This window comes from Pipistrellus hanaki, assembly GCF_964339955.1.
Source record: "Pipistrellus hanaki genome assembly, chromosome: 13".
NCBI lineage: Eukaryota > Metazoa > Chordata > Mammalia > Chiroptera > Vespertilionidae > Pipistrellus > Pipistrellus hanaki.
Window position 1 is genome coordinate 7,391,078 of NC_140515.1, and position 71,586 is coordinate 7,462,663.

General features: G+C 47.9%; 1 protein-coding gene across 3 annotated transcripts; it reads left to right on the plus strand.

The window, feature by feature from the left end:
• Positions 1-31,978: 31,978 nt before the first annotated feature.
• Positions 31,979-54,317, plus strand: PROK2 (prokineticin 2). Of its 3 annotated transcripts, XM_084901737.1 has the most exons (5): positions 31,979-32,148; positions 35,527-35,652; positions 51,163-51,225; positions 52,371-52,497; positions 53,870-54,317. In XM_084901737.1, exons 1-4 carry the CDS (start codon positions 32,059-32,061, stop codon positions 52,470-52,472), a joined length of 381 nt encoding a protein of 126 aa, XP_084757863.1. In that variant the 5' UTR covers positions 31,979-32,058; the 3' UTR covers positions 52,473-52,497; positions 53,870-54,317. The 3 variants fall into 3 exon arrangements, with proteins under 3 accessions (XP_084757863.1, XP_084757862.1, XP_084757864.1); XM_084901736.1 differs by having other exon boundaries at positions 52,371-54,317; XM_084901738.1 differs by lacking the exon at positions 51,163-51,225 and having other exon boundaries at positions 52,371-54,317.
• Positions 54,318-71,586: the final 17,269 nt, after the last annotated feature.

Genomic DNA, 71,586 nt, shown 5'->3' on the forward strand with positions numbered 1-71,586 from the left:
CTGTCCACGTTACAGTATCGTTAACCTTCGCAGTTAAAACTGAGGAGCAGCAAGTGGTCAAACAGCCTCCTCGCACTGGGCCACCATGTGGCCGTCCGAAAAGGACGTTTCCCTTTAGGGATGCAACTCGAGGCTACTTCCATCCACCTCTAAGCTCTTTGCAATAAATAAAGCTGCTGCTTGAATTAGATAAGTGTGTTTATGTTTCTTTTATATTTTTCTTGCCTTTTCTGTCTGTTCTAGTTCCTGATATTAATTCTGCATTATCTCTATAATAAAGAGCCAGGGTGTAACGACCCATCACAACCAAGGCTGACCAGCCGGAAGTCAGTGCTGGGTCACCATGACTACTGGGTGCAGGCCCACTACTCAGCAGTGACTGCTGAGGGGGCTGTGAATCAGGCCGGGAAAGAGGCCTGAAGAGAGAAGCAGGGGCTGATCTGTAGCGTCTGTGGCAGCTTTACCAGCACTTGCCTCTCTCTTTCCCTCTGAGCCTGGTCAGCAGCCCGGGTCCATTTTTTTCCAGGCCTCCACTGGGGCTGCTGATCAGCCCTGCCTTTCTGGTCAGGCCCTGTTGATAGGCACAGAGACTCCAACTGACCTAGAAACTGGCCAATCAGAACCAAATCTGGGTCAACTGTGGGGAAGCAGTGGCTGCCTAGAAGACAGAGCTTTTGACAAGGACTAGCATAGACATTGACCAGTCAGAACCAAATCTGGGTCAACTCTGAGGAGCCAATGGCTGCCTAGGAGGCGGAGCTTTTGACACTGGCTGGCATAGAAACTGAACAATTAGAACCAAATCTGAGTCAACTGTGAGGAGCCAATAGCTGCCTAGGAGGAAGAGCTTTTGACAATGACTGGCATAGAAACTGACCAATTAGAACCAAATTGGCCAGCAGAGGAGGGAAGTTGGGGGCAACCAGGCTGGCAGGATAGGGCAGTCGGGAGTGAAATCAGTCCAGCAGGAAAGGGCAATTTACAACTGACTGTTCAAATTATATGGACACCAAATTTACAACTGACTGTTCAAATTATATGGACACCAAATTAAAATGTATCAGATACAGATATGTAGCTCAGGTAGCCCTATCTAAATTCTTGTCAAAATACTAGTTGAAAGGGTGAGATCAGGCTAGCAAGGGAGGGCAGTTAGGGGTTACCAGTCAGGCAGAGGCAGTTAGGGGTGATCAGCAGGCAGGTGAGCTGTTAGGAGACAGCGGTCCCAGATTGCAAAAGGGATGTCCCTAATTGGAGAGGGTGCAGGCTGGGCTGAGGGAATCACGTTCTCAGAGCACAAATTTCGTGCACAGGGCCACTAGTCTTTAGGATAAGAAGTGATAAGCACTATGTAGCTCAGGTAGCCCTATCTAAATTCTTGTCAAAATACTAGTTGTCATTTGTCACAATCTGTATCTGATACATTTTAATTTGGTGTCCATATAATTTGAACAGTCAGCTGTAAATTGAGGTTCTAATGTTATAAACAGTGTTATTTCAAAGGTTAATTATTGAAAGTTATGTGGGAAAATGTTTTGAATAATTTACGAGTTTATTCTATTTTCCAAACATCAATTTAGGATCATAAACAAGATTATGCAGGGAAAGCTCTCTTAGTAGTTCTGATTATCTGATAGATAGTAAAGCCACCACTAGAGCACATTTGTAAATAACATTACTAATGTTATTATTTATTAAATAGAAATCATTTTACTTTTTATAGAACTTGAGTGTAACAAAATGATGTCATTTTTTTAATCAAAGAAAAGTTCCCATTTGACATTATGCTAAAGTAATGATAAGTATATTTCTTAACTTTGACCATTTCAAAGCTGTCTCAAATTCTATTTAAATGTTAAAATAAAAAAATTAATAAGTATTTAATATTATAACCATATTATGGAGGAGCATATGATACAGTCAAATCTCAAAGGTACTTTAGAATATATGAATTCTAAGTCTCCTGGCAACCTTGCAAGCTCGGTGCTATAGTGCCATCGTTCACAAGAAGGAATTGAGGCTCAGAGGTGCAGGGTGAGTTGACCGAGAGCCTGGCACTAGTGAGGGCAGAGCTGAGGGTTGAGCCTCGCTGGCTGCGCTAACCCGTGCCCTTTCCCTGCACCGTTGCTGTAGTGGGAGGCCCACTGAGCCAAGGTAGTGTGACAATATCAGACTCACCAGCTTCCCCTTTCAAAAAGGAACAGAGGCAATCAGACACATAAGAACAAGACATTTTAAAATAAGAATAAGACAAAGGATGGTTTAGGAGAGTCGATGTTAAAATGGAACAAATTACCCTGTTTCCCCAAAAATAAGACTGTCTTATATTAGTTTTTTCTCCCAAAGTTGCGCTAGGTCTTATTTTCAGGGGATGTCTTATCTTTCCATGCGCTAGGTCTTATTTTCGGAGGATGTCTTATTTTCGGGGAAACATGGTATTTCAGGTGAGTCTGAATTTAGCTGAGTGTCCTCATAGGCAAGTAACAGAGGGAGTTGAATTACAAAGTTCTGTTTGTCCTGACAAGCCAATGAATGAGCTCATTTGCAAGACAATCTTTTTATTTGATGACCTGAATTCTTTATTAAGGGATGCTCAGTAATGGAATGGATATTGCCTTATTGAATCTTTGCATTTGTAGAAATCTAAGTAGTTTCACAGAAACCTCGAGTCTGAACTGCATTTGAGGTTGTAAATTATCATTTTAAAAAGCATTGATATGGGTGTTTATTACATAACTCATGCTAAGGGGTTAACAATTGCAATTCGTTAAGGACATTTAGGCAGAAGGTGGACACAGACGATGGTGACAGTGCTGTTTGAGGGTCTGCTCCGGGGTCAGTGGCTTGCTCCACAGGGCCTGACACTAAGCGTCTTAAGCTTTGTGAGCTATGTGGTCTCTGCTGCAACTGCGCAACTCAGCGGTCAGAGGGTGAAGCATGTAAACGGGTGGGGGTGCGTTGCATTAAACTTTATTTACAAAAACAGGCAGTGAGCCAGATTGGCTGATGGACCCTTGTTTGTGCCCCCTCCCACCCCCCCCTCTCCCCCGCCCACAATGTAGTAAAGACTAGAGACTGACGCTAGACCCCTCAGCATCTGTCTCAGGTGCCAGATGCCCACGTGAACCTGCATTCCCAGCAGTAACTCTGCAGCGTGTGTGCTCATTGTTGTTGCTTCATCAGAGGCTCATTCTGTCACTGGACAGCAAGAAGCAGAGCTCATGTTGTGAAGACGGAATCACAGCCGCAGCTGTGCCCCTAAAGGCCGCGGCTGGGGCTCAGGGGGTGCAGCTGGGGATCAGGAGGTGCAGCTGGGGCTCAGGGGGTGCAGCTGGCTACCCCCTGCTGCTGCTGCTGGAGGCGGCGCTTCTGATGGGTCTATTGGGAGGGCTGTCTTGTCCTAGTTCCACAGGCTGGTGTGTGCCCACAGAGGCCTGGCAAGCCCAAGGGCTGACTTACCACCACAACCACCACCACCACCACCATCACCCCTCCCCCCCACTTTCGTGGGCAGCCGCTCAGAAGCAAGCTGCACAGGTTCTTGAAGAGGAAGTAGGTGGGAGCGTAGGGTTTGGTGCCATTTTCAGGAAGGACACAAGGGTCTGAGAAATATTAAGGGCAGCTGTGAACAATTGCCTTCTGCAACCAGAACACCTGAGGAAGTTGCATCACTGGGAGAATGGGCGTGACCCTCGCGGGCCCAGTGCGGACTCTGCTGACAGACGCGGGAAAGGCCCAGAGTCTGTGCTGGTTTTCTGAGCAGATTCACTGCTAACCTGAGCTCACCTGTGTGATGCGGATGTGCAAACGTGCTTGCTCTTCATGGCATCGATGAAACCTGGGCTGCGGTTTGTTAAGAAGGATGCTCACATAGGCTTCTTCTGTGTACCTAACTGAGTTGGTTTTATTATTTTTATTATCACAATTCTCATAGAAATTAAAATGATACTAAGATATAGAAAAGAAAAGCGGGCGCCTGCTTCCTGGCCTCTGGGCAATGCTGAGGGCGAGAGTCCCAAGGCGGCTAAAATGTATCCTCCGGGTCTCCTCCGAGTAGGTTTGCTTTTGTTAACTTTAATTTTAATTCTTGTTAACCGTCACCTGAGGGTAGAGAGTTGGAGGGAGATGGAGAGACAGAGAGAAACATCCTCCCACCAGGCCCAGGGCTGAGCCTGCACCTGAGGTATGTGCCCTTGACCAGAATCGAACCCAGAACCCTTCAGTCCACGCATGGGCTGACGCTCTATCCACTCAGCCGAACAGGCCCAGGCTTGTTTGATTTTTGTATTTAAACCTTTAGTCTGACCTGAGCATGCTTTGAGTGTGTTGTGAGGTGTGCATTTGACTTTCATCTGTTGAGGGCCAGTGTTTGCCCTGATGAACGACTCCATCAGATGTTAATATGTTAGCATGCAGCCCCGGTGCCTCATGGGAACATCTGCGGTGTCATACAGCCCGCAACAGGGTGGAGCTTTAATCAAATGACTGTTTCCTGCTTCATCAGGCGTTCACAATGAAACTGGCATTTTGTGTTTTGTTTAAGTTACTGCTTTTTTAACTGAAGTGCGTGATGGGGTGAGAAGGTCGTGCCCACAGCGTGGTGCCCGCCTTGGTTTGTGCCAGGGTCCCAGCCATGATGCCCACCGTGCAGCTGGCTTTTATCGTCCGGGCAAATGGGCACCAGGGGAGGGCAACTTGTTTGGGTATGTTATGCAAATACCCCTGACCTTGGCGACCTTCCCAAATGGGTCTCAGAGGTCCCAACAATAGGCTGTGACTTCCGAGAGAGAGGAATGTGGCCATCTGGCTTGTTCACCGCCTGCAGTTCAGCACAGAGCAGCACGTCGATAGGTATCTCCCGAACCAGTGCTTGTCACCGCCCGGGCGGCAGCTTTCACGGCAATGACACCGGCGGATAAACAGCGCCGTCTCAGCGCATCATCACAGCATCTTCTACTCACACCCCTGCCGCTGCCTGGGCCCAGAGCATTTCCATGGAAGAGACAGAAGAGAGAGACCAGAAACACACAAGACCTATCAAACTTAGAAGAGGTGTTCTGCTTCGACCACATATTTTTTCCCAAACAAGTCACATGGCCAACCCAAAGTCAAGGAACAGAGACATGCTTTGCCATGGTGAGGTCACGCGGAAACGTGGTGGCAGAGCGGGAGGAGAGGATTTGAGGCCAGACCGATCAAAGAGGTACCAGCTCATCCCAGCTTGCCTCACATTCTCCTGGTTTCAGCACTGGAACTCCCAGATCCCGGGACCCCTCAGTCCCTGGCAAACTGGGACCGGCGTCCATCCAGTGCACACTGAGCCAAATGGAGGGTAAGAGTGTGTGGTATGGGAGTTGGTCACATTTTACATTTGTTTTCCTTTCTCAAGCATTATAACTTTAGATACAAATAGTCAACAAAAACTTCTGCTTATAATTGGGTGGGGCGTGGCAAAATAAATCTTTCATAAATATTTTCACCCTTCATAAAAAAGACATACTCTGTGAATATAGAATCATTGGGTCTCACATTAAAATAATGTTTTTACTCAAACACAGTTTGAACCATCTACCAAGAAAATTCTATTATATATATATATATATATATATATATATATATATATATATATATATATACACACACACTATATCATTTATATGTGATAAATTATGGTAGAAATCTTTTATATTTTGCAAATATATTTTAACATTTTCTTCAATTTAGTTCATTTTTATATTCTTAATCATAAAACTATAAAAACAAGAGGATAATCTTACTGACATGTAACATCTCATTGGGAAAAAAAGGAACACTTAAAGGAGTGATGTAAGCAAAGAATATTTTGGAGGTATTAATGACCATGGGTATCGAAGTTAAGAGACTGAAGCAAATTTATAGGGTTGCATTGCATCTTTAGCAGTTAAAATGCAAGAGGGAAATAATAAATCAGCTGAATCATTGTAAGAAAATTGAAAAGTGAAATTAACAGAACTACACAAGAATTGACAGACATATATGCCTGTTGCTAGGAATGAAATGAGAATGTCGGAAATGAATAATTTCCTATTATCCTTGAAATATCATTAATGTTGTTCAAAAAGGTCTCTTCTCATTTGTAGTTTTCCTTAATGCAATACATTTGTTGGTATCTTGCTCGAGCAAATTGTCTGAAATACATCAGAAATGTTCTCTAATTCCATTTGAAAATAACAATGTTCCAAGAGCTCAAAAGAGACGTTTAGGAAATCACTGGTGCTAAAAAGAGGCCCTTTTAGAGTGCAGTATTGAACACCAATGACTCCACTGTTGCTCTCAAATGAAAATGAGCATTTATTTAAAAGATTGACTTCCGTTATGAAAGTCATTGACCGAAATGTATCAAAAATAAATTGAGTGTACATTATATTTTGAAAATATTTCATTCACTATCATTCTTAGCACAAGCAAGTAAACATTTACTGCAGAAGAATAGAGCCTTACACCTCCAGCCAACACAGTTCTGTGTACAATGAAGAAAGTCAGCTGCCAATGTCCTGTTTATTTGGAGCAGCTTGAATACAACAAAAACTGAGGCCAGCAAAATACGTGGATGGCTATAGCATTTATCATCCCCACGGCCCCACGTCGCTGATAGAACCGCCTCGTTCTGGATGCAGAAAGGAGCTCCGCTGGTTGGTGATCAGTAAGCACACGCTTGTAAGTGTCAGCGTTGTGTTGGCACCAAGAACATGGCCCAGTGCTCTTGCTTAGATCTCAGCAGGTTCAGATGTAGCCAAAGCATTCCGGTGGCGGCTTCTGCCCTGTCCCTCCAGCCTGCACATCTGGTTTTGTCTGTTCAGTCTTCTGAGGGGGAACCCCTCTCCATGCCACCACCGCACCCCCGCCCACAAGCACACCTCCCGCTCTCCCTCAAGCAGGCTGTGCTAGCACCAGGCTGAGCCACTCTTAGCACCTTTTATTGTTCAGTCGGTCTCCTTCCCATGAGTTTTCTAAACTGGGATAAAACAGCTAAATTTCTCTCTCTCTCTCAGTACTTAATCTTTGGAATATCAACTTTCATCTCCCCATCATCCCCAACCCAACCTCTCAACACTGCCACTCATTTAGAGGACACCTATTTGCACAGAAACCATCAGGCCAACACAAAGAGAAGCAAAGGAGAGAGATGAATGGAGAGAGACGCCAAGGGCTTCTGAGGAGCCCAGGTCGTCATGGGGTACATCCCGCTGACGGGAGCCAACAAATCTTCTCTTTGATGGAGGTAGTTTGCACTGGGTTTCTGTCGTTTTCAACTGAAAGACTCTTGAATATGGCCCGTCTCCCTTCAGTGCGCCCTGGCCCTCGGAGCATGGTTTCGTCTCTGTCTGTGTGCGCTGTCTGTCACCCACACCGAGGAGCCTGGCTGAGGCTGTGCCCGCCGCTCTGCAGGCCGGCGCTAAGCTGGTGTGACCCAGTGCCCACTTAGGACTGGGTCTGGGCAGACAGATGGACACCACGCAGGTGGACACCATGGAAACGCAGTCATAGGCATGTTCTTGGAGGTCACAGAGTCTTGGAATACGTCCAGTTCTCAAGGAATGCACCTGGAACCACAGAAATGTCCTCAGGCCTCATTGTACAGGGTGGGGCAAAGTAGGTTTACAGTTGTTTGCTTGGAAAATAATACAATAATTAATGAATAATACAAGAATATACTGTTTTGCATACTCACAACTATAAACCTACTTTGCCCCACCCTGTATAATTTCATTTCTTTCAAAAAACAAGATGTCTCTCATTAAAAATCTAACAAAGCATATTTACAGTAATAAGAGAGCATTAAATTTTCAGCTCTCTTTTAAGTAAAGTGACCTTCCCAAGCCCCCCGGGGCCGAAGGGGCTGGGGAACAGACGCGGGTTTCCACCCCGCGCTGCCCTCTCTTCCGCGCCGCAGCTGCCTCTCCTGCATCAATGTGTGCGAAACATTATGCCCTTAAAATAGTGCTGGGAGAACACAACAGTAAAGAACAGAATAACGCACGTGTGCAAAGCCAGCCTAAATTGTTGTTTCCAACAGTTTTTAATGCAAAAGTAAGCCTGCAAGTCAGGTGTCACCAGAGAAGCTGGAGAAACGTGATGCTGGCAGTGTTTGGCAATAAAACAATCATCACCGGTGTGTCTCTGATGAAATGAGATTTAATCCATTTGAGCTCCTAATTGTCTGCCGCACTGTGTTAAAGATGGGTACTATTGTCTCCATGCTCAGGAATATGAAATTCAAAGCAACATGCATAAATTCTTGAAATAAGCCAGCTTAATGAACCAGCAAATTAGACTTCTCTACCTCTTTATTTAACATCAGTTCCATGAATTTATCAGATGTAGTTCACTACAAAGATGAAAATTTAAAGAAATATTCCTAAATTCATTTATAATTAGAACTAATGACTTTGGAAAAGACTTCCCATATTTTTAGAGACAGCCATTATTTATTATTGAATTTATATGATTTTGGGTAATAAATGTCCAGTCTTTTCTCACTGACTTCTGTTATTTATAGTTTAGATTTTGCAATAGGACCACAAAGAAAATCTCATGTAAAGAAATCAATTTTCTTCCCCAAACTCTGCAATGACATTCAGAAAAGCAATGGCAAGCCATCTGTCAGCGAGGGAGTGGCGTTGAAGGCTACATTAGCGATATCTGGAGACACGCTGGGTCGTCACACTGAGGGAGGCGTCCTGCTATCTGGTAGATAGAGACCATGAATGCTGCTCACCCTCCCACAAAGCCCAGGACAGCCCCGTGACAAAGGGTTACCCAGCCCCAAATGCCAATGACCAGCACTGAGGCCCCTAGCCGGTGTGAATGTGTCTCATCTAAAGAATGCTCTATTGGTCCAAACCAGTTTGGCTCAATGGATAGAGCGTCGGCTTGGGGACTGAGGGGACCCGGGTTCGATTCCAGTCAAGGGCATGTACCTTGGTTGCGGGCATAATCCCAGTAGGGGGTGTGCAAGAGGCAGCAGATTGATGAGTCTCTCTCATCGATGACTCTCTCTCATCGATGTTTCTAGCTCTCTATCTCTCTCCCTTCCTCTCTGTACAAAATCAATAAAATATATATATATATATATTTTAAAAAGAATGCTCTATTGGATGCAAGGGTTTTAAAAACATGACATCACTTTTTATCCAGTCATATAAATTTAGGACAAAACCAACTATAAGCATGTATCTGGTCCAAATGATTTTTCCCCCTGAATAGTTAAAGTGATAATTACTTTGGCATCTGTAATAAAGATGATAGAGTGCTAAAATGGAACGCTTAAATATGAATTAGACAAAGAACTTTAATTTGTCCAAGTATTAATATTATTTTAAAGGAGATATCTTGCCCATTTTAAACCAAAAACATGTAATTACCTAATAGAATTCAAGATGTTTGCATTTTTGTTCAAAGTGTTTAGAAGAAATCTGCTTTGGATTCTGATTTAGATAAGAAGAGTCTACTTCGGGAAATCGGGAGATGGGCTTCCCTGTGACCTTATTTGCCTAAAATGTTATGTATGGTCAGCTTCGAGATAGAATGAACGTATTGGGCCCTTATAATGATGCTCCATAACCCATTCAAGGTAGAGGCCCCACTCTGATAGAGATGGTTAGATGTCGTGCTGTGAGCTTCTCGTTGGGGGTCTAGACAAGGCTCGTTTCGTCTGTCTCTCCTGTGCGGGTGTGGGGACTCTGGGTATTTGATTTAATTAGCTGGTACTCTTATAGGCCTTATTTGTTCAAAGGAAAATCTAATCATTATTAAAATGGCCCAATGAAGGAAAATGAAAGAAACTGAAATTTTTCTCAACCAAAAGAAAATAACCAAGTGTCACTATGCATAAAAGTATCCCAATTTGTTCAACTTCTTGAGAACAAGGGTGCTCTGAAGGAAAGTTGGTAAATTTCTATGATATGTTAATATCCTCTTCGATCTCATTTATCGGGGTGAGTATAACTGAAGTTTTCATAATTTAAGAATTGGGGAACAGTATTTCTTATAGTGAGGAAAATGGCTTAATGGTTAAATGCTTATTATCATGTATTTTTTGGAAAATATATATTACTAGCACATCAAATGTTACTAATATTTCTCAAAAATAGTGAAGTTAACCCAATTCAATTTAAGACAAACATTAAGTGAATAACAGTCTCGGTGACACTGGATGTGCAAACATTGTGCTGGTACCTAATGAATGAAATGCCAGCAGTGCTGCACAGCCATCACCCTAGCATTTCACCGTGCAGTACTTTAAGTGAACCAAGTATAGGGAGAGAGGTATAATGCCTTCAGCATACGTCATTCCATTGGTTTTTATAATTACTGATAATAGTAATCAACACTTACTGGGCCCTTATAATGATGCTCAATAACATTTAAATAGTGCTTATTTCATGCCAGAATGTTGGAAGGATGTTTCTTGTTTGTTATTTTTTTAAATCTAACAACCCCATCCAGTCAGTCCCAGCTAGTACATGGTGAAGCTGGGACCCATCCCACGTCCGCCTCTGCAGTCTGTCCTCTTAGCAGCTACGCCACACTGTGTCGCTTGTGATAAAATTTCACATGTCTCCTTACATCCCCCAGGGACCCTCCACTGACCCTCCTGCCACATCGAACACCTGAGGCTCATTTCTCACTAAGCTGTGGAGAAGGGAAATGCACTCTGAGACGCTGAGAGCCCTGAGTCCGCTCACTGAGTGGAGCAGACACAGCAAGAGCCACTGGGGAGGAGGAGGAAAAGAAAAGGGAGAATTTCAGCTAACATTTACTTTTCGTCTCATCCTTTTTAAAGTTCATTTTTTGTGTGCTTATAATGTACTTATACATCAACACAGTAGTGTGTCGTGTAATGTATAATTAAATACACACATATTGAGAGTGTTGGAGCAAAAATTTTATACTGATACATATTTTACAGTAACCCATATTCTTTTCTGCCCTAGGCCATTCCCTCGGCATCCACAGGTTTGCTCAGAAGTATAAATTGCTCCCTTAAAGCTTGTGTGTATATGTGACTTTATTTACTATGCACATTTCAACTCATCCACTCAGTACATTGTCACTGATTGCTGGGGAGTATCTCAGATCTGAAAAGAGTATGTTATTTTGCGGTTTCATCCATGACAACAAGACAAAACAGCTAATCACTTCAGAGGAAATATCCCATTGCCTAGAACACAAGAGGTCAGATGCCTGGGGACCCACTGAGCCAGTCTTCACACAGCCTGTGCGGACACACAGGCACCACTCCCCCGCGACTCTAGCCTCATGGTGCTGGCAGTCTAGCCCAGTGGTTAGAGCACAAGTCCTTGACACATGACCTTGGGCAGGTGACTTATCCTGTGCTGAAGTTTTCTCATTTGTGTGGACAAATAACAGTACCTACCTCAATGGGTGGTGGAGGAGGAGCAGATAAACTAATATACGTGGAGTGCTTAACACAGGCTTTAAGGGAGCAATTTATATAACTCACAAAGCACTACCTTCTCCTTACTGTGCGTGCAGATTAAATCTGTCTGCTTGGTTCAAACATTATTCTAGGTGTCTTGGTGAAGGTGCCATAGGGGAAGTTAGCGTTTGAACCAGGAGAGCTGGGTGAAGCCCAGTATCTGTCTGTGATGGTCTCATCCAGGAAGAGGCCGAGCAGAGAGAGGCTGAGCTCCCACCTGGAGGAGGGAGTCTGCAGCAGCTGCCTTAGGACTTATCTCTCCCGGACCTCCGCCTGCTGGCCGCTCAGCAGATTTTGGATTTGCCACCATCAACAATCATAAGCAATTCCTTAAAGTAACTCTATCACCTACCCATCTTCTACCTATCACCCATCTATCTGTCTCTGCCTTTACCTGCCTATGTCACACACATGTTCCATTGGCTGTTTCTCTGGAAATCCTGGCTAGCACGCTGTGGGGAATGGTAGGTAGCATTTATGAAGCCCTTCCCACATACCATTCAGCACTTCAGATCTGACCTCCCTTGTTCTCCATGAGAGCCCTGCTTTTTACAGACCCACCTACGAGAGCCAGTGCCTTGCCGAGGTCATCGCTGGTGTGGACCGGGGCAGGAGCCAGTGCCCGCCCACGTCAATGTGCCGGCGTTCATTGTGGGTCCGAGGCTGGGCCTGTCTGTGCTGGGCAGAGCGCTGTCTCCCTCTCATCCTCGCAGCGGGGACGTGGGAACATTTGTGTGGCTATTTGGGCAGCTCTGATTGGGAGGCAGAGGCAAGAGGTGTCTCTGACTGGAAGGGGACAATCACATCCGCAGAAGGGCAGCACTGCTATTGGTGAGGAAACGTAAGACAGTGACCCCGGTTTTAAACCTCCTTGTCCTGATTCTTAATGATTAAGCTCGGGACAGGGAGGTAGTGAGTCAGCGTCCCGGGTGAGGCCAGTTTGAGTCTAAGGGAGGGAAAATCAAAATGAAAGGCTAGGTTAAAGGAAATAACGTTCTCCATGATTATCTGTTCTGCTGGCTGGGCCCACGTTGAGGTGTTGGGCCTGCATGTCCCTCAGGCCTCACCTCTCTCCTCTGTTGTGAGCTGTCCTCAACCCTCAGAATTGCACAGAGGCCATGAGTCTGGCTTCCTGGATGCAACCGAAGCGTGGAGAAACTCCCACTGGATGGGGCGTGGATAATGGGAAACGGGAGGTGAAGGGAGCTGGACAGATCTGTTTCTCCTCTTTCTGTCTTCGTGGACTACAGGAATGTCTTCTTACATCCTGTGGAGAAGTGCCTTGTCCCAGGCAGTTCTGCCGGCTGCGTTACCTGCCCTGCCTCTTTCTAGCTCATGCTGACATGGCCACCAAGGCCATGGTTTCCTCACACCACTTTGTTTCTTCATTCGCCTCACTTCCCTTTGAACTTACCCTCACTGCCCTGGGATTGCACCTCCCAAACTAAGTGTCAGCCCTTCAGTGCTTGCCTCCGGCAGCGCCCACACTTCCCCACCCCGCCTGGCTCGGGAACTCACTTGCTTCATCTGTCTGGTCAGGTTCTGGCCCCACACTTCACAGTTCCAGGAACACAGCTCTCTCTCCTGCACCGTGTCGGTCCTCTCGTCGCCCCTGAGGTTCGGTCCCTCTGGGAAGCATTTCTCTTTTTAATTGAATTTATTGGGGTGACATTGGTTCACAAAGCCACTGGTTCTTGGCACGAATTTTGCACCAAACTGCTTACGTCTCACATTGGCAGGCTTCACTGTGCTGCCCCGTGTGGCTTCTCACTCGGCTTGGGCTTGCCATTTGCTGGCCTGGCTTCCCCGCCGGTCGGGAAGTTACTCACTATTTTACGTTAGCACCTGGCACAATGGCTGACAAAGGGACCAACAAGAACTTGATGAGTGATTGAATGCATGAACACAAGTTTTCAAAGGGAGACCAGGTCCATGGAGAAGAGTACACAGCAGAGAATCCTGCTAGTGCTGGTGAAAGAGTAGAGAGAATAGTACTTCACGCCCAGCTTTAACAGTGATCAATCAGGGCTGATTCTGTTTCACCTATACCCTTATTTACTTCTTTTATATATAGTTTGAAGCAAATTCCATTTACCATATCACTCCACCTGTGACTCTCAGTGCCCATTATTTCCTAAGGAAGATTTGGTATGATTAATTTTTTTTCTTGTTATTGTTCTTTCCTCATTGTGAACCTTCATAGTGAAAGGAATTTCACAGATAAGTCTATTATTTCCTCAAATAGGTTTTCAATATCTTGCTCTCTTTCTTCTTCTGGCACCCCCATAATTCGGATATTGATATGCTAATTTCTGATTAATCCTTTTTCATATCCTTGAGTGTCTCACTAAATTTCTCAAAGGTTTCTAGAAGATTCTCGAGTAATCTTATAACCGTGGTTTTGAACTCTATATCCAGTATTTTTCTTTCATTTGTGATTTGTTTCTTTGTCTCTGCATTTTGGCTGCTTCCCTGTGTTGATAGAGTGGCCTTGTGTGGTAGGTCCCACAGGACCCAGTGGTTCAGCCTCCCCAGTTACCTGAGGTGGACACCCTTGGTGCACCCTTTTGTGGGCTGTGTGCACAGTGTTATTGTAGTTAACCCTTGATTGCTGTTGGTTTCACTGGGAGGAATTGATCTCCAGGCTATTGTCTGGGATGACCAGCTGTGTCTACACTGGAAGATCTGTTGTGCAGGAGACATCCTTATAGGGCAGGACTTGCTTCAGTGGGGCTTTGGTGCTTACTGAGTCTGCCCTTTGAGTGTGTCGCTTATGGATATGAAGAGTTGTAATTTGGTATGGTCTCACTCTGACCACTGGGTACACTGGCTCTTGTATCCCCAGGGAGGTGCAAGGTCAGCCACTGTCTGGGGCTGCCCAGCAGGAGCTACAGAGAGATCTTCAGATTCCTCCTCTTTGTATGGGGTTTGGAAGTGCCCAGACAAGGTCCAGCTGTGAAGCTGGAAAACTCTGGGGCTCTCTGACCCAGCTGCAGTTTGACAGGTTTTAGGCAAGAAAGGACAGGCCATTCATATGCAAAAGCCGATGCACACAGCTTGGATGGATTGTAAATTGGGTGGAGTGGGGCCTCTGGGAATCACCAGGGCGAAGCAAACAGTAATGACTGCCTTCAGCCCTGCACTGGAGAGGTCCCCAGGTCTCCTTGTCCTGTGCCCACTGCAGGAACAATGATTGCTGCGAGCACCTCTGAGAGAAAGCCGCCCTCGTGTTCCTGTCCCAATGCCAGAGAGTCCAGTGTCTCCCCGTATGTGTCTGGGTTCCCCAGAGTCTCGCATGGAACTGAGTTCACAGAAGTCAGGAGCTTGTGTAATGAGCTGTGGGGTCTTCCTCGGGAAAATTTCTCTCCATCTTGGAGTGACCTGGTTTTGCCCTTCCTGTTGACCTCTGGACACCGCTGGCTTCCTGCCGCACCTGTTCCCTGTAATGCGGAGGGGGTAGGGGAGGGCTTTGGGAGAGGACTGGGGCCTGTGACCCAGATGCCCGCTGCCACGTCCTCACTGCACTGGCTGGAGTCTTCCCTGATGGTCCCATGCTGCCCAGGGCCAGGGGCGAGAACATGTTATAAACTATGAACAGAGCGTGGCTTCAGAGACTGACAGCAAATATCCCATTGGGATGGTCACCAGAGGAGGCATTGTTTGCTGGGCCTGTGGGATGTTTACCCCATTAGGGTCCCCTGCCCCTAACAGTGATCAACAAAAGCTCTTCAGACTTTGCCACATGTCCCCTGGGGGCAGAAGCTCTCCCAGTAGCAAACCACTGGCTTAACATGTGAACTTTCTATTTCAAAATGCCATTTAAAACTTATAAGTTATAGTAATTATCTACAAACTTTACAATTAAAGATAAATTACATCCAAACTACAAGACAGCTCTTTTGGTCCTTTTTTGATGTAATCATAAAAAACAAAATCTGCAATTAAAAAATATTAATACAAATCATAAAAGAAACCCAGTGTCAGTGTGCCTAGAGTGAGTAATTTCTCACTGTATATCTCAGTTCTCACATCTGTAAATGGAGAAACTTATATAAGAGAGTTCCAACATATTTTTCTCCCTCAGAATTAAAATTATGTCATGATTCACTGAAAGTGTGTTCAGTTACCTTGGACTTTAAATGGTGATTCAGTTACAACAATGCAATTCACATGTAAATTTAGGGAAAATAGGTCAATAGAGCGAGGCTTACTGTTTTTCCTTTCAAAAGTCTTTTTGAGAAATATAATTATTTTAAGGTAGTAAAATTGCCATATGTATGTATGTGTATACACACACACACACACACTACAGAGTAATGGCATCACTGGTTAGAGGCCGGGTTTTGCGCTGCTGTCTTCTGGAAGCATCATTACCAGGTTCTTCGCATTCTTTTACAGTGGACATGGCCACAGGCACAGAGAAGATTCCGGGAAAGGTCAGTCAGTGCTGAGGCGAATCCATTTGCATGGGGGGGGGGGGGGGGGGGGGAGGGCGCCGTTTCCATGGCTTCTGAGAGAAGCAAAGGGAGAAATGGGAAGAACGGAACTAGTGTTCAGTGATGAACAAAACCAACGGGTCTATAAATACTTCATCATTTCAGCCATCAGGCCCATTGTTGGGTTATCTTATTATGAGTAATCATGGGTTGCTTTTTCTGTTTCTTTTTCTGCAGATCTCTGTGCTACCCGTCTCTGAAACTGCACCCACTAATTTCTTTTCTTTACCTCATTCTGGTATAAAGAAAATATATGTAGTCATCACGTAGGAGGTTAGAGCCATCACCCCCGATTTGCACATGTAAAGTACATTTTTGGAGTCAGAGTCTGGTGTACACGGTAACCCACAGTGCGGCCCTCCCAGTCTCCGGGGAAGCGCACGGGGCGGGAAGGTTTTCCACGGGACTGGGAAGCTGCTCCAGCAGCAGGTCCTCTCCCTGGGAGTGCTGCGCGGACCGCCTTTGTTCACACGGAAAGCGCATGTCAGTCACGGGTGACTGACACCATGCTCTCCATCCGGAAGACAAGCCAGGCTGGCACTTAACGTGGGGTCTCCCCCACTTAGGAGAACACCCCTCTGGGGCTCAGCACCAGGGGCCTGAGTAGGATGGCCTCATGCCCATCTCAGTGCCCTACCAGGCCCCAGGCCTGTCCAACCACACGCCCCAGCCCAGGCCCCAGGCCTGTCCAGCCACACGCCCCAGCCCAGGCCCCAGGCCTGTCCAACCACACGCCCCAGCCCAGGCCACAGCAATTGGTTCAGAGGTGAGCACATACCCCACCATGGTGGGGATTCCTGCTGGAATTGTTGGGGGGCCTGGAGTGCTCCCCCTTCAGTAGATGAGAAACAGGACGTCAGTGTAGAGTCTGGGACCACCTGGCTCAGGAGGCCTGACAGGAGGCCGGCCAGCCAGGACACGGTGGCAGGAGCCTGGCTCACCACAGGCCCCTGGGTGGCCCAGGACAGAAACTCTCTCTGCCTCAACCAGTTTGAATGGGGCTTCAGCACTTGGCAGGTGAAGGGTCCTGAGCACGGGCCTCGGCCCCAATGAGGAATAGAGAGAAGAATCCCTGATCGCCGGGACTCTGCCCCGAGGCAGAGCTCCAGAACACGCAGGAAGCGCCACCCAAACCCGAGGGCGCGTGTTTCCGCGTTTTAACTCACACAGGTATGTTCCACGTCAGCTATCGCTTACATGTATACTTCAGCCTTTTAGAGGTCAGGAGACGCCCCCAAATCGCAGGCTTACCGTTCGGAACATCAGTGCTCCTCCCGCAGGGCGTGCGGGTTAAACAGGTGACCATGCCAGGCTCACCGTCACGTCGGACGCTTGGCGAGTGAGCAGCAGGTGTTAGATGCTGTTCTAACTGTGCCGGCATCTTGGGGTGTGGGGAACATTATAGCAAAGAATGCATATTCAATGTTCAGCATAACACCTGGCATCTAGGAAGCGCTTATTTTCACGTTTGCTGCCGTTATTTTTATCAGAACCAGTGACGGGGTTTTCCTGGCTAGCACTGTCTCCGCAGCCAGACCATCTCTCCTTCGTTCAGGCGCTCAGAGCGAGAGACGCGCTATTGAAAAGGGGGTGGGTAGATATAGAGACACATTTTTATGCCTTTCCAGCCTTCTGTTTCAAGAATTCACATGGTGCAGATACTCTCACTTGCACCTATGCCATAAGGCACAGCAGCGAGCAGCCCTGCGTGACTGTGTGCATTTAAATGTGATTGCAGACCTTGTTCCTCTGCGGCACCTGCCACGGTACGGTGCCTGGGCGTGTGGGCTGGGCTGCCCGCCGGCTGTGGGAAGTCCTGCTAAAGGCACTGGGGTGCGCTGGGAGCCCTCACACAGAACTGGGAACACGAGGAACCTTCCACGGTGCCACTGGGAGGGGCGTGCTGTCTGGGAGGGCTTCCTGCTGTGTCCCTAAGGGTTACAAGGGGGCCTTACCTCGATGCAGTGATGACCGGCGGCTTCCCCTAAGCTTTGCAAACCCCAGCCTTACCTGCCTTCCCCTCCGGAAGCGGAGCAGGCATTTGTGGTACCAGGCTCGGGCTGTGGAATCAGGATGCCAACTGCTGGTTTACGATGAAAACCTTCATGTCCAGGGCCCTCGGGCGCCCAGGCCTCCCTGCAGGCCAGCCCCTGGGAGCCTGTGCCACGGCGGCTGCAGGGCTGGTCTGAGCAAGGCGAGGGCGTGGGGTCCGAATGTGCCTTCCTCACGTCCAAGGGCTGTCTGTGCAGACAGGCACCTCCGGGCGGACCCTCGGGCATTGCTGATTTGTACGTCAGGACTCCCCTTTCCTTTCTTTCTTTTTTGTTCCTCTTAAATGTTCAAAAATAAAAGAGTTTCCAAGTTCCCTTCACTGACTGGCTCCAAAGACAGCACCTTACGCACCAGGGCCTTCCCTTTGACAACCGCAGTGCTCCCCTGGGCCCGCACGCTGCATCCCGCATGTGGCCTCAGAGTGCTGCCCACAGCCTGTGCTTGGCAGGAGCGCCAGCTCCGTCCTCCGGGCTGAGCCTGAAGCTCTGAGGCCGAATCCCTCCCAGGGCGGCAGAGCGGCCCAGAGCAGCCCGTCTGTGTGAGTCCATGTCTGCTGGTCCTCCCTGCCCACAGGGAGCAGGGCAGCGGGGAGGACGGCCCCCCACAATGCTGACAACACATGGGAAACCCAAAATGTGCCCCAGCTTTTAGTAAATGTATTATAACGTGTGAGAAACTCAAGTAACAGTGCTAATAGCGTGTGCATGTGGTGAGCTCTTCTACAGGCACAGCTCAGGGATTGCGCTTGTGCGTCGTTTCACTTTGTTTTCACACCTCGGACTTCACTTCGCCCTCACACAGCCCTGTGAGCTCGGAACCACAGATCTCCACTCTGCAGAGGACCAGCCTCCAGGACGCACAGCACAGAAGGAGCCTGGTGCCAACCAGGGTGCCTTCCGGAACGCCCCCAGAAGGCACTGGGACCTGAGGAAAGACAGTGAAGTGGCTCATTCTCTGCTTCCTCGTCTCCCACCGGAGACACAGCTTCTGGGATGTGTGTGTGTGTGTGTGTGTGTGTGTGTCCCCACACACGGGAGCCATGGCTGCTCCTCACGCTCACTTTCCTCATGTGTGCATATGCAGTCTGCCTGTAAAGGCACACAATGTTTTCGCTATACTTACCTTCTCATAAAGTGTTATTATCAGAGAGTTCAGAAAGCAATTATTTTTAAAAATTATCTCTCAGTATTTCTATCTAAAAATACATCTGAACAGTACACATTATCATAAAAAGTTTTACAAATGCCTATTTTAATCAATTTGGAGCAATACATCATAAACACTCAGTGTTATCTTTAAGGATGGAAAATTGGGAGATAATTTTAATGTCCAACCAATAGGGCTTGATTTTCTTACATCCTAATAGTGCACAGATGGCTGCAAATGGTGCAGATCTGAATTTGTTGGCATAGAGATAAATTGCATGATAGTCTTAAGGGGAAAAAAGCATATGTATAGTATATGTACTATACAGTATAACTCAAACTTTATGTAAACAAAGCCAAATACATTATGTAGACATGTACATAGATTTGTATGAAAAAATAAAATTCAGTGGTGTATTAGACATATGTAGAGTATTCCTGGATAATGGAATGACAGTAGTTTTTATTCTTACTTCTTTTCTGTCTTTTCCAAACTATCACAGAGAACATGTGTAATTTTATAAGCTGCATAAGATTATAAGCATCATATGAAGAATGATAAATGTTTTTAGGAAGCTGCTGAAGTCACCGAAGAGAAAACACTAAGAAAGGCCTGGCAGGTGTGGCTCGGCCCAAGGACCAAGGCCTCAGGTTTGATTCCCAGTCAAGGGCATGTCCCTTGCAATTTCAACCCACCAGCCAGGTCAGGGCTCATGTGTGTGGTAGACAACCAATCCATGTGTCTCTCAGACATTAATGTTTCTCTCGCTTTCTGTCCCCACTTCTCTCCCCTTTACCCTCTCTAAAAATCAATGGAAAAAATATCCTTGGATGAGGATGAAAGAAAGAAAGAAAGAAAGAAAGAAAGAAAGAAAGAAAGAAAGAAAGAAAGAAAGAAAGAGAAAGGAAGGAAGGAAGGAAGGAAGGAAGGAAGGAAGGAAGGAAGGAAGGAAGGAAGGAAGGAAGGAAGGAAAAAGAAAAGAAAGAAAGAAAGAAAGAAAGAAAGAAAGAAAGAAAGGAAGGAAGGAAGGAAGGAAGGAAGGAAGGAAGGAAGGAAGGAAGGAAGGAAGGAAGGAAGGAAGGAAGGAAGGAAAAAGAAAGAAAGAAAGAAAGAAAGAAAGAAAGAAAGAAAGAAAGAAAGAAAGAAAGAAAGAAAGAAAGAAGGGCCAGTGCTGTATTGTTCTCGTTGGTGTTAATAGTTTTTGGGAGCCGGGAAAAGGAAAGAGGGGAACTGTTGCTCTGGAAAGAAGCATCTGGCAGCCTGCGGTGTGGAGCGCAGCCAGCCGGAGCCGGGAACGGACGCCGGCTCTGCACGCCCTCCGTCCTGCCTGGGCTTTAAAGAACCAGAAAAAGCCAGGAAGAACTTTATCCGATGGGATTATCAAAACTCAGGTGTTCCACTAGGAAAAAGCTGCCTGAAAACTACTGGTTTACACAAACAGTATACTTATAAATTAGATGGGCAATTTTTTTTCTTTTTTTAGAGCCAAAAATACGGGTTTTATTAAATACTAGAGACCTGATGGATGCATGAAATTCATGCAAGAGTAGGCCTTCCTTCCCCCGGCTGTCAGGACTGGCTTCTCGCTGCCACCCGGGACATGGCTTTCCTCACAGCCCCGGCTTCATCTGGAAGGGTGTCTGGAAGGACGCCTGGTCTAATTAGCATATGATGCTTTTATTGTTATAGATATGTAGAGGGGACAGAATAAGAGTGATTGAAACTCTTTTTTGAGACAAGACAATTTGGGAAAGATTTAGGGGAAGAACAGTGATTGAAGTGTTGCACAGGTTGATCATGAGGCAGAGCAGGGCAGTACCTGTAATAACTCCACATTGAGCATTTGCCACACAAATTTGGCTGGAACAAACTGGCATGTGTCATATCCCAGCTTGAACAGCTCAAGCAACTTAAGGAAAGAATGCTTCCTTGAGCCTGGCAATTATTTAATTCTAGAATGACTGAGTAACTGGACTCCCTAGGGTTTTGGGGTCTTCATCAACTTTACGGAGGGCTGTGAGCCCCCTCAGTCAGGGCAGGCAGGGCTCTGGGCCCCACCCACTGTGCAAGGAAAACACGTGGACTAAGGCATTTGGGGAAGCTCGTGTCCTCCCCTGCCTCTTCCTCCTGCTCTGTCTCTAGTCACTGTGATGGGATCTCTTACTAAACAGACAAACAAGAGAAGATGGTGGCGAAGCTGCCATAGGTCAGGAAGGCACAGTCACTGTGGATCGTTGGCCACGTCTTGGAAACCTTTTCATTTCAGTGAATTGCAGTTGTCAGCTTGAAACATTTTAGAAGTAAACCAAAGAGGAGTTAATAATTTACCACTTAGCATCAAGGTGAGGGTTATCCCTCCCACCTCTCCCCCTCCAGCCTGTGCTATTCTTTTTGCTACTTCATGGGCCAAAGGTTGATATAATGCTCCTGTATACACTCAGCAAACCCAAATTGCCAAACTATATGAAGGGCAAATGACACCAGTGGGTAGAGAGCCAGGGTGCTCTACCATCACCCGCACAATTGGGTGGCATCTCTCATTGTAGGGACAGTGGAACCAGCAAATGACTCAACCTAGAGGGCAGGAGTCTCCATCAACTAGTCTCCTGTTTTTGGAAAATGTGCTTATAACTGTTTTGTAGATGGTCCCCAAACCTCAAAGAAGTGCACATATAGTAAAACAAAACAAAACAAACAAAACCACACAAAACAAACTTGAACTAGAAGACAGGAGAACCATGACTCAATCCCAGCTATGTCTCTTTGTTCCTGGAGATGAAATATTTGATTCCTAGTTTTCTCGTCTGTAAAGCAAGTTTGGTGAATTAGAATATCCCAACATTCCTTGTATTTGACTGATGAGCTCATCCAAGACTGGCCACATATTCAAAAACACCATCTAAATTTAGTAAGAATTTTGTTAAGGCTTGCATGTAGTCAAGATAAGGGATTCAATTTCCCTAAAATTTTATCCCTGACATATGCAAAAAGCAATCTGTGCCAAATATTTTAGGGAACTTGGGATGTACCACATTGGGCTGGTTTCTTCCTACAGGACTTCTCAGGGCCTCGAACGCGCTGATACAAATTATGTCTCCTTAAAAGGTCTTCAAAATTATTTTATCATAAAACTGAACATTCTTCTAAGGAGAAACATTCATTGGCAGATGCTGTGCTAGAAAACTCAGCCTCCTGCTCACTCTTCTGCCTACAGTGCGAGCAGGATGCTCTTGATGGGCCGCTTATCTTCCTAAGTCAGAGGTACCAGTCTTCTCTTAGAACTCTGACAAATGCACCCGCACAACAGAAATGCTTATTGCCTGTTTCCCTTACAAAAAAAATACAGTCTCTTTTCGGAGCCTGTTCTTCAGAGGCTCTCTCTGAGGACAAAAGTCCCCCCAAACAAAAAGGCACATGTGCAGAATTGTACTTATTCTCTGCTATTTTGTTTTTAAGTCTTGATCTCTGAGTTGCTGAGATAGAGAAATAGAGATGGAGATAGAGATAGAGATAGAGATAGAGATAGAGATAGAGATAGAGATAGAGATAGAGATAGAGATAGAGATAGAGATAGAGATAGAGATGATAGAGATAGAGATAGAGATAGAGATAGAGATAGAGATAGAGATAGAGATAGAGATAGAGATGGTGAGAAATGGCTCACCTGTCCGAATTTCAAATAATGGAAACCAGAAACATAGTGAAAATGAGACTTTGAATAACACTCTCTGGAGCGGGAGCCTATTGTACAGCACACTTGGGGCAGGGAACACGGCCTACTTGTTTAGTCCCGCCTCCAATTCCTCATTGCCTGAGTCCCATGACGCCCCCTGTTTCCTCATACGTTGCCTAGGTCTTGCTGTCTCCCATTGGGCCATTAAAATATTGGCTGAAACCTTTCTACCTAGCTCCACCTCCCTTTGTTTAGGGGAATCTTCCTGAAAACGTGCTATTGGCCACCTGCACAGCCCTCACCCCCCACATTCTGTTTGCTCTGGGGAAATTCAGTCATGGCCTGGTCACATGCTATTTCTTTTTCATGAAGATGAATCAGAGGCATGTTTCTTACAAGAGAGAGAGAGAAAGAGAGAAAGGGAAGTAGGGATGGAGAGAGGTTTTAAGATGAGTTTGAAGGAAATCCACACTAGTCATTATTTCTTGCTTCTGGTTATTGGTTATCTAAATTTTTGTGGCAATATTTAAGTAAAGCATATAGATGGGAGGAGAAACTTACACATTAAGTATTAGGCATCAGACTGAACCAGGTCTACTACATAGAAGCTATTGTGATTCACAGTTGCACCACTTACATTGTATAAGATAATTAATCTCTCCAGATCTCACTTTCCTCATCTGTAAAATAGGGATTATGACAGTATCTACCCCATAGGGTAACTGGGGGTATTATACAATTACTGGTGGCCTGGTACATGAAATTCGTGCATGGGGGGGCGGGGGGCTCCCTCAGCCCAGCCTGCACCCTCTTCAATCAGGAACCCCTTGGGTGATGTCCTACTGCTAGTTTAGGTCTGATCCCACAGGTCTAATTAGCATATTACTCTTTTATTAGTATAGATAGATTATATAGGATAGGATTGTTTAAATGGGGGGGTGGAGGGGAGAAAGAGGCTTTTTCAGCAGTAGGAGATGCTCTTGGAAAACAAAACCACATATCTGGACTGATAGCCAGGCATATGCACTATACTGCCAAACCAGTCATTAAAAAATTGAACTGTTTTCTTACATCTTACACCAAACAGCTGTTGCTCTTAAAATCTCTCCTCAGTCCCCATCTTAGGTTCTGCCTTCACACTTCACCCAGACTTGGTTCTGATTGGTCAGTTTATATGCCAGTGATCATCAAAGGCTCCGCCTCCTAGGCAGCCATTGGCTCCTCACACTTCCTTCATATTTGGTTCTGATTAGTCAGTTTTTATTCCAGTCAGCATCTCCAGGCCTATTAACAGTCTTGATGAGATAAGTGGGACTGATCAGCAGCCTCAGCGGAGGCCAGAGAGAAAAAGAGACACCACTGTTGGCTAGATCCCACATGAAAGAAAGAGGCAAGTGCTGATCAACAGCTGCTACAGAGGCTGTGGATCAGACCATGCTTCTCTCTTCCCAGGCCTCTCTCCAGGCCTGATCTGCAGCCCCTTCTACAGTAAATGCTGGGTCTGGGCTCCCGCTGCTGAGGCAGTCAGTGCTGGATTGGTCGAGCCTCCGGTTATTGTGGATGTTATGGACCCTAAGTTTTTATATATTAGGATTATTGAGATTTCTTATGTGCAAAGCATAAACAGAGCCAGGCTTTACAGATGCCTTATTATTTCAAGTCATTTTCTTCTGTAGAAAAACAAATATGATCCAAATTTCTGGGAGAGAAACAAATTGCTAAATTAAATTTATTTGTATGAAATACATAGTAAATGTTTATCTAAAAGAATAAAAACCGCTACCCCCAGTTTTTATGTTAAGAAAATTCTTTACTACATGAGATTGTAGTAAATTTAGTAAGTATGCTATAGATTTGTGTCACAGCCTCTTTCTTTTAGTGAAATACATGATATGTAAGCCTTAGCCATGAGGGTCATCTGCAATGCCAAAAATAAATATTAAATGCATTCAGCATTAAAATGAATAAACCTAATGTTTTAGAACCCGATGTTCATCCTAACCCCTCATATTATTTCAAATATATTTTATACTAAGTATTTTAAGGAAACTTTCTCCTGAATATTTCAACTATTAGAACTAGGTAAGCTTTATTGTATATCATCACTTTAATAGATCAAATAATTTTTGGGTTTCTTTATAAGTAATTGGCTTTCAAACTGAAGCATGATGATTTATTTTTAAAAATTAAGAGAAGCCCTAGATGGTTTGGCTCAGTGTATAGAGCATCAGCGTGCAGACTGAAGGGTCCCAGGTTTGATTCTGGTCAAGGGCACATGCCCCAGTTGTGGGCTCAACTCCTAGTGGGGTCATGCAGACAGCAGTTGATCAATGATTATTTTTCATCACTGATGATTCTCTCTCTCTCTCTCTCTCTCTCTCTTTCATTCTCCCTCTCTGAAAATCAATAAAAATATATTTAAAAATAAAGAGAAATCATCAGCATTAAAATAGATGCCTTTTTTTTAGAGTAAAACAAAGCAATTCCATTTTTCATGTCACATTTAAAGCATGATTATTATTTTAAAAATATATTTCAGACTAATATTATATATTTGTCAATAAGAAAAGCCACTGTGTAATTGTACTGTGATAAAAAAAAACTAACGTAAAGAAATAAAAACATATCTATTTTAATTTTTTTAATCCATCTAAATAAAATTATTTACACAAAGACAAATGGGATCAGGTAAAAAATTACCAGACCCACCTACCACCTATTATGCAATAATAATCAGAAATCAGATGAAGACACGCCAAAAAAGTCAGTCCTTAAGCATGCTGGAATCACTTTTAAAACAAGAGCTTCCCATACAAGAACAATAAAAGCTCCCTTCATTTATATGGTTGAGAAAATATTTCAGGCTTCCAGTTCAAGATGACAGACCAAACATCCATGTCTTGCCCTTCTTCTTCAAATCCCACCATGTGCAGACAATTGACATGAAAGTACATACAACAAAGTGAACATGCTAGGGGCTCATCAGGAAGCAGACAAATGACTTATAAATGAGAGTACAGCCCATAATATACGTGATGGAAACACATTTGACCTGAGGAGGAGTAGAGAAACTCCAGACTCTGCTTCTCTGTCATCTGAAGCAAGCAGGAGTCCTGAATTATCAACTTGAGGCCCGATGCATGAAATTCATGCAAGAGTAGGCCTTCCTTTCCCTGACTGTCAGCACCGGCTGCCCTCTGGCACCCGGGACCCAGGTTTCCCTCACAGTCCGGGATTCATCTGGAAGGTTGTCCAGAAGGACATCCAGTCTAATTAGCATATTAAACTTTGATTATTATATATGACTAGAGGCCTAGTGCATGAATATTCATGCACTGGAGTGGGGAGTCCCTCAGCCCAACCTGTCCCCTCTCACAGTCCGGGAGCCCTCAAGGGTGGGAGGTGACCCAGTGATCAGGGGAAGGCGATGCCCCATCACACCTCTGCTGCTGCCACTGCTGGCAGCACAAGCCTCGGCTCGCCCTGGTTATCTGAGCCTTGGGCAGCCCTGGGCAGCTGGGCAGCTGCCATCCAAGGCTTGCTTGCCCCTAAGGCCGGCTCTAGGAAGCTGGGGGGCTAAGAGGACTTGGAGACTCCATGGCAGTCATGTGGGGCAGGCCTGGCCTTGCCACGTGCCTGCTGCCCTGACAGGCCTGAGAGGACTGAGTGCTGCCATCTTATTGCTGTGGGCACCGCCATCTTTGAGGATGTGGCAGTTAATAAGCATATTCCCTCCTTATTGGCTGTGGGCAACACCACCTTTGAGGGTGTCACAGTCAATTAGTATATTCCCTCCTTATTGGCTGTGGGCACTGCCATCTTTGTGATGGCATAAGGGCCAATTAGCATACTCCCTCTATATTAATTAGGATTATTTGACTCATGCCCACTTTCAGAGGGCTGGCTTCAAGTCCATTTGCTCATCATTTTACCCCCAGTACTACACACAACATCTGGTCATAAGTAAATACTTAGTTAAATGAATGAACAAATGATGGTTTACTACCCATCTAAAAGAAAATATCAGCTTAAACATGTACTCTTTCAGAGTCTTTGTATAATTCTAGTACGAAGAATACTAAACTAAAAAACAACACCACAAAGGACACTTCGCTAGCATTTACAATAATTATTCATATCATAAAAAATTTATTGCCCTCATTAAAAAGTCTGAGCCATGGTTGATCCCTTTCCTATAAAATGTGGTGCTAGTCATTACACTTCTGGTTCTCAGAAGTCAAAAGCCTTGTAGGTTTGCACTGTCCATCCCCTCGAAGACAGACTCCTCATGTGACTTGTTTAGCTACTAAAACCTGAGCAGTAATTGCTTCAATTCCAGACAGAGGCATTTGAAGGCTGCTGAGCCACCTTCCAGCTCCACCTGCCTGTGTTAGCGTGCTGTGGCCTGTATTAGCGTGCTGTGGCCTGTATTAGCGTGCTGTGGCCTGTATTAGCCTGCTGTGGCTTGTATTAGCCTGCTGTGGCTTGTATTAGCATGCTGTGGCCTGTGTTAGCATGCTGTGGCCCATGTTAGCATGCTGTGGCCTGTGTTAGTGTGCTGTGGCCTGTGTTAGTGTGCTGTGGCCTGTTTTAGTGTGCTGTGGCCTCTGTTAGCATGCTGTGGCCTGTGTTAGCATGCTGTGGCCTGTATTAGCGTGCTGTGGCCTATGTTGTCATGCTGTGGCCTGTGTTAGTGTGCTGTGGCCTGTATTAGCATGCTGTGGCCTGTGTTGGCATGCTGTGGCCTGTGTTAGTGTGCTGTGGCCTGTGTTAGTGTGCTGTGGCCTCTGTTAGCATGCTGTGGCCTGTGTTAGCATGCTGTGGCCTGTATTAGCGTGCTGTGGCCTGTGTTGGCATGCTGTGGCCTGTGTTAGTGTGCTGTGGCCTATGTTGGCATGCTGTGGCCTGTGTTAGCGTGTTGTGGCTGCCATAGAAATTACTGCAACAGGTAGCTTAAAACAGACATGTGTTCTCCCATGGTTCCAGGGGCTAAAAGCTGCAGTCAAAGGTGAGCTCTTTCTGATGGCTCTCGGAAGGAGGACCCTTCCTTTCCTCTTCCAACTCGAGCTGCTGGCAATCCTGGGCTTCTAGACACCTGGCAAGTCCCGTGGCTTGTAGCACCTGTCTCCAGTCTCGGCCTCCATCTGCACAAGTGCGCTGCTGCATATGTGTCTCCTTTTATCTGAGTCCATCTCCCTCACTTTCTCTTATTGAGGGCCCACCCTAATCTGGTATGACCTCATCTTAAATTGATTACATCAAGCATGTCCAACTTGGGGCCAGCAGGTTTTAAGTAAATGAGGCATGTGGCTCGCAGGCCTCGAGATTGACATGCTGGGATTACATCTTTACAGACCCTTCCACCAAATTGGGTCATATTCACAGACTAGAGGCCTGGTGCACAAAATTCATGTACAGGGTGAGGGGTTGTCCCTCAGCCAGGCCTGCACCCTCTCCATTCTGGGACTCCTTGAGGGATGTCTGACTGCCCAGTGGGATCCTGTCTAAACGGGCGGTCGGACATCCCTCTCACAATCCAGGACTGCTGGTTCCCAACTGCTCACCTGCCTGCCTGCCTGATTGCCCCTAACCACTTCTATCTGACACCCTGATCACCCCCTAACCACTCCCATGTCAGCCTGATTGATGTCTAACTGCTCCCCTGCCAGCCTGTTTGCCCCCAATTTCCCTCCTCTGCTGGCCTGGTCACCCCTAACTGCCCTCCCCTGCAGGGTTGATCGCCTCCAACTGCCCTCCCTTGCAGGCCTGATGCCTCCCAACTGCCCTCTCCTGCTGGCCATCTTGTGGTGGCCATCTTGTGTTCACATAGAGGCAGAATTTTTGACCACATGGGGGCAGCTATCTTGATCTTGAATGTCGGAGTGATGGTCAATCTGCATATTACTCTTTTATTAGATAGGATAGAGGCCTGGTGCATGGGTGGGGGCCAGCTGATTTGCCCTGAAGGATGTCCTGGATCAGGGTGAGGGTTCCCTTGGGGCGTGGTGTGGCCTGAGCAAGGGGCCTGTGGTGGTTTGCAGGCTGGCCACAACCCCTGGTGACCCAAGCAGAGGCCCTGATATCTGTAAATTATTTATCTTCTACAATTGAAACTTTGTAGCCTGAAGCTGAGTCAAGTCTCCTGCTCACTCCATGGCTGCAGCCATTGCTGTTTGGATTTGTTTACCTTCTATAATTGAAAGTTTGTATCCTTGAGTGGAGGCCTAGGCCAGCCAGGGTGTGTGGAAAGCTTGGCTTCCTCTATTGCTGGGGAAACCCAAGCCTCTCAAATGCTCTCTGACTGCAGCCATCTTGGTTGGGGTTAATTTGCATACTCGCTCTGATTGGCTGGTGGGTGTGCCTGGTGGGTGTGACTTGTGGGTGTAATGGAGTGATTGTTAATTTGCATATTACTCTTTTATTAGGTAGGATACTGTACTTGGGATTGGAACTTGAAAATAGCTTTTGGGCAGATAGAATGTGACCCACTGCACAACCCTCCACTGGCATCATGAAGCACATATTGCAATGGACCCTTCCCAGCCTCGGGCCCAGACAGTCTCATTGCCATGGCAACAAGACATGTGTGTCTCCCCGTGTTCCTCATTTCAGTCACTGTCCATGGAGCAGATGGTGGCTGAATCACCTGCGCAAGGGAAAGGACCTATACCTCAGCTTTTTGGTGACTGCATTTAACCAGTTCTATCAGTTAAATGCCTCTACACTGTTCATCACTTGTCTGTGAACTCCTCTGTACTGTCCTCTGAAGGGCATATTCCTGCTGATCATCACTCAGGGAGAGGCCTGGAACATGCCTAGCCTTTGCTCTGTGCCCGCAGGTGTGAGGGAAATCAGACACAGCATCCCCAGGGGTGTGATCTAATCTGCTGGGAAGGCAAACGCGGCTGTGGGTTTGGAATGAAATGTAGGTGTCACTCTAACAAGGCTCGGCCGCCTCAGGCTCTGCGCTGACCACATCACAGGCACTACGCTCTTTAAACCCAAGGAGGCTGTAACCCACGAGGTCAGTATCTTCTATCCATTTCATAGGCAAGGAAATAGAGGTTTAAAAGCTTACTAGTAAGTAACTTGTCCAATGGCCACTTGGGATTCCCACCAGCTCAGTCAGATTCACAAATGTGGGGTCCCGTGGACTCCCTGCGCTGCCCGTGGATTCAGCCAGGCCCTGACGGTCTGCTGCCAAAAGCAGTCTAACTCCCGGCCACAGACTGAGGGTGTGCAGGGGCCACGTTCCAGACGCGGTGCCTCAGCAGGCCTCCGGGCAGAGCGGCTCCTGGGCAGATGATGGGTGGCACGGAGACAGAGCAGGATGGGCAGGCTGCTCTTCCATCTCTATTCCAGCGCGGGCAGGCTGGCCTCCTACCTCCTTATTTATGAATCAACCTAAATTCAACCTTTCATTTCCATTTAGAACATGGAGCTAACTTTCAGGTTGTTTTTTAACATGCAAAGATTTGTCATGCCGGGGCCTTCATTTCTCCTCTAGAGCATTAGGCCAACAAACAGAAACAGCACAATCAAAAGAAATATGACACCAAACCAACCCTATTTTTAAGTGTTTCTAACCTTGTTTCAAAACAGCCTCTGAGGATTGTTTTCCAAACAGCCACGTAGGAAGCACAGCTGTGTAGATGTTTCCTGTTTTCTGTGCTTGAGAAGCAGGCACTACCCAAGCTGGCATTCAATAGTAACAAATATGAAAGAGAGCATTTAAAAAAAAAAAAAAGTTGTAGGAATGTTAAAATCCATGCTGACTGGTTTTCCCATTTACCCAGCAGCATTCCCAGGCTAGTGTTGGCATGGAGACTGGAAAAGGAAACTTTCCACCATTCTGTCACTTGCTACTGTTTCCACTTATTTTTACTGAGCCCGATTTTAACATTTTTTTAAAGTTTGATACTTTTGATGTTTGTATTCATTGTTTCATTCTGAAACATGAAAACGGGTGGAAAGTTAAAATCAGGCAAAGATTTGGTCTTCCACATATTCAGCTGTTTGACATTCGGATAATTGCCCGCTTTTTTCCTTCTTTCCACATTCGGTCTAAGTGCCTTGGCACGGGGAGCCCTGGTCTGGCCTGACTGCCCGCTCCCTCGCTGTTGTTATTACAGATGCTGAAGGCGCATCTGCTTCTCAAACGCGGTCCTGGGGCAGGGGAGCCCGCGCTCCTGGCGCCTTAGGGAGAGTCCGCGACCCAGAATCGGGGCGCTGAGCGTGGGCACCCTGGTCCTCCCGCCGCCCTGGCCCTCCCGCCGCCCCGCTCCCGGAGGGAGGTCGGGCTGTGGTTCTCGGCGGGAGACCCAGACGGAGGGCAAGTCCCGAGAGCGACTCGCCCGCGGGAAGGCGGCGGGGCCTCCCCCAGCCCGAGGCGGCGTGCCCGGTGGAAGGGTAGGGGTGCGAGCGGCCTGGGCCGGACGCCGGCGCCCGTCTCCCCTCCGCGGCTTCCAGAGCGGCGGGCGAGCCTTGCGCCTCGGAGGGCGCCGCTCCTGGGACCCGGAGGGGAGCAGGTGGCAGCGGGGCGCACAGGAGGCGTCTGCGGGACAGAACACCGCACTCCCGCCACGGGCTGTGGGCGGCTGCCTTTGCTCCCCTTTGTTCTCCCCACCCCACCCCTCCAGTCCCCGCGTGGGTGCGCCCGCCTCTCGGGAGGGTGGACCCCGGTCAGCACCGGGGCGGGCGCCGAGCGGACCAGCGGCACGTGCCCCCCCCCACACACACACACACACTCTCTCTCTCTCTCTCTCACACACACACACACACTCACACACACCCCCGCACACACACTCACACACACACACACTCACACACACACACCACACACACACACGTGTCCCCCGCGGAGCGCAGTGGGCGCCCTCGCATCTGGAGAGCAAATGGCGCAGCGGTCAGTCCGCGGGGCACGTGTCGCCTGGAAACGAGGGCAGCAGCGCGGGAGGCTCGGCCCGGCACAGCTCGGCCCCAGCGAACGGCCGCGGGCGCGGGGCTCCGGGGTGCCTGCGTGGCGCCCGGGCGGGGCGCGGGGGGCGTGAGGGGGGCGGGGTGTGCCCGCGGCGCCCGCTGAGTCACAGCCCGGCTCCCTTTATATCCGCCCGAGGCCCGCGAGCCGCCAGCCGCAGCTCCGCGCCCCGGAGAGCGCCGCCCCGCGCCCCAGCTCCGCGCCCCGCGCCCCAGCCCAGCCCGAGGGCGCCATGCGGGCCCCGCGCCCCGCCCCGGTGCTGCTGCTGCTGCTGCTGTGGTCGCTGCTCGCCCCCCGCACCGGGGCCGCCGTCATCACCGGGGTAAGCTGCCGCACCTGCTGGCTCCCGGGTGGGGAAGGCGACGCGAGGGCGGCGAGGGAGCGGGGAGGGTGTCCCGCCGGGACCGCCGGCGCCCGGGGGCGCACTGGGGGGAGTGCTGGGCGGCGGGGCACGGGGCGCCCGGGAGAAAAGTGGCCCAAGTGCGGCTCCCAGCGCCAGCACACCTTCCCGCCCGCGCCCTCTTCCCGGGGGTTCGGTCTCTCTGTTCCGCTGGAGGATGCTCTTCAGTCTCCCCAGCGCTGTCCCGGACCTGCCCGCGGGACGTGCAGCCGGTGGAGCCCTTCCTGGAACGCAGGGGCCTGGGCATCGCGCTCCGCCCCGTCCTCCGCGGGGCTCTGCTCCCCACGCGCCCCCACAGGATCCCCCCACAGGATCGCCAGGAAAGACCTTGGTCCGAGGCCACGTGTGCGCTTTGAAAGCAACGTGGGTGCTTCTTTCTGGATCTCAGGGTTTTCTGGTGTGTGTGTGTGTGTGTGTGTGTGTGTGTGTGTGTGTGTGTGTGTGTGTTGGGGGTGGAGGGGTCCCCGGCGTCTTGAGAGTCTGCCTATGAGAGTTTTCCGTTTCCAGTTCCTGATGAAGCACAGCCACCCTCCTGTATGATGGGAAAGGGCGAAGGGAGCGCTCCCCTCAGGGAGGACACCTGCGCAGGGGAGCGGGAGTGCTCCCTGTCCCGCAGGGGTGCTCCTGGGGTCAGAGCGGAATTTCTGCCCAGAACCGCAGGCCCGTCCACTTCACAGCAAAGCCGCCGCTGCCCCTGCCGGCTGCCCACTGCCCACTCCCTCCCTCCCAGTCTGCCATTCTGCACCTCCCTTACCTTCTCCTCGGTATAAGTGCGCGCTCTAGGACTGCATTTGAAAAGAAATGAAATAACATTTAAGTTTGAGGAAATGTCATTGTCTAGAGAAAATAAAGCTCTGTTGTCTGCATGCCGATTCCTAGGCTCAGAGCACATTGTGAGCCCTGGAACATACAGTGTTTGCTTCTGTCCGGAAGATACGCAAGTGTACGAATCGGGATATTTATTGGAGTCATTTGGAGATTTTTTAAAAATATATATTTTATTGATTTTGTACAGAGAGGAAGGGAGAGAGATAGAGAGTTAGAAACATCAATGAGAGAGAGTCATCAATCAGCTGCCTCTTGCACACCCCCTACTGGGGATATGCCCACAACCAAGGTACATGCCCTTGACCGGAATCGAACCCGGGACCTTTCAGTCCCCAAGCCAAACGCTCTATCCATTGAACCAAACCGGTTTCGGCCATTTGGAGATTTTTTACAAAATGTATTTGAATAGCTTTGTCAGTAACCAGCTGGTGTGATTGAAAAATGTTTTTATAGGTCTTTCTAATACATGAGAATTAGCATGATTTCCCTCTCTTCTCCCACTGGCTCCTTTAAAATTTCTGCTAATCCTCTGAGCCCCAAATTCTTTTGCAATATAAGTATCTTTTTGTTCCATTCACGGGACAGCACAGCATGAATAGATCTACAATGGCTTAAGGCTGGAGGGCATAGGAAGCAGCTGTCTAATTAAAAATATATAAACCTATGTAATTTTTTGTAGATGTTTCCAGGAACCTAAGCTTCTTGTTACAAAATGAACTCTGTCACGTTGGATGTTTATGTATAGAGAGGTTTGGCGAGCTTGTTGTATAGTGTGTGTGCTGTTGTTGTAATCTTAGCTCTGAGTTACAAAAAGAGGATTCTATTAACAGCACGGCAATAAAGAAACGCAGTTATGTCTCCATGACAGGAACCATCTGGACTCAAATGAAAAACTAAATAACTTATCTGGAGATGTTGTCTATAGGATATTAAACATCCAAGTGATTGAATTTTAAGAGATTTTTGGCTGGATGTTGATTGTCTAATAAAAAGAGTGGTTGTGGCTTCAGAATTCGGGATCTTTATCTGTTGAAATAAAACACAGCCTGAAGCCTCCACCTTGAACACTTTCTGTTTGGGGGAATATGTGTAGTCACTTAAAAGTCCTTGATTTGTTCCAGCCACGTTGGAAATGCCATGCACTGAGCAGCTCCTGGCTGTGCTGGGAGGATCACATGGGCATGATGCTGGCAGACAGATAAGAGCTGTAAGAGGGAAATGTTTAAATATATTCCTGTAAATGCCCAGCTACCCCAAGGTGGAAATTGTAGCTTTAGTCCAGATACTTGTTTTAAATAGGTTGAGAAAAAAATGTTAGCAGCCGATAAACCAATGAAAAGTAGTGAATAAGCGTGTGCCCATGTGTTTATATTTTAACAAGTTATGGCTGTCCCTAAAACTAGAATTTTGAAGGAATGCTTTAGTTGTTTCCAATAAACATACATTTAAACTTGTGCCTAAATTATAATTTTTTTATTTCTTACATATTTTATAGGACAGGATGTTTTTACCTAATGTTGGAAAAGTAGATTACTGCACACCATCCAAACAGAGCATCCTATTTTTGGTTGATTCTAGGAAAGAACAATAGACCTCCAGATCAATTTTTAAGCACATGAATTTAGACTTCATTGTTCATTCTCTCCCCTGCAGAGAGGAATCCCGCAGTCAGGTCTTTGATTGTGTGCACTGGGTGTTTGCACTGGGAGCAGGTGCTGAGGTCTGCGTTTCCTCACCCGACGGCTGCGACAGGAGCTCCGTGGAGCTGTGATGTGCACATGTGTACACCCTAAGCCCAGTTTTCTCTCTGCAGGTTACACCCTGGAGATAAGAGAGTAACATACGGGAAAGCCTTTGTCCGCCCATTCTCACCCTGTGAGATTTCTTTCTTTAAAGAGGAAATGGTGAAAATCAAGTCAGTGGTGTGAGAAACATCTAGTCTCATGAACCAAAATGCAAATATTTAAGAAGGAAAATGAGTCCTTCTAAAATTTACATCAGTTCCTTGATGGGTCTGGAGCAGCTCATGCCAGACTTAGAGACCCTTTAAATCCCTTCGGAAAAACTGGCCCAGTGGACTCAGTTAATAATCATACAGTCTCGTGATTTCACTTACGGAATGCTTAGTGGCTGTGTACAGTATAAGACTAATACAGACACATTTTTTTCAAGTTCAAAGCAAATTCAGTAAAGCACTACAGATAACTGGTGTGCTTTTTTTAATATTGTGTTTAAGATTTTCATAATGTGTGAGCCATTATTAGGCCATTTAAAAAAAAAAAACTAGGAAAACCTCTTCTGATTATATTTTGTGGCAAACACGGACAAGTAAATGAAGACTGCAGTTCTTTATTTATGTGGTTATTATCGCAGAGCAGTTGGATGCTTAAAGCGCTTTCTTGTGGCTATTTTTAGGTCACCTGCATCTGAGTCTGCCGCTGTCCGTATTTATGTTTGCTTCTCTCGTCCCAGGCTTGCGTGGACGACTTCCAGTGTGATGGAGACACGTGCTGTGCGGTGAGCCTGTGGATCAGGGGCCTTCGGCTGTGCACACCCATGGGCCGAGCAGGGGACAGCTGCCACCCGCGCTCTCGGAAAGTGAGTACTTTGTGTTCACGGCGGTTCCTCCCGGGGCAGTGCCCTCACCTGAGCAAGGCTGTGTGACCTGCAGCCCAGGTGTGGGAGCTGGAGAAGATGACAGTGGAAAGCACCTGCCCTGCCCATCCCCTTCCGCTGGAAAGAACTGTGACCTCTCACTTATTCTAGCGATCAGTTTCCTGCCATAGTTCTCATGACATTAGAGACACTTCATAATAATTTCAAACACATGAATTTGTTTAAAATCATTTAGGAATCCTATCTAATAAAGAGGAGATATGCTAATTGACCCTCACACCATTACAAAGATGGCAGCACCCACAGCCAATAAGGAGGGAATATGCTAATTGACTACCATGGCCTCAAAGATGGCAGCACCCACAGCTAAAAGATGGTGGTGTCCAGTCCCCTCATCCCCACTGGGGTGGCAGGAGTGTGGCAAGACCAGGCCCACTACCAGGCAGGCCTGGCTGCTCTGCATGCCTGCCTCCAGAGTCCCCCAGTCTGCTTAGCCCCCCAACCACCCAGGGCCACCTGAGGCTCAGGTATCCAGGTTCACCCAAGGCTCAGGTAACCAGGACTGGCTGAAGCTTGCGCTGCTGGCAGTGGCAGCAGCAGAGGTGTGACGGGACATCGCCTTTCCTTGATTGCCAGATCATCTCCTGCCCCTGAGGGCTCCCAGACTGTGAGAGGGGGCAGGCTTGGCTGAGGGACCCTCCCCCATCCAGTGCATGAATTTTTATGCTCCAGGCCTCTAGTATATCTATAATAAACCGAATGGCCGAACAGCGGAGCGACTGTCCAGACAGCCTTCTGGATGACCTTCCGGGTGAACCTGGGGCTGCAAAGGCCTACTCTCTATATATGAGACCTACTGCTAAGGCAGAAGTAAATAAGTTGTGTCTTTGGTAGAGGAGTGTGCTGTGTTGTTAGTGTCTGCATTCAGAACGTAAGGATTTGTACACCTATGAGCAAAGTGGAGGCAGCTGCCATTGCTGTTTTGTTTTTATAGAAAACCATTGATAATACAACTAGTGTTGTATCTTAATTTAAGATATAAAAGTAATTGACTATTTATAGGATAGATTGTTCACAGTCCTAGGGGCTAATGATAGTTCATTTTCCGCTGTATCTATCTAACAGGTCAATATCAGAGTGGCCTAAGCCACCTTTGCAGCGTTATTGGCAATGATAGGTCTGAGCTGGGAGGACAGGAAGGAGCCAGGCTGCAGACTCCTGCCTGTGGGCCCCAGCTGGTTACAGGCGGGGGGGGGGGGGGGGGGGGGGGGAGGGGGCAGAGAAATGTGGGGAGCCTGGACAGTCCTTGCCCTTCAGATTCAAAACTTTTGGAACGCAAAATCTGCAGGAACACAGTGCCTAGCTCGCTAGCCCCAGGTCCGCGTGGCCCAGCAGTGCAGGGAAGTCCAGGGCACAGGGGCCGCCGGGCTAGGTGGCTGGCTGCAGGCAGAGCTGGTCCCTGCACTTCCCCTCTGCATGTTAGAAGCAAACTGGATTCCGCTCCGCTTTACCGCGTGCAAGAGGTTAAAGCTGCCGCTGAATCAGCGTTTTCCGGTATTGCACAGGCCAGGTGAGGCTCCCTTCCCCTTCTCGGGATAAACATGAAGAAACCGTTGGCTGAGGGAGAGCTTGACTGTCTGCAGCAGGGACTCTGGCTGTTCGGACGCACCTGAAGCGGAGTGCAGCTCTCCTGTGGTTTCCTTGAGAAACACTTCCTGTTACGTGTAGACCCTTCTTCCCGGGGTTTTACTGCTCGCAACTGCGCTGTCATTGTAAACCTGACAGGCACCTTTAGTCCTGACTGTTTAGAACTGGGAAGTTCTTAAGCCACCATTATCTGTCTTGGTTGCAAACCTCGGAAAGATGCCATTGGTCCAGCTGCTGGGCACCGGTCTCCCTGGGCACCGGTCTCCCCGGGCACCGGTCTCCCTGGGCACCGGTCTCCCCGGGCACCGGTCTCCCCGGGCACCGGTCTCCCCGGGCACAGGTCTCCCCGGGCACAGGTCTCCATGGGCACCGGTCTCCTCGGGCACAGGTCTCCCCGGGCACCGGTCTCCCCGAGCACAGGTCTCCCCGGGCACGGCCTCCATGGGCACCGGTCTCCATGAGCACAGGTCTCCCTGGGCACAGGTCTCCCTGGGCACTGGTCTCCCTGGGCACCGGTCTCCATGGGCACTGGTCTCCCTGGGTACAGGCCTCTATGGGTACAGGTCTCCCTGGGCACCGGTCTCCCTGGGTACAGGTCTCCCTGGCTACAGGTCTCTCTGGGTACAGGTCTCCCTGGGCACCGGTCTCCCTGGGCACCAGTCTCCCTAGGTACAGGTATCCCTGGACACCGGTCTCCCTGGGCACTGGTCTCCAATGGCACTGGTCTCCCTGGGCACAGGTCTCCATGGGCACGGGTCTCCTTGGGCACAGGTCTTCCTGGGCACCGGTCTCCCTGGGCACAGGTCTCCCTGGGCACAGGTCTTCCTGGGTACAGGTCTCCCTGGGCACCGGTCTCCATGTCGACTGTTCTCTCTGGGCACCAGTCTCTCTGGGTACAGGTCTCCCTGGACACCGGTCTCTCTGGGCACCAGTCTCTCTGGGCACCGGTTTCCCTGGGTACAGGTCTCCCTGGGCACCAGTCTCTCTGGGCACCAGTCTCTCTGGGCACCGGTCTCTCTGGGCACCGGTCTCCCTGGGTACAGGTCTCCCTGGGCACCGGTCTCTCTGGGCACCAGTCTCTCTGGGCACCGGTCTCCCTGGGCACCTGTCTCCCTGGGCACAGGTCTCTCTGGGCACAGGTCTCCCTGGGCACAGGTCTCCCTGGGCACCGGTCTCCCAGGGCACCGGTCTCCATGGGCACCGGTCTCCCTGGGCACAGGTCTCCCTGGCTACAGGTCTCTCCGGGCACAGGTCTCCCCGGGCACCGGTCTCCCTGGGCACAGGTCTCCCTGGGCACCGGTCTCTCTGGGCACCGGTCTCCCTGGGCACAGGTCTCCCTGGCTATAGGTCTCTCTGGGCACAGGTCTCCCTGGCTACAGGTCTCTCTGGGTACAGGTCTCTCTGGGCACAGGTCTCTCTGGGCACCGGTCTCCCTGGGCACAGGTCTCCCTGGCTACAGGTCTCTCTGGGTACAGGTCTCTCTGGGCACAGGTCTCTCTGGGCACAGGTGTCCCTGGGTACAGGTCTCTCTGGGTACAGGTCTCTCTGGGCACAGGTCTCTCTGGGCACAGGTCTCCCTGGCTACAGGTCTGGGCACAAGTCTCCCTGGGCACAGGTCTCCCTGGGTACAGGTCTCTCTGGGCACAGGTCTCTCTGGGCACAGGTCTTCCTGGGCACCGGTCTTCCTGGGTACAGGTCTTCCTGGGTACAGGTCTCCCTGGGCACCGGTCTCCATGTCCACTGGTCTCTCTGGGCACCAGTCTCTCTGGGCACAGGTCTCCCTGGGCACCGGTCTCTCTGGGCACCAGTCTCTCTGGGCACCGGTTTCCCTGGGCACCGGTCTCCCTGGGCACAGGTCTCCCTGGGTACAGGTCTCTCTGGGCACAGGTCTCTCTGGGCACAGGTCTCCCTGGGCACCGGTCTCCCTGGGCACAGGTCTCCCTGGCTACAGGTCTCCCTGGGTACAGGTCTCTCTGGGCACAGGTCTCCCTGGGCACAGGTCTCCCTGGCTACAGGTCTCTCTGGGTACAGGTCTCTCTGGGCACAGGTCTCCCTGGGCACAGGTCTCCCTGGCTACAGGTCTCCCTGGCTACAGGTCTCTCTGGGTACAGGTCTCTCTGGGCACAGGTCTCCCTGGCTACAGGTCTCCCCGGGCACCGGTCTCCCTGGGTACAGGTCTCCCCGGGCACCGGTCTCCCTGGGCACAGGTCTCCCTGGCTACAGGTCTCTCTGGGTACAGGTCTCTCTGGGCATCGGTCTCCCTGGGCACAGGTCTCTCTGAGCACAGGTCTCCCTGGGTACAGGTCTCTCTGGCTACAGGTCTCTCTGGGTACAGGTCTCTCTGGGCACAGGTCTCCCTGGGTACAGTTCTCCCCGGGCACCGGTCTCCATGGCCACGTTCCTTTCTGATGTTGGCCGTGCTACATGTGTGCCATGTTGCCAAGAGCTGCCCTGGCTCAGCCTGTCCTTCAGGATGTGCTGCTCCCCAGCTGTCCTGGCCGCCGGGTGCAGGGACGGGCAGCGGCGGGCCTGGCCTCACAGCAGGAGCTGCGCTGCTGGCTGTCGGTGCTGCATGTCCGGTGCCCCCGTCATGGCGGGTCGTGGTGCTCACTGCCCTGGGGAGGAGGGTGCATTTGTCCGGACTCCACACACTGGTGCTCAGACTGCGGCCTCGGCAGCTGCTGCACAGGTGCCAGGCCAGAGGGCAGCCACAGCCTTCACTGCTTGTCTGTGGTCTACCTCCGTCCACTTCTTCCTCCCCAGACGCTGTGTGTCCGGCACAGCGTTGAGTCCCGTGGGCTGGGCCGGCTGGTGTGGACGGGGATTAACAGTCCGAAGTGGGAATTTGTCTCATCTTCTAGTTCCAATGGTTTCCCAGTGGGAGATGTTTTTACTTATTTATTTCCCCATCACCAATTATCCCTCCATCCCCTCTTCCACCCGTCCTCCCCCACAACCACCACCGTGCTGTCCGCACCTGAGTTCCCTTTCCTGCCCAGTCCCTCCACGCTGCCCAGCACGCCGCCTCCGAGCTGTCAGCCTGCTCTCCGAGTCTGTCTCCGTTTTGCTTGTAGTTCAGTTTATTCATTAGATTCTAATTGGAGTGAAATTTTATGGCACTTGTCTTTTCCTGACTACCTTATTTCACTTTCAGTATAATGTTCTCCTGGTCCATCCATGCTGTCCCAAAGGATAAAATTTTCTTCATTTTTGTCGCCAAGTACAATAGTATTCCATTGTGTAAATGTGCTACAGCTTTTTTATCTGCTCATCTATTGGTGGGCACTTGGGCTGCCCCCAAACTTTGGCTCTTGTGAATAATGCTGTATTGAACATAGGGTGCACATATTCTTTCTACTTACTGTTTCTGGTTTCTTCAGATAAAACCCAGAAGTGAAATTGGTGGTTCACAGGCAGTTCTAGTTTTAATGTTTTGAGGTAACTCCGTACTGCTTTCCCAGTGGTTGCACCAGTCTGCATTCCCACCAGCAGTCATGAGGGCTCCCTTTTCTCCATGTCCTCGCCAGCACTTGTCTATTGATTAATTGATGGTAGCCACTCTGACAAGTGTGAGGTGATACCTCATTGTCATTTTATTTTATTGATTTTTTACAGAGAGGAAGAGAGAGGGATAGTTAGAAACATCGATGACAGAGAATCATCGATCAGCTGCCTCTTGCACACCCTCTACCGGGGATGTGCCCGCAACCAAGGTACATGCCCTTGACCGGAATCGAACCCGGGACCTTTCAGTCCACAGGCTGACACTCTATCCACTGAGCCAAACCGGTCTCGGCCCTCATTGTCATTTTAATTTACATTTCTCTCATGACTGGTGACATTGAGCATCTTTTCATACGTGTGTTGGCCATCAGCACATTCTCTTTGGAGAGTGTCTATTCAGGTCCTTTGCCATTTTTTAATTGGATTGTTTGGGGTTTGAGAGATTAGGATTAGGGTTTGGGTTAGGGTGAGTTTTATAAGTTCTTGGTAAATTTTAGATGATAACCTTTGTTAGATGTATCGTTGGGGAATATGTTCTCCCATTTTGTGGGATGACTTTTCATTTCCTGATGGTTTCCTTTGCTGTGCACAAACGTTTGGGTTTGATTTAGTTGCATTTATTTGCTTTTCTTTGTTTCCTCTGCCCAAGGAGTTATATCAGAAAAAATATTGCTACAAGAAAAGTCCAAGATTTTATTGCCTATGTTTTCTTCTAGATTTTTATGACTTTAAGTCTAACATTTAAGTTTGTAAGCCAACTTTTGTTTATTCTTATGTGTGGAGTAAGGAAGTGGTTTAGTTTCATTTTTCTTTTGCACGGATCAGTTCAACTTTCCCAACACCATTTACTGAATAGATTATCTATAGCCCATCGTATGTTTCTGCCCCTCTGTCAAATAGTCACTGACTGGGAAGGTGCGGCTTTATTTCTGGGCTCTCTGTTCTGTCCATTGATCTGTGTGTCTGTTTCATGCCGGTCCTCACCACAGTGACCAGAGAGGAAGAAGAAATATACGCCTCAGTGATGAGTAAATAGTTTGATGTCAGGTAGTGGTACTCCTCAATTTTGTTTTTCTTTCTCAAGATTGCTGTTGCTATTTGGGGACTTTTGTATTTTCATATAAATATTTGGACTATTTGTTCCAGTTCTGTGAATATGCCATTTGGTATCTTGATAGGCATTGCCTTCAATCTGTATATTGCTTTGGATAGTATGGACATACTAATGTTACTTCTTCCATGAACACAGTATATGCTACCACTTGCTTGTATCTTTTTTAGTTTTTTTTCAAATACAGGTCTTCTACATCCTTGGTTAAATTCTTTTAAAGCAATTGTGAATGGAATTGTTTTTTTAGTTTCCCTTTCTTATAATTCATTATTGGTGTTTAAAAATGCAACTTATTTCTGGATATTTGTTTTATCTTGCTACTTTACTGAATTCATTTATCAGTTCTAGTTGATTTTTGGTGGAATCTTTAGGATTCTCTCAATGTATTATAATGCCATCTGCAAATAATGTCAGGTTTACTGTTTCCTTTCCTATCTGGATGCCTTTTATTTCTTCTTCCCTGGTAGCCGTGGCTATGCTGAAGAAGAGTGGTGAATGTGGACATCTTTGTCTTGTTCCTGTTCTTAAGGGGAATGCTTGTAGGTTTTGCCCATTGAGTATGATATTGGCTCTGGGTTTGTCATATATGGCCTTCATTACATTAAGGTATATTCCGTCTATTCTTACTTTGCTGAGAGTTTTGATCAATAATGAGTGCTGGGTTTTTGTCAAATGCTTTTTTTATGCATCTATTTATATGATCACGTGGTTTTTATCCTTAATTTTGTTTATATTGATTTGCAGATATTATACCAATTTTGCACTTCCAGAATAAATTCCACTTGACCCTGGTGGGATCTTTTTAATGTATTGCTGAACTAGCTTTGCCAACATTATGCTCATCAGGGATATTGATCTATACTTTTCTTTGTCATTATTTGGTTTTCAAAATTTTGGAATAGGTTGAGAAGGATGGATGTTAGCTCTTCTTGAATGTTTGGTAAAATTCACCTGTAAAGGATCCAGTCCAGGGATTTTTGTTGGGAGTTTTGTTTTGTTGTTGTTACTGCTTTAATTAACCTGTCTAATCAGATTCTCTGATTCTTCCTGAGTTAGTTTTGGAAGATTGCATGTTTGTAGGAATTTATCCATTTCTTTCAGGTTGTCCAATTTGTTGGCATATAGTTATTCATAATGTTATTCATAATGCAATCCTTTATAATTTGTTGGCGTCAGATGTTACTTCTCCACTTTCATTTCTAATTTTGTTTATTTAGGTTCTCTATATTTTTTCCTCATGAGTCTAGTTAAAAGTTTGTCAATCTTATTTTCTTTTCATAGAACCAGCTCTTGGTTTAATTTATACTTTGTATTATTTTTTAGACTCTACTTCATTTATTTCTGCTCTGATCTTTATTATTTTCTTCCTTCTTCTCACCCTGGGCTCTTTGTGTTGTTCTTTTTCAAGTTCCTTTAAGTGTAAAGTTATATTATTTGAGCTTTTTCCTGTTTCTTGAGATAGGCCTGTAATGGTATACATTTTCCTTTAGGTCTGCTTTCCCTGTATCTTACAAACTTGGGGTTGTTTTGTTCTCATTTTCATTTGTTTCAAGGTATTTTTTTATTTCCTATGTGGCTCTAGTCTGCTCTTTCCTCCCTCTGCTGAAACCCAGGGTTAGTGGCTGCGAACAAAATTTTGTGTGTGGCCCTTTAAGAGGGTGCCTGTATTGCAAGCTGTCTCTCCCTGGTGGACAGAAACCCCAGATGTTTTCACAGCCATATTATTTGTGGGTTTCCCCGGGGGAGGGAGGGGTGAATCAGGTCTAAGCTGGCAGGTGGACATCCCCTGAGGGGTCTCAGACTGCAAAAGGGCTCAGGCTGGACTGAGGGACCCCTCTCCACTCTGAGTGCTCAATTTTCATGCACTGGGCCTCTAGTATGCATATAAGTTATTTGGTCGATCTCTTCTCACCGACCTGCACCTTCCTTCTGAGATTCCACAGTCTGTTCTATGCTTGTATGTCTCTGGATATATTTTTTCATTAGATTCCAAATATGAGTGATACTTGTCTTTCTCTGTCTGGCTCATTTCACTTAGCATAATACTCTCTAGGTCCCTCGATGCTGTCTCCAAGAGTAAGAGATCCTTCTTTTTTTACTGTTGCATAGTATTCCATCGTATAAATGTACCACAGCTTTTTTAGCCACACATCTACTGATGGACACTTGCACTGTTTCCAGAACTTAGCTATGGTAAACTGTGCTGCTATGAACACAGGGATGCATGCATTATTTCTGATTGGTGTTTCTGGATTCTTATTCCTAAAAGTGGGATTACTGGGTCAAATAGCAGTTCCATTTTTAATTTTTTGAGGGAACGCCATACTGTTCTCCACAAGTCTGTGCACTAGGGTTCTCTTTTCTCCACTTGTTGTTTGTGTATTTTTTGATGGTGGCCCCTGCTTTTTTAAAGAAAAAAAATGGATTACTGGTCACGGTCATAGGAATTAATATTCTAAAAACATAAGGCTATGAATAGGTGAAGACTAAACCTATTTAAATTTTAAACTTTCCATCCTGGTTTGACTTAGTCATTAGCCACAAATGTCTATTAATTTTTTTTTAAATATATTTTATTGATTTTTTACAGAGAGGAAGGGAGAGAGATAGAGAGCTAGAAACGTCGATGAGAGAGAAACATCGACCAGCTGCCTCCTGCACACCCCCCACCGGGGATGTGCCCGCAACCAAGGTACATGCCCCTGACCGGAATCGAACCAGGGACCTTTCAGTCCGCAGACCGACGCTCTACCACTGAGCCAAACCGGTTTCGGCAAATGTCTATTAATTTTGATGAAGTGAACTTATATTTAATGAATGAACTTGATAACGATGCATAAGAATTGGTAGCCCTGAGCTCAGTTTACTGTGGTATTTCATACAATTCAGTTCACTTGTGGAGTGTGTAGATCTGAACTTTCACCCTATTCAGATCTGACTAGGCTGTGCTGTTATAATTATAGGAATTTTTGTTTGTTTGTTTTTTAACCCTCACCTAAGAAGTAAGGATATTTTTTTCCCATTAATTTTTAGAGAGAGTGGAAAGGAGGAAGGAGAGAAAAAAACATCAATGTGACCTCGGTCGGGGTACATCAAACCAGTAACCCAAGTACCAGAACTTGACCTGGAACTGAACCCAAGACCCTTTGGTGGTCAGGCCAATGCTCTAACCATTTAGTGCACTGGTCAGGGCTATACTTATTGGTTTTTAATTTTATATTTGACTAGAGACCCAATGCACAACATTCATGCACTTGTTGGGGAGGGGGCCTCTCAGCCTGGCCTGCACCCTCTCTCAGCCCAGGACCTCTCAGGGGATGTCCAACCACTGGGAGCAGGCCTAAGCCGTTAGTTGGACACCCCCCAAGGGATTCTGCACTGCTGCTGCACTTGCCGGCCATGAGTCTGGCTTCTGGCTGAGCTGTGCTCCCCTGTGGGAGTACACTGACCACCAGGGGGAAGCTCCTGCACTGAGCATCTGCCCCCTTCTGTTCAATGTCCATCATAGGGACCAATCTTTCCAGCGTTTGGTCAATTTGAATATTAGCATTTTAACAATAAATTTTTAAACAATTATGAATAAGTTACTATATTATATGTCTACAGGGGATACTTAGGGGATGCCCAGTTAAAGTTTACTAATACCTAATACTTTCCAGAGTTTACAAAGACCAGCCAATTGCATCCCATTCTGCTTACCTGATGGCTTGGAAGTTTATAATTACGTGTTTAATACTTTCACTTCTTATCACTCACTGGAAGCCCGATGTACAAAGATTCCTGCTAGAATGGGCTTTCCTTTTCCTGGTGCGGCACCACCTTTCCACTCCAGCCCAGACTCTTTCCATTCAGGCCCCACCTTCCCACCCACCTTCCCACGCTGCCCAGAGGCCCTGAGAGACCAGGGGTGGGGCAGAACATCAGCATCATCGCCATAGCTACAACACAAGCATCCCGCCCCATCATTCAGCACCTGTGTATGCAAATTAACCTCCATCTTTGTTGGGTTAATTTGCATATCACTCTTGATTGGCTGGTGGCTAATTTACATGTTTGTCTATTATTAGGTAAGATTATTTTACAAATTTTTTAAATTTAACTATTTTCTCCAAAAAAATTAATCTGAATACTTATTTTGTTCCACTTTTTATGTCAACATTTTAAGCACCAGTTTTAGGTTTTTTTCAGCTGCATTTTTGCTGCTAAAATGACAAATTATTCTTTTTTGAAGATAAATAATTGAAATTAGAACATGGTTCTTTTATTTACGTAAGAAGAAAATGGAAGATTTTAAATGATTAACTTTCTGTTACAGACTGAACCCATAACAGAACATTGTAAACAGCTATAATTTCAGGAAGGAATATAAAATTTTTAAAACACCAACTAAAATATAACTCCTATCACTACAGAATGTAGTGACAACTGGTGGAAGAAAGCATAATGGGCTAAATGCCTCATCTTTCATAACAGGATGTCAAGAACCCCTGTCTACTTTTGCTCTCTTGGGGGCAGGACCGTAGCTGTGATTACAGGGTCATTGGCGTTGGCGGAGAGATGCTGAAGAAATAAATATAGTTTAGTCTAAGCAGAGTTTCTCAACCTGGCCTCCACCAACCTCTAGGTCAGGAAATTGTGTTGTAGGGGTTGTCCTGTGCATTGTGGGAAGTCTAACAGCATCTCTGGCCTTGATCTGCTATCTAGTTGTGACAACAAAAATGTCTCCAGACTGTGACACATGACCGCTGGCAGGTTCGGGGCATGTGGGGGGGCTGTATTCGGAATCGCCCGGCTGGGCGCCGCTGGCCTCACACCACATTAGCCTAGGCTACAGGACAGTCTGGAGAGCAGCATCCCCTTCGCATGGGAGCTTCAGCCGCTACCCAAGCACACAGCTTCTTTTGGGCTCTCAACTTGATGGGGTGCTACCAAATTCGAGGGCCAAAGGATGGGGCTCCCCTTGATCCACAGAAGCTACCACCTTGTTTTTGCAAATCTGTTGTGACTGCCTAGCCCCAGAGACCCGAGGCCTGCATGCCAACAGCTCTCCTGACCAAAGTTCACGCAGCCAGTGGGGCCCGCCTGCTGTGTTCAGCCAGCCTTCTGAGGGCACAGAGCCGCCGGAGGCCAGGGCCCAGCATCCCAGCTCAGGTCAACCCTCTGCTCACAAGAGGGAGCCAGGTTGATGATCACATTATTTAGGATTGCAGGAATGCATATGTATTTTTTAAAAAACATGAAGAAACAATTTAAAATTTAGCCAAATTAAGATACACAGCAATCTTCATAATTAATCAAACCAGAAACTGTGGGAGTTCTGAACTCTGTTTTATTTTATGCATTATTCTACCATTTCATTTTTTTGTTTTTAAAGAACTATGTACCAAAAAAGTTGTTGCAAAACGATATTATTACAAACTAGTGGCCTGGTACCTGGATTCAAACACATTGAAAGGAAATAAATTAGAAGGAAGATTTGTGTGGTAATTACATTACTGCAAAAAATTACATATCAAAATAGTATATATAATATAGTATTATAAAATTAAAATACAAACTATTTTAATATAACTAATCACCCTTTATAATAGAAGTGTCAGAGATGAAAAAACTTAGTAAAATGTATATGAAAATAATACATAAATTGATTAATAAATAAACAATATTCTGTCAACAACGTCGCTTTCCTTCGGCTTTAGAAATACGTTGTGCCGGAGAATCCAAGATGGCTGCTCGGGTAGGCACCTAGCCACAGCCGCACGCAAGAATTTCAATAAAATACAACTAAAATATAAAATGGACATTACCCAGAACTACAGGAAAGTCAACTGACTGGAAATTCTACAACGAGAAGCAAGGAGAAAACCAGAAGGAAGCGCGGAGGAGCTGTAAAAGCCCAAGGTACGGAGACACGCGGCGAGCGCGGAGAGGACGGAGCCAGAGAGGAGGGAGGCCGAGTGCCTGGCTGGCGTTCCCTAGCGGGAAGGAGATAAACACTCGGACTGTGCTGGGCCCCAACTGCTCTGAACCCCCGTTCTAGGCCAGACCCCGGGGACCCAGGCTCACCCATAGGGAGCTGGGCTGTAAGGTGGAACCCGGGGAAGCGGCGAAAGGAGGTCCCAGAGGCGCGCACACTGCGAGCAGAGAAGGGACGGCCGGCTGTGCCGTAGGACTGCCCTGGCGGGAAGGAGAGAGGGGCTCCAGACTGCTCTGAACGCCATCTCCAACTCCACTTCCAACTGAACTGAACCCCAGTTTCGGGCCCATTGCGGGAGAGCTTACACTGTTTGGTAGCAGGCGAAAATCGAGGGCACCTTTCTCTCAGAGGCGCTTGCAACAAGTACTGAAGGACCCTGAGTCTCAGGAGTCGCATAGGGCGGGGCTGACGGAAGCCGAGGCTGTAGGCTCCACCCTGAAACCCCGCCCCATCAGAAAAGCTGCCTGCGAAAATGCCTAAACCAAATAGATCACAAACGAAAGAAATGGAGGGCAAAAAGCGACTGGATATAGAGTTCAAAACCACACTTATAAGGTTTTTCAAGAGTTTCCTAGAAAAGGCCGATAAAATAAATGAGACCTATGAGGATATGAAAAGGGATCAACAAGAAATAAAGAATACATTGTCTGAAATAAAAAATATTATACAGAGTCCTAAAAAAAGAATAGAAGATTGGAAGAATCAAGTCAAAGATTTGGAACATAAAGAGCCAGAAGACACTCCTCTGCAGAAGCTAGAAGGCAAGAGAATCCAGAAAATTGAAGATAATGTAAGAAACCTCTGGGACAACTTCAAACGATCCAACATCAGAATCATGGGGGTCCCAGAAGATGAGAGAGAGCAAGATATCGAAAACATACTGAAAGAAATAGTGACAGAAAACTTCCCCCACCTGGGGAAAGAATTGAACTTACAAGTCCAGGAAGCACACAGAACTCCAAATAAGAGGAATCCAAAGAGGACCACACCAAGACAAATCATAATTAAGATTCCAAGAGCAAAGGACAAAGAGAGAATATTAAAAGCAGCAAGAGCTAAGCAGGTGGTTACCTATAAAGGAGCACCTATACGATTGTCAGCTGATTTCTCAACAGAAACCATGCAGGCCAGACGGGAATGGCAAGAAATATTCAAGGTGATGAATAGCAAGAACCTACAGCCAAAAATACTCTACCCAGCAAAGCTATCACTCAGAATCGAAGGTCAGATAAAGAGCTTCACTAATAAAAAAAAGCTAAAGGAGTTCATCACCACCAAACCAGAATTATATGAATTGCTGAAGGGGGTTCTTTCAGAAGAGAAAGTAAATAAAGATAAAAATTATGAACAACAAATACGTAACTATCAACAAGTGAATCTAAAAACCAAGGAAATTAAAAAAAAAATCTGATGAACAATATTAACTGTTGAATATAATAGAATCAGAGGTATGGAAGGGGAGTGAGCTGATGATTCTTGGGGAAAAGGGGAGAGGGGAATGTGGGAAGAGACTGAACATAAACTGTGCACTTATGGATGAGGACAATGGGGAGTGGGGAAAGGGCAGAGGGTGGGGTGGGAAGGGGGGGGGAAAGGAACGCTTGTAATAATATGAACAATAAAAATTTATTTTAAAAAAATCAATAAAATATATATATATATTTTTTAAGTACAAAAAACAAAAAAGAAATACGTTGTGCCAATAGTTGGTCTTCAGATACATTCTGATGTTGCTGGTGATTGGCGCCAGCAAGAGCGTTACATGTATCGCACATGCATGAGTCAACGTTTAATTTTAACTTTTATTTTTAAATTGTCAGGGCATGTCATATGTGCCAGTGGTCGGATGGTTGAGTGTATGTACAGTCAGTCAATTAGCCTTTTAGATAGGTAGGTAGATAGATAGACAGATAGATGATAGATAATAGATAGATAGATAGATAGATAAAAAGACGCCTGTCGAGGCTTTCTTCCCGTCGCCCATAGTTTCTTCCCTAACACACTGACTGTGGAGAGAAACGCTGTTTCCTCTTCTAAACCCGGTGCCAGCGGGTGAGGCTCAGCCTTCGCTGCGCGCTGGTGCTGCTCCGTCTCCCGGGCGCGGAGTGCCGGGCAGGGGAACGGCGGACGGTGCGGAGCTGGTCTGAGGTCTGGGCTGAGCAGTCAGCTCCTGGCCTGCTTGTCCTCTGACAGGCGCTGTCTGTCAGCACATGCTGGGCATCACTGTCAGACAGCTGTTTGCCGCTCCGTCCGTGTCTGTAGGTCTGGGAGTGAAGGGGCAGGGAAGAAATCAGCAAGCTCTGAGCGCGTCGCTCAGACACTGCGGCCTTTGTCATCAGAGCTGCATAGGAAAGGGGCACTGAGGGTGCTGCGCGAGGCTTGGCCCTGTCCCTTCCCGCCTGCTTTCGGCGCTGACAGCCCATGTGACAGCCCGGGCAGCGTTATGCGCAGGAGGTGAGCACAGCGAGGCCCTTAGTGATGAGGGCTGCGCTGGCCTCTCTCACCACTGAGTGTGCGCTCCCTGTGGACAGGCCGTCCTTGTTCTGTTATTACTGTGCCCGCAGCACCTACCACAGCGCCTGGCGTGCTGGTGCCGCGCAGTGAGTGTCCGTGGATGGATGAGTGAAGGAGACATGCCTGCTATTTATTTCTACAGTTTCAGTTCACTTCCTTCAGCTGCTTTCCTTCAGCTGCTGCCTGCGCCGTTTTCCTAAACCCAGCACCATGCACACCCTGGGCCAGGCGTGTCCTGGCTGTGAGGCTGTCCTGTGCATTGGAGGGTGTGTAGCCACATCCCTGGCCCCGACCCACTCAGTGCCAGTGTGCTGCGCTCCTCCTGTGGGCCCCCGGGGCCTCTGGGGGTGGCGGGAGCACCACCCCCAACGAGGAGCACTGTCCGCAGCCGTGTCAGGCTGACAGAGGAAGCTCTCGCAGGCCCAGGAGGGCTGCATGTGCAGGGAGTGTAACTCCCACTGCCGGTAGTCATCAGCTTGTCCAGCAGCATCCCCTGTCAGCAGTGGCCCACCACCCTGCACCTGCGGACACACACAGGGACAGAGCCCCTCCGAGCTGAGTCTGCTCCGCGCTGGCGCCAAGCGCCGTGGACTCAGTGCCCCCAGAGCCCCAGAGCCTGGGACGCACTGCCCTTCCAGACAGACAGAGGAGGGGCTGGCCACGCCCGCCCACCACTCAGACCGCCTCCTCCCACTCCCGTTGTGTACATTGTTCTCAACCATCTCCCTGGCCCTTCCAGAACCATTTTGGAAATGGAAGGCAGGAAAGAAGAAGGAGGAAGAGAAGAAAAAGGAAAAAGGAGGTAAGGAGACATGGCGTGGTCCCACTCGAAGTTAACACCCAGAATAAGCAGCCCTGACCCTGGGGCAGCCAGAACCGGGTCTGTTCCTTCCGTCCAGCCCAACGAAGGCGAGCTGGCCCTGCCACCGCCTGCAGAGCGCCTCCTTTCCATAGAGGGTGCTCAGAGGCCCGGAGGAGGCAGCCCAGGCTCACCGGGACAGACGCGGGGCCCGCGGCCTCTTTGGTGGAGGGGAGTGAGGAGCACGCGCACGGCACTGAGGCTGGCATGGCGCTGAGGCCGGCACGGCGCTGAGGAGGACACGCAGGCTGGAGGCCGGGATGTGAGCTGCCTCTCCCTTCTCCTGCGTCGGAGGAACTTGCCTCCCAGTTCCCTGCCTGTCACCGCCTCCAAGGGGTGGCATCCCCCGCGGGTCCCGCAGACGGTGCCCTGCAGAGCGGGCAGGTGCTCAGGAGGCGCCCTGGCTGGAGGAGGCGACTGGCTCTGCCTGCGGAAAGCACAGGCCTCTGGCGTGCTGGCCTCCAGACCTGCACGGACCGCCACGGCCCAGGGGCGGGTGACCCTCCTCCGCCAGCCCCCTGGCTGCTCTCAGAACCAGCGGCCTTGGCTGCGGCTCTCCTCCACGGGCTTGCCTAGTTCCCCGTCAGAGACCAAGCTTGCTCCTTCCGAACGCCCCCCTGTTTCTCCCCTCCTCCCACCCGTGTGACTCCCCTGACCTCTGTGTGCCTTGCTTCTTGTCTGGGGTGGTTTGCTCCTTAGACCGATGTGGCCAAGCCCAGAGCCTGTCTCCTGAGGGCGCCTCCTGAGCAGGAGGAACCGGTGAGAACCAGGGAACGGCACCTGAGCTTGTGCTTCAAAGCTCAGGCTCTGGCCCACCTGCCAGCCAGGCTTCCGGTTCCGGCTGTGAGCTTGGCCAGGCGCCAGGCCTCAGGCTGTCTCTGGAGGTGGGGTAACTGAAGCTTTGCCGCACTCAGTGGCAGGAGGATGGGGAGGGTGACACCAGAGGTGTGACCCCCTTGCCGGGCGGCTGGGCCAGTGGTGGACACTCAGAGCCCGCTGCTGTGCACAGAGGTTTCCCAAGAAGAGTTCGGTGGGGTTTTGTTTGTTTGTTTTTTCCGTTTCCTGACGTGGTTTTCTTTTCATTCTAGGTTCCGTTTTTTGGGCGGAGGCTGCTTCACACGTGTCCGTGCATGCCTGGCCTAGCCTGCTCACGAGCTGCAGTCAACCGATTTGTTTGTTCCCGAAAGTAATCGCGTTAGAGTAGAAGCTCGAAATGTGAGTGGCCACACGATGCCGATAACACCGATCCTTGCTCCTGTGCCAGACATAGTGTGCCAGACAGAACCTAGTGCTTCTGCGCCTTCTGAGTGACGTTGCCAGCTTTGATTTTTAAGTGACCTCTTTTTATTGAAAAACATTTAGTTTGGGGTAGAAATGTAACGTTCAAGGCATTGTGGAACTGGTTCTAATTTCCCAGTTTGTTTTAGGTTTGGCTTTTTTTAATGCCAATAATTCACCCATTTTCACAAAAAATGAGGACAATAAGAATTTGATATTTTGTTATAGACTCCTCTTTTTTCTTAAACCCTTCTCCTCCCATCCCTGCCCCACACATATCCTCGCTCACCCTTTGTTCTCTCGCTCCTCAAAAATGTTAAGGACCTCACTTTGCCATTCGCCTCCCCGTGCTTGTGGCATTTTAACATACATGTGTGGTGGGGGAGGGGTGTCCATATCACCGGTTTGCGGTGGAGTCACTGAGGAAAAGCAAGCAGTGGAGAGTGCAGAGCTAAACCAGACCCTCCAGGCCTCTCACACGGAGTAAGGGTGGCAGCTGCCACACACCTGTGGGGCTGTCTGCGCAGCCTCGGGCCGTTGGGTGCCCCGGTGAGGACAAAGGATGGAGGGCCAAACTAATTTAGTCCAGATTTATAGATGGCTTTTTTAAAGAATTCCCAGTACAGCAATGATTTTCAGCTGGTGTGCCCTAGCACACTGGTGAGCCACAAGAAGTTTTGAAACATGCAACACCTGACTTTCCCTTAGATTGTCAAATTAAAAAAATGACAACAGCCAATACACAATACCCATCTGGTGTGAAAGAATCAAATATATAATTTATTTTGTCAGGCTGGCAGAATGCTCTTTTTGGTGTGCTGCAGAATTTCAGTAATCAGTTTATGTGCAAATCGCTTCAGCACAGTATTACATTTATTTCTTTTTTTTATGAAGCTAATTTTATTAGAAAACTCTTATAGTTAGAGATGTTCCCAAAAATGTCACTTGAAGAAGAAGTATTGATTTTATTCTGGCATAAAACTAGTTATCCTTTTAAAATGGGTATTAACTTGTAATTTAAACTTCATTTGTAACCAAAAGGTCTGTTGTAATGGATTGTCTGACATCCTGCCATTTGCACCTGTATCACTATTGCCGTGTAAAAATTCTGTGTCAGAATTTCTGTGTCAAAAATCCTGAATCAGTTGCTTCACCAGTTGCTTTATTTTTAATATTATATCCTTATTTTGTCACAGCTGTCCTCAGTTTTTATGACAAGCTGACCTTTCTATAGCCCACATCCCAAACCTGGCAAAGACTCTCAGTGGTCAGATAGCACTCTTGTCTGTGCGTTTCATTTTGCACACAGGAAAATTCTGTCTGCATGAATGTTGAGGAAGTACAAGAACACGTAAATCAGCGAGGTTCTGGAAGACGAGGGGGATCATGCGTACAGAACTGACTGCAGCCAGAACGGCTCCTGGGTGTCACCGCCGACCGGCAGGCAGTGACGGCTGGCGGCGTGCTCGGCCTGGCGCGGTGCGGGCCAGGAGCCGTGCTCCCAGACCGCAGCGCCCGCGTCCCGGCCCCAAGGACCAGCGAGTGTAAATGCGACAATAAATCGCTTCCGAGACACGCTCACTGAGTGCATTTCATCATGCCGACCTACCCCCCCGCTCCGAAAGAGGGCTCCTGTGGCCGCTGCCTCCTCGCCCAGGGCCTCCACGCCTGGAGCCGCTCAGAAGTGTGGGGCTGTGCGTGCAAATTGCCCTCTTTGGCCACGGAAGTACTAGTTTGGGTTCAGTTAGTCTGTATTCAAGGACATTCCTTTGTGAGTTTGTTGAGAAAAAATTTAGATTTCAGCAAGTGGAATCATAGGTGAAAAAAACAACAGGCAGTTCAGCAATTTTGCTAAATGTTGTTTTCACAGAATGTTCAATAAATCCTTTTTAATAAGTCGTGCAAACACTTGGATCAATCGTCCATTTTAAAAAAATACATTTTTATTGATTTCAGATAGGAGGGGAGTGGGGAAGAGAGAAGCATCAATGATGAGAGAGAATCATTGATTGGCTGCCTCCTGCACACCCACCACTGGGGATTGGGCCTGCAACCCGGGCCTGTGCCCTGGACAGCACTGAGCCAGGACCCTTCAGTCTGCAGGCTGACGCTCTCTCTATTGAGCAAAACCGGCTGGGACCCAATCGTCCATTTTCACCCATGTTAAAAATCACATAATTAACTTTTTAAAAATTTACTTTTACAAATGCCAGCCCGGTTTTTAACCCGGTAGACTGAGCGCAGCTGGGAGAGAGAGGTGGCCGAGAGCTGCCCCTCCGGCCTCACTGCCACCCAGAAAGCCAGTTTGCCTTTGATACCATCCCCGGGTTATGTTTATGGAGGAATGATTCTCCCTTTTTCTGTTTCTGTTAAACCGCACTTGAGGGTATTTTTTCCATTGCTTTTCAGAGAGAGGGAAGGGAGGGAGGGTAAGAGACAGAGAGAAACATTGATGTGAGAGAGACACAGCCACTGGTTGCCTCACACACATGGCCCAACAGGAGGCTGGGCATGAACCCAAAACCCAAGTGCATGACATTGTCTGGGAATTGAACCCAAGACCCTTCAGTGCACAGGCTGCCGCTCTAACCTCTGAACCACCACCGGGACAATACTTCCTGTTTAGTGTGTGGTTCTGGTTAGTTATTGTCTTAACCTATTACCAGAGTTAGCTAGCACCTTTCCAATATTTCAAAAATACTTGTAATCAGACCTCACAGAGACTCTTGAAAATAATTCTATGCACAGAACTAAGTGTTGCTTTATAAAGACTGCGGCATGGTTTCTGCCCGGCCCAGTACGGTCTCACACTAAAAGTGGGACTTCATAGGCCAGAATGTCTAGAAGACAAGGCAAAGCCACGTGCTCTGCAGTCAGTGTTATGAGTGGGTGGAGTCCGTTATGAGGTAGAAATGAATCCATTGCCTGAAGCCAGTGACCAAGCCCAGTGCACCTTTGGATTTCATTGCAAACATGACTTTCACGAAAACTATCCTTTCTGACCTCAACAACCTTATTTTAAAAGCAACACTTTTTTTTTTTTTTGCAATATTAACCAATTGGCTTTATTCAATTAGTGAAATATAATTAATATGATCTAAACATTAATTTTCAATTATTTTAATTTTATTTTTAATTTATCTTTATTGTGATAGTGTTACAGATGTCCCCTTTTGTGTGTGTTTTTTCCCCCACTGACTCCCACCACCCTTCTCCCAGCCCTCCCAGGCCTACCCCACACTAATGCTGTGTCCATGGATTACACATATCTCTATATCTATAAAACCCTAATATGCAAATAGACTGACCGGCGGAACAACCGAACAGCTGGTCACTATGATGTACGCTGACCGCCAGGGGACACGTGCAGAATATGGCAGGCATCGGACGTGGCAGGATGGTGGAGCAGGTGAGCTGGAGCGTCAGACCAAGGTGGGGCGTTGTTCTCTGTCATCCAGCGAGCCTCTGATAGTCACTGAAAATTCTTTGATCCCCGTGCTGTGGCCCCACCCAGTGTTTGCAACCTCTGCCAGTGCAAGCGGCAGCTGCCAGCCCTGATCACCCCTCAGGGCTTCTCCACCTCCCTCTGCTCCTGAGGGGCAATCAGGGCCAGCAGCCACTTCTCTTCCCCGCTGCTGGTGACTGCCCCCCTCGCACCCATAGCCGGCATTGGAATTGCCGCTTGCACCTGCTACAAGCACATGGCACTGGTCCCTATTGATTGCTCATCACTGTCAGCAGCTGTCAGCCCCCATCACCCCTCAGGGCTTCTCCACCTCCCCCTGCTCCTGAGGAGCAATGGGAGCAGCAGCTGCTGCTTGTACCCACTGCTGGCGCTGGGCCCAATCACTCAGCGCCATCAGCAGGTATGAGCGGGGCAGGCACCATCAGCGCTTGGGGACGGTGGTGGCAGGGGCAGGGCTCCCCTCAGACAGGAGTCTGGAAGCCACAGCAGGAGGGGCCTGGTGGAGTCGGGGGGACTGGGCCGAGACTCATCCCAGTGCCCACTGCAGCTTCAGCCCACAGTTTCTTTCAAGGTGCACAAATTCATGCACTGGGACCCTAGAATGCACATAAATTCCCTGATTCATCTCTTCCCGCTCACCCACCTTCCCCCACCTTCCCTCTGAAATTCGTCAGTGTTCCATGCTTCTATGACACTGGATCTATTTTGTCAGTTTATTGTGTTCATTAGATTCTGCATATGAAAGAGATCATGTGATCCTTGTCTGTCTCTGACAGGCTTATTTTACTTAACATAATACTTTGCAGGTCCCTCCATGCTGTCTCAAAGGGTAAGAGATCTTTCTTTTTTACTACTGCATAGTGTTCCATGGTGTAAATGTACCACAGCTTTTTATCCACTCATTGTCTGAGGGGCACTAGGGCTGTTTCCAGATCTTGGCTATTGTAAACAATGCTGCTATGAACACAGGGGTGCATATATTCTTTCTGACTGGTGTTTCAGGATTCTCAGAATATATTCCTAGAAGTGGGATCACTGGGCCAAATGGCAGTTCCATATTTAATTTTGTGAGGAAACTCCATACTGTTCTCCACAGTGGCTGCACCAGTCTGCATTCCCACCAGCAGGCTTCCTTTTCTCCACATCCTCACCAGCACTTGTTTGTTGATTTGTTGATGATAGCCATTCTGACAGGTGTGAGATGGTACCTCGTTGTCATTTTAATTTATGCCTCTTGGATAATTAGTGACTTCCAGCATTTTTTATGTTTCTTGCCTTCTCATGTCCATGTAAGAGAAGTGCCTAGTTAGGTCTTTTGCCCATTTTTTAATTGGATTGTTTGTCTCCCTTTGTATCATTGCCAAATATGTTCTCCCATGCAGTGGGATCTCTATTCACTTTGTTGGTGGTTTATTTAACTGTGCAGAAGCTTTTTACTTTGATGTAGTTCCATTTATTTATTTTTCCTTAGTTTCCTTTGCCCTAGGAGATGTATCCGTAAACATATCGCTACGAGAGGTGTCTGAGATTTTGCTGCCTGTGGTTTCTTCTAGGGTTTTTATGGTTTCATGACTTACATTTAAGTCTTTTATCCATTTTGAGTTTATTCTTGTGTATGGTGTAAGTTGGTGGTTGAGTTTCGTTTTTTGTTGTTTTTTTTTGCATGCACCTGTCCAATTTTCCCAGCACCATTTATTGAAGAGACTGTCTTTACTCCATTGTATGCTCTTGCCTCTTTGTTAAATATTAATTGAGCGTAATGGCTTGGGTCAATTTGGGGGTCTCTGTTCTGTTCCATTGATCTTTATGCCTGTTCTTGTGCCAGTACCAGGCTGTTTTGATTACAGTGGCTTGGTAGTATAACTTGATATCTGGTATTGTGATTCCTCCAACCTTGTTCTCAAGATTACTGTGGCTATTTGGGGTATGTTTTAGTTTCATATACATTTTTGGAGTGTGTGTTCTAAATCTGTGAAATATACCATTGGTATTTTAATAGGGATTGCATTAACATTTCAATGATGTTGATTCTACCAATCCATGAACATGGTGTAGTCTTCCACTTGTTATCTTCCTCTGTCTCTTTTTTCAAAACCCTGTAGTTTTCTGAGTACAGGTCTTTTACCTCCTGGGTTAATTTGATTTTTTAACCACAGGAAAGTTTGGGTCAAAAACAATTGTCTTGCAAACTCTCCTGTGTAACTTCTCGACATCTCCGTGTGGTCTTGTTGGAGTGTGACACAGCCAGCCAGCGACAGAAAATACAGCCCGGGTTTCTCCATTGGTTTTAATATCAGAAATCTCTTCCCACTTGTTTCTAATTCCACTTATTAGAGGATTAAGTTGGGGAACACTTTTATTTTAAAACAGGACATTTTGGGTACACAAAGAGCGTCACTGTCTAAGAGTCACTGGCAACCTTTTATTATCTTCTGTCGCAACATGCTGTCATGCATTTCAGGTGCTCTCAGAATAAACATTTCTTTCATGTTCTGGTATCTCTCTCCTAGTTTGTTAATCCTTGGTCCTCCCTTCTGCATTAAAGAGAACTATAGTCTAGTATTTTTGATGTACCCCAGAGAGACAATCCTTCACAACATCACCCCCACTACCCCGCTCCCTCCTTCCCCAGAAAAGAAAGTCAGGGTACCTTCAGAACACACAAACCCAAAATTAGAGGTGCCGTTGACGTACTGATCATGAAGTACTGTTCCCAGTTTTCCCATCATCTCCTGCCCTCCGAGACTCTGCTTTGACTTGTCTGGGGTAAGGTCTGGGCTGGGACTTTTTTAAAGCTGCTCATGTAGTTGTCAGGGGACCCATGGCTGCGAGCCCTTGACAGGTACTGCTTCCCAGCAGCTCTGCTCTCGGAGACACTTCTCTGGTTAAATTAGAAGTCAGGAGTGGAGCTACCTGTCTGTCTTTCCTTGCACTCTCCCAAGTTCCTATGCCCCTCAAGCACAAATAAATGCCTCCTCTCCGTCCCACCACCGCTCCGAGAGGGAAGCTCACAGAAGGTCCCACATGAGAATTTTCGTGGCAGCGACACAGCTCACGTGAGGAGCCTGTTCAAAGACGAGGGGCCCATGCTCAGCGTCACTGGTCCCCAGTTCACCTGCTGTCCCTGCTTCCAGGACCTCTCACTTCTTCCAGTGCCTCCTCCCAGGCACCTTACCTTCAAGCACCTGAGCAGGTGCCGCCTCTCCAGCCCCTTCCACTCATCTCAGTATTTTGTTCTGTTTTGTCACAAAGATTGCAAGCAACAAAGAGGAATACATGGTGCGAGGGTGGTTTCTGAGGTGAGATGCCCGGCCAGCCTCTATGGCGCACATCCCAAGCAGGCATCCTCTGTCCCTACGGGCTCCCGGTGCAGGGGTGCACTGGGCGGCTGGCCTGCTCCGAGGATGGCCACCGTGGCAGCTGCCTCCAGGCAGTCCCTCACTCGTCCAGGTTCTCAATCTCAAGGGCCCTGAGGTGACACAAAGATCTACTCTGTCCATAAAAAGAAATGTTTTTGAAATAAATTAGACCAATACAATATACTTGAAATTACATAAGGAAGTAAGCTATGCGGGTTGGGTTGGGTAACAGGATTAATGCTTCCATGATAAAGGGCAGTTCCTCCTTGGGACCATATGACTCCAAGCCGGGTTAGTGTGGCCCTTTCTTGAACAGAAAGTGCAATCATGGTTATTGGTCAAGAAAATGCTTTAGGTAATAATTGCTTTAAAATCTCAAAGTTGTTCATGTATAATAAATATAATAAATAGATGTAACTAAAATGAAGAATTTGGATAAAGCCTTTTCCGTAATAATTACAAACACATTAATAATGAAAGTCCAGTCACTCAAGAGGAGACTGACTCTGCTCTCTGTTGGAGGAAGGGGCCAGCCTGTAAAAGAAAAAAAAAGGAGCTTGAAAGAGAACAGGGCAGACAGAAATGAAATGCTGTGGCAATCTGGGAATCTGGGGAGGGGAGCACCTGGCTGCTGGTGTGCTTCCAGCAGATGTAAGATTTCCAAACCCAGGAGCCCCATGGGACTCAGAACATAAGTAAAGTCGTCAACATTCAGCAAGGCAAAGAAGAAGGGCCTTCCGAATCTACCAAGACTAAAAAATCAAATGAGGAGGATCCAAGATGGCTGCTCGGGTATACACCTAGCCGCAGCAGCTCACAACAATTTCAAGGGAATACAACTAAAATGTAGAGTGGACATTGCCCAGAGCTATAGGTAGTCGACTGACTGAAAACTCTACAATAGGAAGGAGGGAGAAAACCAGAAGGAAAATCAGAGGAGCTGAAAAAAAGCCTAAGGTACGGAGACATGCTGCGCGCTCGCACGCACGCGTGCACGGAGAGGTCGCAGCCGGAGAGGAGGAGAGGGCTGGGTGCTGCCTGGCGTTCCCTAGCAGGAAGGAAATAGAACCCCCAGCCTGGGCTGAACCCCCGAACCGGCAGCGCTGAGCCCCAAGTTATGTGCCAGACCCTGGGGACCCAGGCTCCGGCAGGGGGAGACAATCCCGGGGGACGGCGAAATGCGGGGCCCCCGGAGTCGCGCGCACATGGCGCGCAGAGGACTGAATGTTGACTCTGATGCTGGATTACCCTAGCCGGAAGAAACAAAGCCTCCGGCGGCAGCTCTGAGCCTCAGTCTAGACCGCCCCGAACTCCAGGTCTGGGCCAGTCCCTGGGGACCCAGGCTCGGGCAGGGGAGACGGAGCTGTGAGGTGGAGTCCTGGGAGCGCGGCGAAAGGCCGAGCCCCCGGAGTCGCGCACACTGTGCGCAGAGGACAGTCTGTTGACTCTGATCCTGGACTCCCCTAGTGGGAGGGAGAAAGAAAGCCCCAGACTGGAGGAACGCCACGAGGAGCAGGAGCCCCTGCCGGACACCGGCCAGCCGGGCGCCAGCAAGGAGCCGGGCGACAGGGCCCCCAGTGGGGGGGGTACCCCTGAGCCTTCGACTGCTGAGCGCTGGCAACGGAGCCAAGGACGGGGGCTGCTTCCTGGGCGGCGCCGACCCCGGCAACAGGCTGGAGCAGCGCGGGAGCCCGCGGAGAACAAAGGGGTGCCACAGGCCAACCTGCTGAGCTCCCAGGACAAGGAGGAAGAAACCAAAGAAGTTCTCAATGTGAAGAAATCAAGTGAGAGCAAATGATAGTAAAATTACTTAAGAAAGAATACAAAGAAGATCTTGAAAAATCAAAGACTAGTCAGAACTCAACGCACCAGCCAACATTGCAACATAAATGCGTTTTGTTTTGTTTTTTTAAAAGAAAAAAAAAAAAGAGAAAAAAGGGACAGAATGTTGGAACAGCGGCGACCAGGCCTAGAGTGGCCAGGCACAAGGCAGTGGCAGCTGGGCCCGGAGCAGCAGTGGCCAGGCCCCAGAGCAGCAGCAGCCAGAACAAGAGCATCAACGGCCAGCACTGGAGCAGCCAGACCTGGGGCAGTGGCAGCCAGGCCTGAGGCAGAGGCGGCCAAGCCCAGGGTGGCCAGTCCAGGAACACCCAGACACGGAGTGGCTGGGCCTGGAGAAGCCCGGCCCAGAGCAGTCGGGTTGGGAGCAGCCAGGCCCAGAACAGCAGTAGCCAAGCACGGAGCATCCAGGCTGGGAGCGGCCAGGCCCGGAGCAGCTGGGTCTGGTGTGGCCAGGCCTGGAGCAGCGGCTGCCAGGCTGGGAGCGGCCAGGCCCAGAGCAACAGCTGCCAGGCTGGGAGCGGCCAGGCCCGGAGCAGCCGGGTCTGGTGCGGCCAGGCCCGGAGCAGCGACTGCCAGGCTGGGAGCGGCCAGGCCCGGAGCAGCCGGGTCTGGTGCGGCCAGGCCCAGAGCAGCAGCTGCCAGGTTGGGAGCGGCCAGGCCCGGAGCAGCCGGGTCTGGTGCGGCCAGGCCAGGAGCAGCGGCTGCCAGGCTGGGAGCGGCCAGGCCCGGAGCAGCAGCTGCCAGGCTGGGAGCGGCCAGGCCCGGAGCAGCCGGGTCTGGTGCGGCCAGGCCAGGAGCAGCGGCTGCCAGGCTGGGAGCGGCCAGGCCCGGAGCAGCCGGGTCTTGTGCGGCCAGGCCCGGAGCAGCGGCTGCCAGGCTGGGAGCGGCCAGACCCGGAGCAGCAGCTGCCGGGCTGGGAGCGGCCAGGCCCGGAGCAGCCGGGTCTGGTGCGGCCAGGCCCAGAGCAGCGGCTGCCAGGCTGGGAGCGGCCAGGCCCGGAGCAGCCGGGTCTGGTGCGGCCAGGCCAGGAGCAGCGGCTGCCAGGCTGGGAGCGGCCAGGCCCGGAGCAGCCGGGTCTGGTGCGGCCAGGCCCGGAGCAGCGACTGCCAGGCTGGGAGCAGCCAGGCCCGGAGCAGCAGCTGCCAGGCTGGGAGCGGCCAGGCCCGGAGCAGCAGCTGCCAGGCTGGGAGCGGCCAGGCCCGGAGCAGCCGGGTCTGGTGCGGCCAGGCCCGGAGCAGCGACTGCCAGGCTGGGAACGGCCAGGCCCGGAGCAGCAACTGCCAGGCTGGGAGCAGCCAGGCCCGGAGCAGCCGGGTCTGGTGCGGCCAGGCCCGGAGCAGCAGCTGCCAGGCTGGGAGCGGCCAGGCCCGGAGCAGCAGGGTCTGGTGCGGCCAGGCCCAGAGCAGCGGCTGCCAGGCTGGGAGCGGCCAGGCCCGGAGCAGCAGCTGCCAGGCTGGGAGCGGCCAGGCCCGGAGCAGCAGGGTCTGGTGCGGCCAGGCCAGGAGCAATGGCTGCCAGGCTGGGAGCAGCCAGGCCCGGAGCAGCGGCTGTCAGGCTGGGAGCGGCCAGGCCCAGAGCGGCCGGGACCGGAGCAACCGGTCCCAGAGCAGCCGGGTCGGGTGCGGCCAGGCCTGTAGCAGCAACAGCCAAGTCCAGAGCAACTAGGTCGGGAGCGGCAGTGACCAGACCCGGAGCAGCTGGTTGTGGAACGAACCAGAGCAACAGAGGCCAGGCCCGGAGCAGCCAGGCCCGAAACAGCTCGCTCCTCGCCTGTACCTGCCCACGGCTGCCTCTCAGACATGGCTGGAAACTTTTGCGGGAACTTGAGGGTCTGCTGAATCAAGTGATGAAGGCTTAGATCTGGATGTGTTGAGTTAGTATAGCGCTGGGGTGTTGATCTGTGAGTGCCTTGGGTGGGGCCTGGATGAGGCTGGTTGACCTATTTGGAAATGTCTTTTGTGTGAAGTATCATTGGGCATGTGGAGGTATTATTGATATGAGAAAATGCTAAGTAACAGATTTACTATCTGAAAAGGGATTTACTATCGGGGAGAGGGAGGGAGGAAGAGACTGAACATAAACTGTGCACCTATGGATGAGGACAATGGGGGATGGGGAGGGGGCAGAGGGTGGGGTGGGAACCTGGTGGAGGGGGGAAGAAATGAGGAACCTTTGTAATAATATGAACAATAAAGATTGATTTAAAAAAAAATAAAATAAAATAAAAAAATAAAAAATAAAAAATAAAAAATCAAATGAGAAAGTACTCCGGGCCTGACCCCAAGCACCTGTTGGGCCAAGAAATATTATAAATTATATTTTATCACCAATAGTTGACCTGACATCTCAAGAAAACTGCAAAGTTAAAGACTGGAAGGACAGATGTGTTAAAAGAGCTTTTAAATTCTATGTACATACAAATAAGGAAGGCAAAAAGAGAAAACTAACATGATGCTCACAATTATAGAACAAGTGGTCTAGGGAAGGGCTGGCCTGGAGGGCCGGAAGCAGAAGCCACAGCAGTAACCTTAACGTTATCTCTAAGGAGAAATCTGGCATTGTAAATCCAAGCCTCTAGAGGCCTGGGAACAGCTCCCTCCTTCCCCTGCCTTCTCTAGTCTCATATGCTTATACATAATTAACTTCAAGGCTTTGGAGCATTGCTGGGTTAAATGACAAACACCTAAATATTTTTTAATGAAACATTTTAATTTGCCTGCTCTCTGTTTTTGTTACAGTAGGTCACTTGTACTTTGTTGAAAGTATATTTTCTTGAAAATAGGAGGATTGTTTAAGAGAACTTTGGGACAACATGAAACATAACAACATCCACATCATGAAGGAGAAGAAAACAAGTGAGGGTTATAGAACCTTTTCAAGGATATTCTGACAGGAAACTTCCCTAGCCTGGTAAAGGAAAATGTCACACAAGTTATGGAAGCACAGAGAGTCCCCATCAAGATAAAGGCAAAGAGACTTGCACCAAGGAACATCATAATTAAAACAACCAAGATTAAGCATAAAGAGAATTTAAAGGCAGCAAGAGAAACAGCCTCCTACATGGAGGCTCCCATAAGGCTGTCAGCTGGTTTCTCTAAAACAATACTCAGGCCAGAGGAATTGGCATGAAGTATTCAAAGTAATGAAAACCAAGAACCTGCAACCAAGACTGCTATATCCAGCAAGGCTATAATTTAAAACCAAAGGTGAAATAAAGAGCTTTCCAGACGAAAGAAGACTAAAGGAGTTCCTTACAACCAAACCAGCATGGCAAGAAAGCTAAAGTGAATGCTATAAGAAGAGAGAGAGAGAGAGAGAGAGAGAGAGAGAGAGAGAGAGAGAGAGAGAGAGAGAGGGAGGGAGGGAGGGAGGGAGGGAGGGAGGGAGGGAGGGAGGGAGAGGGAGAGACCTAAAAAAATCGCAACAAATAAGTACTTATTTATAATAATAAAAGGGTAATATGCTAATTAGATCGGATTTCCTTCCAGACAGCCTTTAGGAGGAAGCTGGAGCTGCAGCTGTGGGTCTAGGAAGCCCCGCAGCTGCAAAGGCCTGTTCTTTCATGGATGTCTTGCAGTGGGCCTCCAGTCAACAATAAACTGAAATGTAAATGTATTAAATGCTTCAATAAAAAGACAGAGTAGCAGATAGAGTAGCAGCATGGATAAGAAAACATGACCCATATATATGCTATCTGCAAGAGACCCACCACAGAACAAAAGATACACTCAGACTGTATGTGAAGGGATGGAAAAATATCCCAGGCAATTGTGAACAAAAAAACACAGCTTAGATAGCAGTAGCAGTACTTATATCTGACAAAATAGATGTCAAAATAAAGGCCATAAAAGAGAAAAAGAAGGTCACTACATAATAACAAAGGGGTCAATCCAACAAGAAGATACAACCCTGGTTAAAATAAATGCATCTAATATAGGAACATCTGAATATTTTTTTTTAAATCTTTGGTTGACTTCAATAGAGTCATAGTAAGGAACTTTAACTCTCCAATGTCATCAATAGAGAGATCTTCCAGCAAAAAATCACAAGGAAACAGTGATCTTAACAACACACTGGATCAGATGGATTTAATTGGTATTTATAGAACATTTCATCCCAAAGCAGCAGAATATACATTCTTTTGAAGTGTACATGGGACATTCTCATAGATAGACCACATGTTAGGACACAAAATGAGTCTTCACAAATTCAAGAAGATTGGTGTCATATCAAGCATCATTTCAGATCACGAAGCATGAAACTATAAATCAACCAGGGTAAAAAGGCTCAAAAATATTCAAACACATGGAGGCTAAGTAGCATGTTATTAAACAATGAGTGGGTTATCAATGAAGAATTCAAAAATTACCTGGAAACAAATTCAAATTAATACACAACAACCCAAATCTATGAGTCACAGTGGAAGCAGTCTTAAGAGGAAAGTTCATAGCACTATGAGCTTACCTTAAGAAGCAAGAAAAATATCTAGTAGAAAGCCTATTGTACACCTAATTGAACTAGAAAAAAAGAGCAGCAGGAAAAGCCCAGAGTCAGTAGAAGGAAGGAAATAACAGAGGTCCAAGTGGAAATAAATGACATAGAGACTTAAAAAGAAAATACAAAAATCAGTGAAACCAAGAGCGGGGTTTTTTTTAAAGGATAACTGAAACAATGAACCTTTAGCCAGACTCATCAACAAACAAAGAGAGATTACCCAAATACATAAAATCAGAAATGAGAGATGAGAAGGAACAACTTACATCCCAGAAATACAAAGGATTGTAAGAAAACACTACAAACAACTATATGCCAACAAACGTGACAAGCTGGGCAACATGAACTAGCTCCTGAAAACATACAATCTCCCAAACTCACTCAGGAAGAATCAGAAAACCTGAACCGACTGAAACAACTAATGAAATTGAAGCAGGAATGGGAAAACTCCCAGCAAACAAAAGCCCTGATCCGGATGGCTTCGCAGGCAAATTTTACCAAACATTCAAAGAATACTGTCTTCCTCGAACTATTCCGAAGAATTCAAGAGGAGGGAAGACATCCAACTATTTTTACAAGGGAAACATGATCCTAATATCAAAACCAGATAAAGACACAACAAAGAAAGAAAATGTTAAAATTCTCAACAAATTATTAGAAAATTAGATCCAGCAATAGATTAAAAAAATCATACACCATGATCAACTAGGATTTATTCCAGGGGTGCAAAGTTCATACAACATCTATAAATCAATAAATGTGATACATCCACATACACAAAATGAAAGATAAAAATCACATGATCATACTAATAGATGCAGAAAAGGCATTCAATAAAATCCAGCACCTATTATGATAAAAACTCTCAGCAAAGTAGAAACAGAGGAATCATTCCTCAACATAATTAAGTTCATATATAAAAAACCTACAGCCAATATCATACTCAATGGGCAAACACTGCAAGTGTTTCCCTTAAGAATAGGAACAAGCCTGGCTGGCATGGCTCAGTGGTTGAGCATCAACCTATGAACCAGGAGGTTATGGCTGGATTCCAGGTCAGGGCAAATGTCTGGGTTGTGGGTTTGGTCCCCAGTGCGAGGCATGCAGGAGACAACCAATCAATGATTCTCTCTCATCGTTGATATTTCTGTCTCTTTCCACCTCTCTCTTCCTCCCTGATATATATATATCTAATAAAGAGGGAATATGCTAATTGACTGCTCCACCCTCAAAGATGGTAGCACCCACAGCCAATAAGGAGGGAATATGCTAATTCACTGCCCAGCCCTCAAAGATGGCAGTGCCCAGTCCCCTCACCCCCCCCCTCCCCCCAGCCACCCAGGACTGCCCAAGGCTCAGGTAACAAGGGCTGGCCGAGGTTTGTGCTGCCAGCAGTGGCAGCAGCAGAGGTGTGATAGGGGTGTCGCCTTCCCCTAATCGCTGGGTTGCCTCCCACCCCTGAGGGCTCCCAGACTGTGAGAGGGGGCAGGCAGGGCTGAGGGACCTCACTGCTCTAGTATATATCCTATCTAATAAAGAGGGAATATGTTCATTGACCCTCATGCTGTCTCAAAGATGGTGATGCCCACAGCCAATAAGTAGGGAATATGCTAATTGACTGTCTGCCCTCTAAAATGGCAGCACTTGCAGCCAATAAGGAGGGAATATGCTAATTGACTGCCACACCCTCAAAGATGGTGGTGCCCGTAGCCACAAGATGGTGGTGCCCAAATCCCTCAGCCCTGCTTGGGCGGCAGGTGCGCAGCCAAGCTGGGCCACTCCGCACACATGCCTCTAGAGTCCCCCAGTCCCCTCAGCCTCCCAGCCACCCACGGCTGGCCCGAGATGCAGGCAAGCCTTGGGTGGCAACTGCCCAGCTGTCCAGGGCAAGACTAAGGCACAGGCAAACCTCGGATGGCAGCTGCCCAGCTGCCCAGGGCTTCCCAAGGCTCAGATAACCAGGACCAGCCAAGGCTTGCACTGCCAGCAGTGGCAGCAGCAGAGGTGTGATGGGGCATTGTCTTCTCCTGGTTGCCGAGTCACCTCCCACCCCTGAGGGCTCCTGGACTGTGAGAGGGGACAGGTTGGGCTGAGGGACTCCCCCCTCCAGGGCATGAATTTTCATGCACCTGGACTCCAATACACACACACACACACACACACACACACACTAGAGGCCTGGTGAAAGAATTCGTGCACAGATGGGTCTGGCAGGCCTGCCCTGATCTGATCTGATCAGGGCTGACCAACTGCAGGGAGGGGACCTGGGAGGCTGGTCAGCCAGCCCCACTCCTGATCAGGGTAGGGGCACCCGATTGTGGCCGGGTTGGCCAGGGGGTGGTGCCGAGGGAGGTTGGCCAACTGGCTCCACCCCCATTGGTCCGGTTGGCCGGCCACAGTGTACATCATAGAGACTGGTGATTCTGGTTGTTCCGGTTGTTCCAGTCATTTTGGTTGCTTGGGATATATATACACCGTATTTTCTGGCATATAAGACGACTTTTGAAATGAAAAAAAAAGTCAACCAAAAATCGGGGGTCATTCATTAAAAATTTAATTAAAAAAAGAACTGGTGTTGCCTCAGAAGTGGGGGGTAGTCTTATACAGCGAATATAGACCTAAACCTATGTTTTAACTGTAAAATTAGGGGGTCGTCTTATACGCCGGAAAATATGGTATAGACTAGAGGCCTGGTGCACGAAATTCTTGAGTGGGTACCATCCCTAGGCCTGGCCTGCGATCAGGGCCATCTTCCCTGGCTGCCGGCAGCCAGCCACACCCCCTGCCGCCACCCACCCCTGGTTCTTCATTTGCCAGCAGGCGATCAGAGCTTACAAGCCAGGGAAAGGGACAAGAGGTGGTCAGTGCGCCTGATAATGACTAGTTAAGGGGTCGTTCTGGCCATTCCACTGTTAGGGTCAATTTGCATATTACTTTGTATTATATAGGATATATATCCCAAGAACAAGACAAGGATGTCTGCTTTCACCACTCTTATTCAACATAGTACTGGAAGTTCTAGTCACAGCAATTGGACAAAGGCATCCAAATTGGAAAAAAGGAAATAAAATTGTCATTATTTACAGATGCCATGGTATTGTACATAGAAAACCCTAAAGACTCCACCAAAATCACTGCTAGATCTAATAAAAAGAATTCAGCAAAGTTGCAAAATATAATAATGAACAATCAGAAAGAAAAACTAAGAAAACAATCCCACTTACTAGTGCAACAACAACAACAACAAATAAGGTACCTAGGGTTAAATTTAACCAAGGAGGTAAAATACCGGTACTCAGAAAACTATAGGACATCAAAGAAAAAAAAAATTAAGGAAGATATAAATAAGTGAAACCATACCATGTTCATGGATTGGAAAAACTAACATAATTAAAATGTCCATACTACCCAAAAAAATCTATAGATTTAATACAATTCCTATTAAAATACCAATGGCATATTTTACATGAAATATTCCAAAAATTTATATGGAACCAAAAAAACAAAACAAACAAAAAACAAATAGCCACAGCAACCTTGGGAAAGAAAACCAAAGTTGGAAGGATCAAACTGTACTACAAAGCCACTATAATAAAAATAAAACTAAATGAAAAGCCTGGTACTGGCATATGGGCCAATGGACAGAACAGAGCCCAATACCAACCCATGCCTTTATGGCCAATTAACATTGGACAAAGGAGACAAGACCATATAACAGATTAAAAAAACAAACAAACAAACAAAAAAACAAAAAACAAACAGTCTCCTCCATACCTGGTGTTGGGAAATTGGACAGGTACATGCAAATAAATGAAACTAGACCACCAACTCACACACCCAGGAATAAACTCAAAATGGGTAAAAGACTTAAATGTAAGTCACAAAACCATAAAATCCTAGAAGGAAACCTAGGCAGTAAAATCTCAGACATCTCTCACAGCAATAGTTTTGCATATACACCTCATGAAGCAAAGGAAACTAAGGAAAAAATAAATGAATGGGACCATATAAAAATAAAACACTTCTGCCCAGCAACAGAAACCATCAACAAAACAAAAAGGGAGCCCACTGTATGAGGGAACATATTCACCAATGATGCATCAATAAGGGGTTAATTTCCAAAATATATAAAGAACTTATACAATTCAATGCCAGGAAGACAAACAATCCAATTTAAAAATGGGCAAAGGACCTGAATAGACACTTCTCAAAGAGGACATACAGAGGCCAATAGACATGAAAAAATGTTCAGTAACTGACCATCAGAGAGATGCAAATTAAAACTGCAATGAGGTACTACCTCACACCTGTCAGAATAGCTACTATCAATACACCAATAAGCAATAAGTGCTGGCGAGGATGTGGAGAAAAGAGAACCCTCGTACACTGCTGGTGGGAATGCAGACTGGTGTAGCCATTATGGAGAACAGTATGGAGTTTCCTCAAAAAAAATTAAAAATGGAACTGCCATTTGGCCCAGTGACCCCACTTCTAGGAATATATTGAGAATCCTGAAATAACAGTCAGAAAGAACATATGCACCCCTGTGTTCATAGCAACACAATTTACAATAGTCGAGATCTGAAAACAGCACAAGTGCCCATCAGTGGATAAAAAAGCTGCGGTATATCTGCACAATGGAATAGTACATGACGGTAAAAAAGAAGGAACTCTTACCCTTTGCCACATCATGGAGGGGCCTGGAGAGTATTGTGCTAAGTGAAATAAGCCAGTTAGAAAAAGACAAATACCATATGATCTCACAAATATAGAGAATCTAATGAACAAAGTAAACCAACAAAATGGAACCAGAATCATGGATACATGGACTAGACCAGTGGGAGACAGAGGGAGGGAAGTGGGGTGACTGGATAAAGAAGATGAAGAGATTAGCTAAGAACATATATGCACACCCCATGGACATGGACAATAGTGAGTTCAAGGCCAAAAGTGGGAGAGTAGGGGAGGTGGCAAAGGTGGACGGACATGGGGAAAGTCTGCAATAATGTTAACATTTAAAAAATTGTAATTAAAAAAACAAAAAAACAAAAAAATAGGTAAACCCAGGAAAAAATAAGTGGAACAACAGTTCTCTCCTCTCCCTTCCCCTCCCCTCTCCTCCCCTCCCTTCCCCTCCCCTCCCCTTCTCTCTCTCTCTCTCTCTCTCTCTCTCTCTCTCTCTCTCTCTCTCCCCCCCCCCCCTTACTCTTAGCAGTTTTAGCTGGGCACATGGCACCTGTGTAGACATCGGACATGCAGAGCCTGCATTTGCCAGCGGCCTCTGGAAGCCCTGTGGCTAGCTTCTCAGCAATGGGATGTGAACAACTGCCTCACTTTCTTAAAAGAAAATTGCCCTCCACTTCCTCTCAGGGGAGGGAGGCAATAACAAACCTGGCTCCTTTAAATACAGAGCGGAAGGCACTTGGGGAAGATGGTGGAGCTGACCCTCAGTAAGGTGCTTAGTGGTCCCGAGGCCGTCCCCCAGCGCCCCAGAGAGACAGCTCTCTTCTGGGGTCCCTGGCCCACCTCCACGGAGCGTATGCAAAGGAGACCCTTCTTTTCAAAAGTGCACCACGCTGTGACACTTTGTACTTCATCCTCACATCTTTAAAACCTTGTTTGTATGTTCTTGTTTAGTGGTCACCCTGCAGGAGTGAGCGCAACCCTCACCCAAACCTGGTGTGCCTGCTGGGACTGAACACCGCACACACCAGAGGATGTGGCAAACATCACCCTCACCGCCAGGGTTTCCAGCAAGAACCGAGCAGGTGCAAGTCCGTACGGGGCACTGGGAGGCGAACGGGCTGGTGTTAGCTTCCTCGTGCCAGGAGGCAGGGCCTGCAGTGGGAATTCCTACCAGCGCCC

Excerpts from the sequence above, each read along its gene's own strand:
- PROK2 (XM_084901736.1), top strand. The coding sequence starts at position 32,059 with ATGCGGGCCCCGCGCCCCGCCCCGGTGCTGCTGCTGCTGCTGCTGTGG. Across the intron at positions 35,653-51,162 it reads GCCACCCGCGCTCTCGGAAA|AACCATTTTGGAAATGGAAG; the intron begins GTGAGTACTTTG and ends TGGCCCTTCCAG. Across the intron at positions 51,226-52,370 it reads GAAGAAAAAGGAAAAAGGAG|GTTCCGTTTTTTGGGCGGAG; the intron begins GTAAGGAGACAT and ends TTTTCATTCTAG.